Genomic DNA, 72,089 nt, shown 5'->3' on the forward strand with positions numbered 1-72,089 from the left:
CAACCTCTCAACAGTCTTTCCACTCCATATTACTTAAATCTGATTGCTAAACCTCTTGCCTATCTTGCCTCACGAAATATTATGTGTCTTTGATTTAATTTCCCAGCTCATGTGGTCCTTTGGTCCTGTACGGCCCAGAAATTTCAGTCATTCAATCAATTACCTCTTTTTCATATCTATTTACTAGCCTAAAATCAGTATTCATTTTGAGTCATCTCAGACCCTATCTTTATTTTTACTGAGGATGACCCAGAGAGAGCCCTCTCCTGTTCTGGTAGGGCTAGCTACCAGACTGAGCGTGGTTTGTGGTTATCCTAAATTTTGCCTTCCTTCAGCCTAAGGCAGATTTAGGCTCTAACAGCATGTATACGTGACTTTGATAAGAGGAACCTGTGTATACCTTATTTTCTTCATTCTTTCTAGTCTGATCATCAATTCTTTGCTACTGACCTGTTGCACTATGATCTGTTATCTGTGTGATTTTCCATCAAGAACAACACTTGTCTCATAATGCCAACAATCTCCCCCTTTGGACTTGATGGAAAAGCTAACTTGTCATTACTTGAGAACTATCATCTGATTCCTTTGAGCTGTCCTACATCCCATGCATTCAGTCACATCTGATATCTCTTCTGTAGATTCATCTAGTTATAAATAAGTGAGATGTTCTTCTACGAGTGGGTTTCCATCTACTACAACACATGCATCATAATTCCAACAATATCCCCCTTTGGACTTGATGGCAACAACACCAAATCACTCTCCCCCTTTGACATCAAGGGCAAAGGGCGGACCAAGATATTATCTTTCCTTGATAAACATTCTACTATCTGTACTCCCCCTGAGTACCTGCTGAAATCTCTGAATGTGCTCCCCCTTTGTATATGCCAAGGTGTACCAATTTGTGCATGCTCCCTCTGAGTTCATGCTGAAAGCTCTGTTCTTGCTGAAGTGTGTTATTCATGCTCCCTGATTGTATGCAAGGTCTGCAAAAAGATGTTCTACAAGAAAGAACATGACTCTATACATCATAAGTGACCTTCCTAGCACCAAAGACTCATACATACATCCATCTCCCAACCAAGTGGGGATATACCAGAAATTTACATATGATAACCAAGTTCATTACATCATTCATCCCAAACATAGTGGGGAAACCAAAATAGGCCGTTACACATGACCTTGATAAAAAAAAGGATATACATGACATAGAGACGAAATATCTAGAGCAAGACTATGAAAGTCACCAATAACTAATATCAACAACATCTGTCAAACACTATTCAGATCAACAACCATGTTCTCCTTCTGTTCTCCTTTTGCAACTAATCCACCTGAACCCAAAAACATCTTGTGTACTCGAACCAAGAGCTTCTAATGTAATTCCAACAAAGCATTATTAGAAGTTTATCTGCTCCCCCTGAACATGTGCCAGATGGTCTCTCGTCAGACCCATATCAGACTCTCTTCAACCAGAGTCTGTCCCCACTGATTTCCTTCAAACCACCATATACGCGACTGTATCTGCATAAATCAGCGTATGTACGCGGATCCTCCTCATGCAACTCGCGTACAACCACATTTCTCTGAAACAGACAGGTTTCAACAACAAGATGATGCATCAACTACCCCCAGCTTCTGTCTAAGGTATTCAAATGTTTCCCTGGGCAGTGGTTTGGTGAGAATATCAACAACTTGTTCCTTAGAGGGAACATACTCCAACTTGACCTTTTTTTCAAGCACTTGTTCCCAAAGAAAATGGTATTTGATAGGTATGTGCTTGGTCTTTGAATGCATGACAAGATTCCTTGAAATGCTGATTGTAATTGTATTATCACAAAAAATGGAAATAGGTGGAGTACAAGTGATTTGAAGATCTTGCAATGTTTGCATCATCCAAAGGAGTTGTGTGTAGCAAGATGCAACAGCTACATACTCTGCTTCAACTGTAGATAATGAAATGGAACTTTGTTTCTTGTTGAACCATGCTACTAATCTAGGACCCATGAAGAATGCACCACCACTAGTGCTTTTCTTGTCATCCATGCTACCTGCCCAATCTGCATATTTATACGCATGAAGTGTGATATCTGTATCTCTAGGATACCATAAACCATAGTTTTGAGTCCCTTAAAGGTATTTGAAAATTCTCTTAACTGCCTGAAGATGAGTTTCCTTTGGATTTGCCTGAAACCTTCCAACTATCCATACTGCATGCATAATGTCTGGTCGGGTACCTATTAGATAGAGTAGACTACCAACCATGGATCTATAGGTAGGTTGATGTACAACTGCTGATTCATCATTTGTGCTGAGATTTCATCATGTAACAATAGGAGTGCATACTGGTTTCGAATCCTCCATCCCATATTTCTTCAAGATATGCTTGAGATACTTGGTTTGTGATAGAAAAATGTCGTCTTTGTTTTGTTGGACTTGTAAACCAAGAAAATATGTGAGCTCACCAAGCATAGACATTTCAAACTCCTTTTGCATTACCAAAGCAAAATTTTGACTCATGTCTTCTTCGTTGCTGCCAAAGATGATATCATCAACATACACAACAAGTATTAGAAACTTTTCATTGTCAACCTTTATATATAGATTGATGTCTGTTGATCCTTTTGCAAAACCTTGTTGATGAAGGTACTCATCCAACCGAAAATACCAAGCCCTTGGAGCTTGTTTAAGACCATAGAGAGCCTTTTTGAGTCTGCATACAAGATTTGGATCATTTCCAAGGATGAACCCATCTGGTTGTTCAATATACACTTCTTCATTCAAGTCTCCATTCAGAAAGTCAGATTTTACATCCATCTGAAATACTTTGAACTTTTGAAAGCTAGAGAGAGCAAGGAACATTCTTATAGCCTCAAGTCTAGCCACTGGTGCAAAGGTTTCTTCAAAGTCTATGCCTTCTTGTTGCACATATCCTTTACAAACAAGTCTTGCCTTGTTTCTAACCACATCTCCATTTTCATTCAGCTTATTTTTGAAAATCCACTTTGTCCCTATGACATTCTTATCATTTGGTCTAGGAACCAACTCCAAAGTGTTATTCCTTTCAATCTGCTCAAGTTCTTCATTCATTGCCTTGAACCAGCATTAATCTTTGCATGCTTCTCTTACATTTTGTGGTTTGGTGGAGGAGAGCAATTCTAGATAGCTTGAAGCTTCTAAAATGGTTCTCCTTGTTTGTACACCTGCCTCTTTCTGCCCCAAAATTTGAGATTCTGGATGATTCTTCTGAACGTATCTGGATGGAGTCTTTTCTTCTATTCTTATTTGTTCTTCTGGTGCCTCATGGGTTTCTTCATCATGAATCTGATTTGACGTTGAGGGATAGTCCTCATCATCTTTGAAAACTTCAGATCTTTCCTGCCTAGAGGTATTTCCTTCTTCATCAATCACTACATCAATACTTTAAATAATTTTTCCAAGTCTTTTACTGTAACACTTATATGCTTTGCTATGGGGAGAGTAACCAAGGAGAATGCCTTCATCTGCTCTAGGTTCAAACTTTCCAAGATTTTCATCAGTCCTTTTAATGTAGCATTTGCTTCCAAAAATTTTGAAGTATTTCACTGTGGGAGTCTTACCATACCAAAGTTCATGAGGAGTTTGAGTGCCATTTACCCGGACATTTGTCTTGTTAAGAATAGTTACTACAGCAAATGCGCCTTCACCCTAGAAGGTTGCAGGAGTTCCAGATTCATCGAGCATCGCACGAGCCATTTGTTGAACCGTTCTGTTCATCCTTTCCACTACTCCATTTTGTTGGGGTGTCCTTGCAGTAGAAAATTCCCTTCTTATGCCATGTTCTTCAAAAAAATCAAAAAATTCATCTGAGGTAAATTCTCCTCCTCGATCAAATCTAAGACATTTGATTCGTCGATCTAATTCGTTTTCAACCAAGGCTTTGAATGATTTGAACTTTTCAAAAGCTTCATCTTTATACTTCATGAGTCCTAACCAACACATCCTTGAAAGTCGTCAATAAACAATATGAAGTACTCTTCACCTCGAGGTGACTTCTTCCTAGTTGGACCACATATATCAGTATGGACAAGTTCAAGTGGCCTGCTAGCTGATCCTTCCTTCTCAGGGAAATTAGTTCTGGTTTGCTTACCAAACTGACATGATTTGCATATTGTATTTTCTGGAATTCTGATTTCAGGAAGGTCACGAACCGCCTGATATTTGCATGCTTTCCTTATCTGAGAGAAGCTAAGATGCCCCAACCTTCTGTGCCATAGCCAGTGTTCATCATTCTTGCTTAGATAGCATTGATGTTGTCCTTCTTTGAATATGTATAAATTATTTGGAGTTCTTATGCCTTTGATCACTGTTTTTCCTGTATCAAGATCACAAACACTACATCCATTTGATCGAAATATTACACCAGTTCCTTGATCGCACATCTGACTGACACTCAATAGATTATGCTTTAAGCCATCAACATACATAACATTTCTAGCTTTGACCTTTTCTTTCAACTGAACAGAACCTTTACCTTTTATGAACGCAGGGGTGTCATTTCCAAATGAGACCTTCTTTGCCTTTTCTAAGGCACTATATGATTGAAGTTTTTCTTTATCACTTGTCATATGTTTCGAACATCCACTGTTGATATACCATTGATTTTCCTATCCTTCTGCATATAAGGCTATCCCACATCTTTCCGGTTGCAGTTCTTTCATTCTCCATGTTTTGGTACTTGAGACTTGGTCCTTCTGAGTTGTCTGCCGAAACCTACTCCTGCATTCAGAATCTTCATGACCGAAGTTGTTACAAATAGAACATTCCATTTCATTTTCAAGAGCAGAAAAGTTATTGTAGGTCATTTTCATGATCGCAGTCATACTTCTTTGTTTTTGAGCTTCTCTAGTCATGATTGTCTTATAGGCAACACATTGAGCTGCTTTGTGACCAAAGTTATGACAAGAGAAACACTGGCCATTGAAGAAACTCCTGCAATTACCAACCAAATGATTGTAGTTTCTATTGACATCCATTCTTGAGGAAAATTGAGAATGTTTTACCTGTGGCTGGTTGTAGCTTCTGTTCATCCTTAAATTAGATTGCCCTCGATTTACCTGGTAGTCTCTATTCATTCTTGAGGTAAATTGTCCCTGATTTACCTGGTGATCTCCATTGTGCCTTTGCTGTCGATTGTCAATTTTTTCACTCCTCCTTGCTGCATCAAGATAACTTTTGGAGGTGGATTGCTCCTATGCTTAAGACGCTTCTTCATTATATCCCAGACCTGTCTTGATTAGAAGAGAACGCTGCACTTTGATAATCTCATCTAAAGTTTCGGATCCTTTAGCAAATCTGAGATTAAGGGATTTTGTTTTCTCAATTTCTTTTCTAAGTCCCACAATTTCACATTCTAACTTTTCATTGTATTGATCTTTTTCGGCAAGTTGGAATGTTAGAGTATCTATAATCATATTCTTTTCCTCTAAAAAAACTTTAAGTCTAGAAATTTCTTCATAAATACCTTCTTCATCTATAGCATCCAAGAAATCATCATCTTCAAAAGCCATTAAAAGTCTATCATCATTACCTCGTTCATCTTCATCACTATTTGACAATCCATCACTCTCTTCATGCATGTAATAGCTCTTCTTATTTTGCTTTCTGTTCCATCTGACAGGTTCCTTACCTTTGTCTAGTTTATCTTTATGAGGACATTTTGCAGCATAATGACCGACTCTTCCACAAGCAAAGCATTTGAAAGGCAACTTACCTCTGAATCTTCCAGTTCCCCGTTGGAGGTTCTTGACAAAATTTGATTCTTCCACTTCTTCTGACACATGTCCTGACTCATACTAGTCTCCTTTTCCTGAAGCCTTGAATGCAGCTTCTCTCCTGTCTGATGGTCCTCCTTTTCTCATTTTGTAGGCAGTTAGAATTCCGTGCAGCTGTGACATGGTAAGGCTCTGTAGATTCTGCTTTTCTTCTATGGCATAAAATTTTCATTCAAACTTAGAAGACAAAGATCTTAGAACCTTTTCAACCAAAACAACCTCTTTTATTTCTTCACCCAAGTTTTTCATACAATTAACAATCTCATCTATATGAAGGAAATAGTTAGCCACACTTTCATCATTGTGCATTATGAGATTTTCATACTAAATTCTGAGGGTTTGCAGTTTTGCTCGTTTTACCTGTTCATCTCCTTCATAGCTCAGAACTATCTTCTCCCACATTTCTTTTGCGGTTTTGAGCTGCATAACCTTGACGAATTGTTTTTGAGATAGACTCCCTAATAGAGTATTGACGGCCTTTGCATTTGTTTCATACTTCTTCTTCCCAACCGGATCTTTAGGAGTTGCTGATGGAAATGTGTACCCTGTATCGATGATATCCCAGACTTCTGTACCAAGAGATTGAAGATAGGCTGTAATTCTTACCTTCCAATAGACGAAGTTGGTCCCATCAAAAATTGGTGGCCTGATCGAGGCTTCTTTCTCGTAGTTTCTCATGATGATAGATCTTCCTTCAAGCGATCAAGCTTCTTTTGAAGGACTTGCTCTGATACCAATTGTTGGAAATAATACTGAGAGGGGGGGTGAATCAATATTATTAAGTCAAATATTTTTTTATTTCACACCTAGATCATATACGCTACTTCAGTTAGAGAAAACCACGTATATATGCAACTTCAGATAAGAAAACCAACGTATACCATGCAGAATTATAATTTAATGTATTCTACAGATGTTGATCATTAATCTGTGCATCATAGTCATATAAACAGTAACCAGGAACAGTAAAAATAGAGCAGAAGACAATCACACACAAGAACACAAGATATAAAGTGGAAACCCAATGTGGGTGAAAACCACCTGCTGCAATTCATCTCTATCTTCTTTTAATTAGAAACTTCTTTTTACAATGATTCTGTATTGGTGCAGACTTATACCAGTATGCAGGCTGCAACCTGCAAAGAGCTACAACCCTCTCTCGTTCTCCAGCTTCTCCTGGAAGGGAGCTACAACCCCCGTAGCTCTTGTACTAGCTGAGATACTGGTACGTAGGTGTTGACCTACAGAAGGCTACAACTTTCTCTTTTCTTCCAGGGACCACATTTCATCAATTTTCAAACTGGATCCATGAATATCAAACAAACATCAAGTATATGTGCATCAACCAATCTCCTTTCCACAAACAACTACTGAATCGACCAATAAATTTTCAGAATGTTGTAACCAGAAAACAATACTAGTAACCAGACACCAATGCTGAACCCAGAACACTGCAGTAATCCACAGAAGCATCTAAAACATATTTCAAGAGACGTACGTTACTTCACTATGTATAAATCTGCATACGTACATAGCTGAATCAAGGTCAACCAACGTATACGCTTTCTTCTCTTGCTCAACCTGTGTGTATACGCGCCTTTGCAGAGCCGAACCTGCGTATAGATCTATAAAGGAAAATTCACCCTTTACACTTAAACAGACTTTAGTTATACTCAGATTATCAAATTTATAGATCTAATTATGCGTCGATTATAACATATCAAATCGCAAAAAGATATTACTATTCAAGCCTTGAGATCTTGACCTATCAATAGAACTTATCTATCTTGTAATGCTCAGGTTCCTCCTTGATTCAGATCCAGCCACACAAACCAATCACTTGCACGTCTTCAGATATTCAATACATCAGATGACCCTTGCCTAATGATATCCTTCCTCTTTTATAGTCTTAGGCCTTTCACAATACCACGGTCCAAAACCATAACAAACCAATACCATGGACCCAATACTTGGGATCAACACATCTGACGAGATACCATGGCCCAAAACCATAGGTCAACATACCAAGGACTTAATACCATGGAACAAAACCTAATGTACGCGCCTTCCCTTGCATGAAACTGCGTGTATATGCATACGGGCCTTTTGATCGATTATCCCGCGTGTATACGCGACTTTGATAAGAGGAACCTGCGTATACCTTATTTTCTTCATTCTTTGTAGTATGATCATCAATTCTTTGCTACTGACATGTTGCACTATGATCTGTTATCTGTGTGATTTTCCATCAAGGACAACACTTGTCTCATAATGCCAACACACAATGGATGTGGGCAATCCAAAGTGGACCCATAGAAATTTCAAGAATAGATGAACAACCTTCTCTACAATGATCTTATTTTTACAAGGAATTCAGACACATTTTGCTAAATCGATCCACAACGACATACAAATAGTCATGACCTCTCATAGACAAAAAAACCACCAACAAAATCCATTGACACACTTTCCCATCGATGACTCGGAATAGGTGGTGGTGTGTAGAGCCCTAATTTTGTATTAGTGGGCTTGCAAACTGAATACAACACACATCCCTTTACATATCGAGTCACATTTTTTTTTCATGTGAGGTAAAAAGAAAAGCCTCTCCAAATGACACAATTTTTTCCCTACACCAAAATGACCATATAGAAGAGAGTATGGGCTTCTCTGATTACACATATTCTTTCATTGGTGGGTATACAAATTTTTCCAAGATGGTACAACAATTTAATCTACAAATGGTAATTATCTACCTACGATCCATGAGTCAGTTTTGCATAAATCTCCTTAAAATATTCATCATCAACATATTGTTCAACATAACTTTCTAAAGAAGAAAATTGAAAAACTATAGATGTAGAAATAGGAGGGAGATAAAGCATTTATGCTACTTTGTTGTTGGTGCCCTTCTTGTATTTTATTACCAAGTGAAATTTCTGGAGGAATCCCATCCATATGAAATGACGTGCTTGTTGAAGCTTGGTTTGTGACAAGAGATACTGCAAGGGATGGTGATCTATGTGAATGATGGTCTCCTTGCCAATAAAATAGTGATTCACAAAATCTTAGGAGAATGTCTCTGAATGGTAACATACAAGTTTCCTTTGTTTCATCAACACTGATCCCATGACGTACCCACTGGCATTTGTCTCAATCTCGAAAGGCTGTTGGAGGTCAAGTAAGGCCAAAATTGGTGCCGTACTAGTCTTCTCTTTCAGTGTATCAAAGGCTCTTTGTTTCTTTCGTCCCCACTCAAAGGTTTTCTTCACATTTTTCAATGCATGCAAGGGGGATGCAATGATGAAGAAGTTGGTAATGAACCTTCTCCAGTATTGTATTTCACCTAAAAAGCTATGAACATATGTAACATTGGTGGGATTATGCCACTCCACAATCACATCAACTTTAGAAGGATCTATTTTTAACTTTCTACCTCCAACAATGTGACCTAAGTAAACCAAAGAGGTCTTACCAAATCAACATTTTTCTTTTTCTTGACTCAATTTTTCTAGACAAAGAATTAACCTTCTAACTCTGGCTCACTTTACTTATAATATTAGACTCGAATTTCTTTCCTTAACTTAACTCTACTATTCATGCATTTGGGAGGAACGATTGTTTGTAAAACTCCCCCTTAATTATGACCATATGACTTAACATTTACTTAATAATGACTCAACTATGCATGCTATGATTGCAATAAAAAATTGGCTCAAAAAGCCTTTTACAATGAAGTTTTTCTTTTTCATTTCTTTCATATTCTATACCCTTGAAACTGCTTCATTTTCAGTTGCTCTTTCTTGATGTAAGCTCCATATTTCTTCACTTGTTGCTACTACACTTTTTCTTTGACTTCTTTTATATTTGTTCTAAAAAGCAATATAGGCTTTCAGAGACTATCTTCTATAGCTTCCTCTTGAAAGATTCATCCACTCATGGACTACTACAAAACACTTCATCTTCAAACTATGAACTTTTCCATTTTTCTTCGGCTTCATAATCCTGTTTTTCTTTCTGCCATATTTCTTGATAGTATAATTTTATCTCTTCTTGACTCCATTGTTGAATGTTTGTTTCAGTGCTTTCTTCTTCATCTTCAAAAACTTACATGCCCTTTTCTACATCTTTTTCTTCATCTTCTCTTTAACCTACAATTGTAAGTGGATTTTTGTCCAGTCTACTTGCACACTCAAAATAAATGCAAAAAACATCTTCATTATTCTCTATAGTGAGAGCTTTCTCTACTTCTTCTTTCTTCTCTGCCTCTTCAACTGCATTGAGGCTATCTTCCACCGTTACGCTATTAGTGGACATTCTCATGAAAAAATAATGAATCAATTATCCTCTTCTTAATCATCAATTGTTTCTAGATAGTGCATTGATTCATGAGAAATTCTAACTATCACTTCATAACTTGATGCTACAGTGGTAGCTTCAAACTTCAATTATTCATCAAACATGGTACTTTCCATATTTCCACAATCAGTCCTTGTTTCAAAAAAGAGACCACAAATTCCATCAACATAATTTTCATCCACTCTATGGTGAAGTATTTGAGCATGCATGTGCTCATTAACAATTTCAACTTCACCAAATTCATCATTTGTTGATGGATTCATGAGAGATTCATTTTCATCTCTTAAAACCATTACTTCATATGAATATTTTTTTATGTTAATCTCAAACATAATGCCTCAAAATCTTATGCAAACAGGTCATCATCAACTACATTCATACCAACTAGATCACACATGTTATTCACTTATTTATTAGAAGATTCACCATCATCAACAATGTCTATTGTTGGATTCACCAATTCACAACTCACTTTGTGGTCACCATCCACATGTGTCTCGTCGTAGTGGGATTCACCATCATCTTCACCATCCATGTTACAGTGGGGTTCTCGAGCATATATATGCTCTTGCTCTACTTCACACGTAGATTCTTTCACTTCTCACTCTGTAATATTTTTTGTGTCTTCTTCATCCATATGTATTTATCCATGATGAGGTTTCACTTTTATAGTCTTTATGACCATCATCCACATTTGAGTGGGATTCTCCCAGCTCTTTTTTCCTCCTAGAGTCTTTCTTATTTACTCTCAGGCCTACAGTTGAATTTCTATTGAATCTTAAACAGAATGTAACATAATTTGTTGCTTTATGTCACTTTCCTTTATACCAAATTCTACTTGCAGGGTCTTTCATGCTTCCTAGGAAAATATAAGTTTTGTTACCTTGCACAAGGACTTCTCATCCAATGCATGTTTTATAAGATCTAATACTAAGGCATCACACACTTCATCAAATGGGTTATTATACCAACACTCAATCAACTCTTGACATTGAAGAAAATTTTTCATTTTGACAGTTGATAAAATTAAATTTTTTATCAGTAAATTTTGGGAGTGTTACCGGATTTATCCTGATTCATTCATCCTCTAATTTTTCTACTTCATCTCCTTGTCTTTTAGATGCCCTAATTGTGCCGATAATATCTATGATCTCTTCAAAATACTTTGGTTCTTCCTTTCGATTTCTTTTCTCGGTTTGATTTGGTCTTGATTTGTGAGCCATGAATGTCATCTTTCTTTTATCTTGTGTCTTATTTCCTTATTGTGTCAACCTTCTAGAAATGAATGTCACATACACTTGATTATCTTTAAAACTAAACATTTTAACCTTCACTTTAACGGTGACTCCCAACAACTACTAGAACCTTTTCTAAGCTCTTCTACACAGATTCTTCTGGAGGCTCATGCCTACAACTTACGATGGAGACTCCTTCTTTAGTCAGTGGTGGCGGCTCTTTCCTCTTGATACAGTGGTGGCTTTGTAGTCTACCCACCCTAATCTTTTAGTAGTTGGGTTTACATACTCTCAACGAGCTCTAGTTTCTACTTATGGACCAATGGATGCAAAATTTGATTTGGAGGCTACTCACAATAGCAAAGGCTCTTAATGGGAGTAGCTCATGACCTTCTTAACTCCTTTGGCTATTTTAAACCTTGCTAAACCTTGCTAAACCTTGCTAAACCTTGCTAAACCTTGCTCTAATACCACATGTTATTTAGAGGCAAAGATAAACATGCAAACACAAGACAAATAAGAACACAAGATTTTGCTTGAATAAAGTAGTTCTATTCATTAATTATTCTGTCATATATATCCTTTGAGTTACTATTCTCTCTTCTTACTTCACATTACAATGATCCAACCATGAGTATATAAGCGCTAAAATTTCTTAATATGGAAGCATGCATACTCTAACTTTCTTTTCCTCATGCAAACTATGACTTGATGCTTTAACTAAATATTTCTAACATCACTTTAACATAAATCAACATTTTTCTTTTCCTTAACTTAGCTTTTCTTGACAAGGAATTAGTTTTTTAAATTTGACTCACTTGACTTCTAATATTATACTTAACTTGCTTTCCTTCACCTAACTTAAATCTGCATGCATATGAGAGTACTTGTTATTTCTATCAAGTGAAACGATTTTGATCTATGACAAAGTTGTGATTGATGCTAGTGAATCAAATTTGCTTAAACCTCCTTTGCAAAGGAGCCTCTGAGGAAAAGATGAAATTTCATCTTAATATCCTGAGAATAGAGACAACATCTACCATGCCCATGAAATGGTCTCTTATACAGCCTATCCCTCATAAGCATTTTATTGTGTAGGAGAAGACACATGAAGAATTTTGATTTTGTTGGGCATTTTACCTTCCATAGTCATTTTCCCTACTAAGGAGCAAATTTTGGTCTATTTTCCTAAGCAATGGATGTGCATCTAATTACTAGAACATATCCTCCTATGGAGTTGGGGGATGAGAGAAATTTCTCATTTTATTTCAAAAGAGATTCAAAGAGCTACGAAGCACTCTAGTATAATTTTCCCACATGAGGGTAAGCTCCTTCTTAGGTCAACCATTGTTAGGCCATTTACATAGTATAATCTCATCATGTTATTTAGATAGAAGAAACCCTTCTTCTTAAGCCTTCTTGCTAGGGGTAAAGGAAACAAGAAATTATTTAAACATGTTATCCAAGATTTCTTTTCTAAGTGGACTTGATTCTCATTTTCACCATGTCAAACCAACCATTGTTTTGATGAGGAAAATAGCTTTTATGATGGATTTGAAAAAGATGGAGTAAATACTTTCTCTTTACATCTCATTATGAGGTATAACTTGTAGTTCATTCAATGTTTAAAATGAATTTAGAAATAACTATTTATAACAAAAAAAAAAAAAAAAAAAAATTCAATGTTTGCCATAAATAAAAATATTCCATGTCATCTCTCTCTTTCTCTAGAGAGTTCATATGGCTAAATCATACATATATAATTCTTTTCATCTCCAACATTTTGTTAACCAATTTAAATCCATGTAGACTCTATATTCAACATGTGTCTAAAGAAATCATATGGCCCAAAGCTCTAGACCTTTTCTCAAATTTTATTTATATTGATTTTTTCTTCACCTCTAAGAATTTGATACCTATCCATACTTAATTATGATGATGTTAGGGATTATTTAACATTTTATTTCTATTCTCCAAAAGTATAAAAAAAACGTTTCAACATCAGTTTGTTTTGATTACTTAAATGGTCAACAAAGTTGGTCGCGTGACAAATATTTAAATGGTCAAGAAAGTTGGTAGTGAGGGAGATAAAATTCATATGGCTAAATCATAGATATATAATTCTTTTCATCTCCAACATTCTGTTAACCAATTTAAATCCATCTAGACTCTAGATTTAACATGTGTCTAAAGAAATCAAATGGCTCAAAGCTCAACACCTTTTCTCAATTTTTATTTTTATTAATTTTTTCTTCACCTCTAAGAAATTGATACATATCAATACTTAATTATGATGATGTTAGGAATTACTTAACATTTTATTTCTATTCTCCAAAGATATAAAAAAAGCATGGTCAAGAAAGTTGGTAGTGTGACAAATATTTAAATGGTCAAGAAAGTTGGTATTGTGACGAAGATTTGAATAAACTGAATGTGAATGTAAATTAAACAACTTAAAAAAAAAAAAAAATCATCAACTTTCTTAATTAGATGAAAATAATAACATATTCTTTCATCCCACAATATTTTAAAAATTAACAAATATCCCCTATTCACTGCAAGACTTATAAAAATTATTTTTATTTTAATAATATATTTTTTTCCAAAACTAACGGAAAAAATATACTATAAAATATATTTTATAAAACTAACCATTTTATTTCTATCCAACAATTTTTAACAATATACTTCTTGCAAACAAAGGCAATGGTAGTGTTAGTGGACATGTTTTTTCAAGTTAGATATCATCATTTTTCCTTAATTCTTTCGCCATTCAGATAGAGGTAATTTGCCACATACCAATCAGAAGTAGCAGAATTGCTTTTCGATATTATTTTTAAATCTTTACCGAGAAAACGAAGATATTTTTCTGCTTTTGTCATTTCTTCGTAAAATCAAGCGGCCCACTTCCCTCCCAGTCTCCCGGGTAGGCTTTTCCAACTTACATGTTTAGCGTCGCCTTTCTTGACTTTTTAACTGGGATGTGAAAAAAAAATCGTTGTTTTCTTGGTTACGAAGTTTTGCTTTTTCTTTTTTTTAATATTTTTAATAATATCTATCTAATTTCTTGGTTACCAAGTTTTTTCTTTAAAGCGGCTACAAACCAACCGTATAGGAGTCTAACTCAGATGACAAAGCATGAGGCATACAATTCCAGATGACCAGAAGGATTTCAAAGTTGTGCACACGCCTTCACGAAGTCAAAATAGGAACCCATCTTTTTCTTAGTCTCGTGTGCTTATGTGTTACTATCGATTAACTACACCATCACGGATCCGGGCAATTAAAAACAATATAACCCTTATTTATTGCTAAAGATGTATTGGTTTCAAATGCCATTCGAGTCATTGGTTATTGGCTGGACTGATGGCACATCTTGCACATTTTCCATTTCTGGTGGCCATGATGATTGCAGTAGGTCTGGCAGCCGACGATCCCCAGTCTGCACTACTGGGCGAAGGTTGCAGCAACCCAGACACATATACCTATGTTAACGTCACAGCGTTTCAGCAAAATCAGAAGGCTGTTTTTGCATCCCTCAACTCAAATCTCTCATCAGATGGCTTCGCTACTTCAAGTAAATCTGGCAAAACGGATGCTGTGTATGGTCTTGCGGTGTGTCGGAAGTACTTAACCGCCAACGAGTGCTTGGAATGCGTAATGGAAGCGGAAACTCAAGTAAAGGCATATTGCCCCAAATCTAATGGTGGTCGGGTTCATCTGGACGGTTGTTTTCTCCGCTATGAGAATACTAGTTTTTACGGTCAGGATGTCGACGCTGGGGCTTCCTCTTACTGTAGCTCCACAAATGACACCGATCCGCAGACGTTCTCTCAGAGGGCCACTGCCTTATCCGTGAACCTCATACAAAACGCTTCTGCAAATAACGGTTATGCGACTGGCTCCATTGATGGCTCCCTATATGGTGTCGCTCAGTGTTGGCCCACCCTTACCACCAGTATTTGCCGTGGATGCCTGACAGAAGCTCAGAATCAATTACTAACCTGTCTTCCCAAACGTGAAGCTCGGGGTCTCGAGGCGGGCTGTTTTATGCGCTACTCAACTTACTCCTTTTTCACGGATAACCTGACTTCCCGTATGAGTTTTCTAGATCTGCTGCAACTATTTGCTGTTTGATTCTGTTATAACATCTATGTTGATTGCTTTGTTTTAATTTAAACGCAGCATCGGCTAATCTGACACCGCCGCCGGGGAAATCGTCATCGAAACTAGTGCCTATACTGTTGGGATGCATTGGCGGAGCAGCTTTGGTTGTGGTGATGTGCTTCATACTTTTCTATCGACGTATTAGACATCGCAAGAACAATGATAAAACAGGTGATTATACAGCTATTTCCCAAATTCTTCTGACTTCTTTAACTTGGTCGTAATCGAAGATTATGATAAAATTATTTTTATGATGCTCTGAGCAGATGATAACTTTGCTGCGAGGGAAAATTTCGAGCAATTTGTGTTTGATTACGAGGTTCTCAGACAAGCGACTCATGACTTTGATGAAAACAATATGCTCGGCAAAGGAGGATTCGGTGAAGTTTATAAAGTATAATATTAAAAACGGTTTTGACAATTTTGTCTAAATATAAGCGGTATTGTCAGACTAAGTCTAATGAATTAAGCGATGAGCAGGGGATACTTCCTGATGGGACTGATGTGGCGGTTAAGAAACTGAATGGAAGGGAGACTACTCAAGCTGCGGAGGATTTTTTGACAGAAGTGAAGCTCCTTACCAGCGTCCGCCACCGTAATCTTGTTCGTTTACTCGGATGTTGCACGCGAGGGCATGACCGGTTGTTGGTATACGAGTTCATGTCAAATAACAGTCTTAACAAGCATTTGTTTGGTAGGTTTCTGTCGTTTAATTTTTCCACAATTCGAGTTGTTTTCTAAAACTATGTGTACTATTTCACTTATTGATGCTGAACCGAGGCTTTCAAACACTTTCATTGGAGATCCGCAGGAGAGATACGAAATGTTTTGAGTTGGGAAAATCGTTTAAACATTATAGTGGGCACAGCTAGAGGCCTTGCATATCTCCACGAGGATTCCAATGTTCGCATTATACACAGAGATATCAAATGTGCAAATATACTTCTGGATGACAGACTCCATCCTAAAATAGCTGATTTTGGAATGGCTAGATTCTTTCCAGAAGGCGACACCCATGTTTCTACCAGAGTCGGTGGAACAGTGTAAGATATACAACTCATTTAAGTACTCATTAATGTGTCAAGTTGTACAACTCAGTTATTGCTTTATTTTCAATGGCTACACCCAACCATGAATTTATTGTTTCCAATATTTTACGAGGCAGAGGGTACACTGCGCCTGAGTATGCCACCTATGGGCAATTAACGGAAAAAGCTGACGTCTATAGTTATGGGGTCGTCGTACTTGAGATCCTGAGCGGGAGAAAGTGCGTGGATGCAAGATCGGATGCCTCTATGCAGTTAATATTGGAATGGGTGCGTGTCTAGCTTATTAGATAGTTTTAGTTCCCATGATTATGATAAATAAGCTTATCTAAAACCATGTATTGAGAATTTTGCGGAATTGTGCAGGCTTGGAATCAATACCAGAATGGAATAGTCTACGGAGGCAGTAGAATGGACCCTTTTCCGGCACCGGCCGGAAAATCGTCCGGCTCCGGCTGCCGGAAATCTCTCCCTCTTCCGCCACCATCGCTCCTCCCGTTCTCCGCCAACCTCCCGGTCCGCCCTGACATTCCCTGACCGATCGCCCTGACAGATCGCCGATCGCCTGACATCCTTCCTGCACAAGGGAATGCGCTGGCTCGGGGAGTAATTCCTTCATGCGCGATCTTTCCATAGACTACTCCTTTCCCTCCATTCGAATTCAACACCCGCGCGTTGTGCTCCCCTACCCTGAGCCATTCTACTGCGAATTCTATTGCCGCCATTGTGGTTTCGATCCTCTGCGAACTCCTTCGGCCACGTACTCCTCGCAGGTAATCCCTTTAAGACTATTTTCTGTGGTTCGAATTTTCTCCCGCAGAATTTCTTTCCAAAATCCGCAGGTTTTCGAATCCTCGTTAAAAAATGAAATTAAAACCATTACAATCCCTCTGTTATTCTTACTTTTGTGAAGCCCATACCCCTGTTGTGATTTGAACTTCGGCTTTTGTGGTTATAAAATCAGAGTATTAGTCATTTTAATGCTTTTAAGTGAGCATCTCCACCAATTTCTGCGACATGTTAATTCAGTCAAACTTGCGTTAATGATCGTTGTCTGGGTTGATCCATGCCCATGTTTTTGTGTGGGCATGTTTGTTAGCCAAACTGGATATACATTTCATGCTCTTTTTTTGATTTGGGGTTTAGATCTCCTCCCGAGTGAGCGGTTCAAGAGTCTCAATTCATAACCTGTTTTGGTATTCAGAGCCTCCCAGCAGAGCACAATCTGAGAGAAGGTTTTAGAAATACGAAGGAGAATCTGTTGGCATTGAATTTCTGAAGTTTCTCTTTGTATTTAGGTCTTCGAATTTTCATCCAGAAAGCAGTCAACTTGTCATCTTTGTATAGCAGGATATATGCTCGTGTATTTGTGGGAGTCATGTAAGTTAGCGAAATTGGATATATTTCATGGTCTTTTTTCTTTTTATATAGGAAGCCATCTAATTAAGCCAAACTCGCTATATTTCATGGTCTTTTTTGATTTTGGGGTTTAGATCTCCTCTGTAGAGAGAGGTTTGCTGAAATGCACTTTATTGCCAGTAGCCCTTTGTATTTTGTCTTTTGAAAGAGTCTTCAAATATCTTGCCAACACCCAGTACACATGCAGGTATGTATAATTGCATACCCCATGTGCCAAGGCATGGCCTGGTACCTTTGCCTAGAAATCCAGGAACGTACCATAAAAGTGGGTGTGCATGCCACCAATTCCCAAAATGATCTATTTTATAAATAAAAAAAGCACAGACATAAAAAGGAAGGCGGAGCCCATCTGTGAACCTTAAACATTGCTTACTAGGTCCTTTTATGAACAGAAAATCCCTAACTAATCTCTCCTATTTACATTTCCATTCTCAATCTGAAGACAGATAAGAAATTTTAGTAATGTCCACAAATGACCAAGAATCTGTTCATGGGACCAGAGTGTACAATCAGTGGCCACTCAACTATGGGAGTGTCTAGAAAACTCAAAGATACTAATATATTATGAAAATAACAGAGACACAAATGACAATACCAGAAGGAGAAGAAAGTTAGGAGTCAAAAACAGACGTGGAAACAGTGAGAGGCACAAGGCTGTAGATCAACATCATCATCATAAGTGAAAATACAAGAAGAATAGACCAGCAATCCAACAGAGAAGAACAACAAGATTAGGTTTTTCTTTGCTGTGATTCTTGCAACGAATTCATTGATAAGAGACTAAAGTGTTAAACTCCATCTAGTATGCATAGTTTCACTTGCAAGAATATTTTCTCAGCATTTTCACTTTCTTCGGTCTTAAAATTACACTTTCAAATTCTTATTCTTCTTCTTCACTCAAATTTCTCCATCATCACAACAAATCCTCTCTATCCGTTGTGGACAAAAGTTTAGAGGGCAAAGGAACCTAAGGGTGCACGGGAGGCATCAGAAATCAAGTACAGGCTTTGTCGTGCACACTGGAAAGAACATAGACAGCAATGTTGTCATTTCTATTCCATTTTTTGAAATGCCTCAAGTACTCAACTATGCTGTTTTTTCTGTTTCATTTCTAAAACTGCCATTGGGCAATATTTGAATGTACTTGGTGTAAGACTTGAGAGCTATCAATGAGAATGATAAAGCTTTCTGGTCAATTTTCAACAGATTGTCAATTGATGAATATTTCAATGATTTGTACAAGTTGAATATGAAAATGAATCTCAATCATTACTAATTTACATAAATTTCAGTGACTTTTTGCTTTTTTAATTTTTCATATATAGGAAATAGTGTCTAACCCTGACATACCCCCATCCCCTGTTCCAAAAAGTGTTTAACCCATACCCATACCTATTACCCACACACACTGGCAACTTAGATATAAAATATATAACCGAGATTGAATAACTTATAATGGCTTCTTATACCACTGTAATAATCTCCCAAATAAAATATGTCCCAAAGTCTCTCTCCACAACCCGAATTTCAATATCCTGCCAAACAATCATGCGAGTACTATCTACAACCATCTAATATCTACACAGTTATATTAACTTTAATGTGTACATATCCCTTGTCCCTGATTTTACTAAATTGGGATCATGCCTGTAGCCTTGGTCATCCAAGCCAGCCTGACATGAATAGACAAAAGTATAGAATTCTTCAAAGAGAATACAACACTATTTCATTAAAGTAATTAATCCATTTGTATGATGGAACCCAAACACAGCAATTAAAAGACTAAGAAGAAACCTTTCTCTGAAATAGACAGGATAGCGATACACACACTTCATTTATCCCAATCTAATTAAAGAAATTGTTCATCAAATAGCAACTCAGCAAAGGCAAAACCAAATGGTCCTTCACAATTTAACATAAAGGGCTACAAATTAAAGCTACACAAACAAGTTCATTAAGCCATCATTTATGACCAATTAACATAAAGACATATCAAACAGTCTTTTTAAACCAAGGCAGTAATGCAAACTAAAGAATGTTTTCAACAACAGGAGCAAACAAGATAGCACCAGATGAGAAGCAGACGTGGACTGACCTCAGCCTAATTAGGACAAGATGCTAAAAACTCAAATCTCACACTAACTAGGACTATGGATGGAACTTAGAGAAAAAGTTGTGGTACGGTATTCCATTTGCAAAACGTTCACATGTCATGAAACTCCAGGATTCTGGAATATTTTGTCCTTACACTATAAAATAAAGTTTAAGCCAAATCTAGCATGGACAACTACCAGTCTCTGAAAGTACATCATACAACTGAGTGATAACATTTTACAAAAAACTTCAAAATCAACGTTTTCACTTATTCTGATGAAATAACCACTGTCTTCATAACTAGCTGAAAGGCATTGTATGCCTCTAAGAATCTTCCACAAACTTAGAAGTATCCCCACTTATAGGAAACTGTCTCTCATGTTATTGAGCTTTTATTACAAAAGTTTCCATCTCACGACCTATGGAGCTAAAGAGGACAGACAAGATGGATATAGGCACATCAAGAAAAACACCTCAATTTGAAGGCCTATAAAATAATCAAAAGTATATAAAATGACAACATCCATCTCCCAACACATGGAGTTAAAGAGGACAGATGAGATGGATATAGGCACATCAAGGAAACCAACTCGCTTTGAGGGCCCATAAATTAATCAAAAGCATACAAAATGACAGCATCCATCTCTCAACACACACAGTTAAAGAGGGCAGACGAGGTGGATATAGGCACGTCCAGGAAAACACCTCAATTTGAGGGCCCATAAAATAATCAAAATTATATAAGATGACGGCATCCTTAAGCGAATACAACTGAAAGATATCATCCTCAGTTTAAGAATATGTTAATATGCTTTGACTATTCCAAAGCTCCACAATTCCTCTTCCATACATACTAAACCAATGCAAGTTTGCAAAATATCAGATACTGAAACTAGCTGTACAGAGGCCATTCAATCAATGATAGATACAGTGTCTTTACCTCCGGATAATACAAAACATCTGAAAAATTAATGCCCACTTCCCCTTCTTGCACACTTGGTAAATTAAAACTTGCCTCATCAGAGCCACAATAGCATTGCTGCGTTATCATTTAGAAGAGAAGGAAAAACATCAGTGAGGAAACAATTTGTCATACAGAAGCCTCAAGTGTGCGGTATCATTGACCCTCTGGACCTGCCATCCCATTTTGGAAGAATGACACAGAACTGTCACAGACGAGTGATCTATGCACAGTTTTTCGGTCATAAGTGGGCTTGACCCAAGCAGACCTGTGAGAAGACACTTTATAGCCATCCCATGAGTAAAAATACCCACTAAGTCAGACTGCCTTCTGTCTTGTTCCTCTTGCTGCCTATGTCTATCTCTAGGAGACAGTTCATCCTCTGTCTCGTTATCTCCCATTGTTACAAACTGCAACCTGCTTTTACCAGACTTTCTTCTAGTTGGGTATTTCTGTCTATTGAGCAATTCCCATTGTGAAACAGTTGATCCATCCCGATCTTCAATTGGATGAACTTGCATTGCTGCATTGTGACTGCTATAGTCCTTGATTTCATTATGATACTGTGCAAAATCCCTTTGCTTTGACCTCTCACACTGCTTTAGCACCTTGTTGTTCAAAAATTCTTTAGACCCTCCTCTTTGGTGACAGCTCCATTTTGTTGGAAGATTTGCTACCCTGTCAAAATTGTAGGCACTGACCTAGACTATCATCAGTTGTATCAATGGGTGACTGTAAAACTCCATCCGCTGCCTCAGGAAACTCATCACTTCCTCTGCCCAACAACACCATTGACATTGTTGACATCAACAGTGCCACCAGCTGCATATGTATCATTGTTTTCTGCATCCTCTGTCTTGCTCTTTTACACATCTTCCATTGATTTAACCTTTAGTTTTGGCTGCATTATTTCTTTGGAATGCCTCACTCCCGGCTGTTGTATTTCATGGCCTAAGTCTATCCTAAGCGCAACACCACATTTTCCTTTATCATGGTCATAATTGTCACTTGCCAGATTATGGTTTCAACTTTGTCATCGTCATCTTGCCAATGGTTAAAAACCATGTCTTTAGTGGATGGTGCATTTAAGAAGTGATCAATACTATTTTTCTCAAACTCTGAGTACAAAATCTTTTCCATTCGCATTTCCTCAATGAGATCAGGGGTATCCTCACAATTGCCATCCGGGCTGTTGTCCAAAGGTACAATGGTCCACCTTTATCAATCTTCAAGTACAATGGCTACAAATAGGATCCATTCCTGATGCCAATCCAAACAGAATTTATTGAAAAGAAGATTGTAGTGACTATAAATTGGGCTCAATCTCAAAATTTCAACTAGTTTTCCGCTAGAAAATGAGCTCAAATCACGGAAGTTATTCCAAGATTTTTAAAATTTAATTCATGGAATATTTTCAGAGTCCTCTGCAAAAGGATATAAGGTCAAGAAACACGAATTTGTGGACAATTGGCCAAGAATATCGAAAACTGAATATTATAAAACAAAAATAATCGTGCAACCGACGGCTCACTGACAGCCATGTAAGGATTTTTGTGGCAGAAGAAGAGCACAGCCTTCAAATAGAGAAACATACATTCTGTTGTTCAAACAATTTCGCGTGAATATTGCGGTGGGAAGCTTCAATTTCATTGCAGACCACGCTTCTCCTCTGTCTCTATGTTATAGTATGTCCTGTTGTTTCACATTTGCTTAATATTTGAAAATTGGTAGATGGGAGTTGCTGTTTCACATTTGCTTAATATTTATGTTATGTTTTTTTGCTTCAGAGTTAGGTAAGCAGAAAACACGGTTTTGTAACTAAATCTTTGCATCTGTTCATGTTGTCAAAGGAATCTTTCCTTTAAGGAATGCCTTGTTGAAAATGAATGAGGCAAAAAGCAACATCTTAAAGGAAATGCTTGCATCCCAATTTTTTTGCATCCTTTTGTGCTATTTGTTTTTGTCATCATTGAGTGATTGATATTTTAGACCTCAAAAAAAGCATAAAAGAGGTTTTATATTTATATATATGTTGAATAACTTGCTAAGATCGAAATTTTGGTTTTGATGTCCTTGCATATTCTTTGACTAGATTAGTTCAAAATGGGCAAGCGAAAGAAATGGCAATATATCATGGATCTTGAGGTGCAAGACCTCAAAGGAAAAATGACTTTCTCTAATAAAGACTTGGTTTGGACAGAAATAAATACAAAAAACAATGGTATTGATCGTGTTGCTGTAATCCCGTTACGACGGGTTGCTGACTTTATAAAAGGAGAGGAAGAAAATCCTATTGCTCCATGTAATTTCGTACGAAAAATAAAGGGTAAACCAAAAGAAAGATCTACTGCTGCATTGCAATATGATATGTGAGTATTTAAAATATATATTGTTTAGATCTTTTGAAACCACGGTTATCTTTCTTTGTATGTACTAACAATTTAAATTTTTGGTTTAGCTATTATTGTTCATTTGGCCCAGAGGACAAAAGAGGAAATCTTTCAGCTAAACGAAGGACTTCATTTGTGCAGAAGAGGGGTTGCCAATGCCACTTTATTGTGAAAGTTATGCATGAAATTCCTGATAGAGCAATATTAACTTTCAATATGTATGAACATGTAGATGGGGAAGGTTGGGCTTGTCATGGTCAATGTGACACTTCAGGTGAGACCAGGGCCTTGCTTAGGCCAAGGCTTTCGAGGGACATTGTTGCATATGTAGAGAGTTGTTTCTTTTTGAGAGTGCCTATTGATGTAGTGTATAGAACCCACGTTAAGAGACATGTTGACATCGATGTGGCAACTCGAGATAGAGATTTCTTCTTATGCAGGAAAGATATTGTAAACATTTATAATAGGTTGGCGAAGGGAAATTATCAACTTCACAAAAAGGATGAAATGAGTGTAAACCTTTGGTATCAAAAGCATCGGGAAGATTTTTTCTTTTACCAAAAGCCCAATGGTGTGGAGGTCCCTTTTATAATAGGGATTCAAACAAAGTGGATGTTGGAGACAATGGTCAAGCTATCGCACAATAGCTTAATAGCCATGGATTCAACATTTAACACAAACAAATATGGGGTAAGTCAGATGCCAATGATTTATTGAATATATTTATTTAAGTTGTATCCATTCAAAATGATTAATAACTTGTATTTGAATTTATGTAATGTTGAAAATGATAGTATCAATTGTATACACTCGTGGCATTTGATGAACAACAAAGCGGGGTGCCTATTGCATGGGTCGTGGCATCACGAAACACATCAGATGATATTGCAATATGGCTGGAGCAGCTCATGCGCAAGTGTTTCCAAACCCGTCCTGATTGGAAAGTCAATGCTTTCATGGTTGATGATGCATTGGCTGAAATCAGTGCCTTGAGGTAACTTTAACATTGTCATGATATAACCAAACATGCATTTTTTCTAAAAATATCACACTAAAATGCATTGAATATGGCAGGAGGATCACAGGTTGCGATGTGATCTTATGCGTTTGGCATGTACAGAGGGCTTGGTTGAAAAATGTCAATCGATTGGCCACTAGTTCCATAAAAGCCAAAGAGATGTTCAGTGAGTTAGGTTTCATCATGAAACACACTCTCAATTATGAAGTGGAAGATGCAATCAATCAATTTTTTATCAAGTTTGCAGATGAAGAGAAGTTCTTAGACTATTTCAACAAGAATTGGGTCACTGGAGATAAGATTCGTAAGTAAACATTTTTTTCATATTATATGTATTTTTTTCTTTTATAAAGGTGATAGAGTGAGACTGACATCGTTCTATTTGCAATTAGGTATGTGGGTGAAAGGTTGTCGGGAGTTTCCTCATGCAAATCAGGAGACCAATAATGCTGTTGAGTCATACCATTGTTACCTAAAAACAACATTTCTATCTGATAGAAGGAAAAAATGTGCCCGGAGGATGGATTGGTTATTGCATATGCTACTAACAACAGTTGAACCTTGTTATCGGTTCAAGGAAATCTTAAAAGAAGAAGGATTCCTAAACAACTACAAGAGAGAAAAGCAGCTAGAATCATCAGTGGAACGAGCAAGAAAAATTATGGATACTGATTGTTGTCCTCATGAGAACATAACACATGCTTATTGGGTGAGAAGTCAGACAGATCGAGATAAAAAATACCTTGTCACCTGGTATCGTAAGGATTTTATAACGTGTGAATGTCCATGGTCTATCCGTGGAAACATTTGCAAGCATGCCATAAAGGTTAATTGGTTGTATTTCCAATCGGATAATTCAAATCCATTGCTTCATCAGCATGCAGAGGATAACATATGCAATGACCCACCTGAGATCAATATAGAGCCTCAAAACCATGATGAAGATGTCGATGCTACTCTTATGGCCACAAATGAAGTTGACGCAGATGTCGAGGCACTTCATTTGGCAAGGGAGAAGTTGTTTAGCTATACCCATCTCATTTTAGATAACCCTCCTACTACTTTGGCAAAGACAATCCAATTGACTGATATGCTTGAAAAAATGTTGGATGAAGCCAATAATTTGCACGTTACTGATTTTGACTTCACACCTGGATTGGAATCTCTTGATCCATCTTTGAAGAGGAAGAAGAGTTTCCTTAGCCCCACAAAGAAAAGAAGAAGCAGCAGAAAAAACAATGGTTTGGAAATTGATTTAAATGTTGATCCATCAGAATATGAACCATTTGAGTTTCGATACCTCAATAAGCGAGGACGTCATCGATCAAATAATGCCGTCTCTATGGTTCCAGGTTAGTTTCATGTGTTGAATAGAGTCATGATTTTAGATTTAAGTATTTAATCATCACTATTCTTTAACATGTGGTATGTTTATTTTTACAGCAATGCAACAATCCCCAACCATGGTGATAACCCAAGACCAAAGGGAGATGCAAGACCATCCAACCTTACTTTCCATGCCAGGTACATTTGATACTCTTTCATTGTGTGTGCACATATACCTTGATGCTCTAGAAAATTTCTTTGCGATAACGTTTGACATTTTTCTAGGTAACTATAGAATAAGTGGAGAAGCATCATCTTCAACCATGACTGATCATCTACAGAAGGACTTCAACTCTAGTGGGAATCAATGAGGTATGCACAAATAATAGATAAGCTAGGTTATTATGGCGTCGTCAGGTGGCCCTTTATCATATGATAAGTATATTTATGTTTTTCCGTTGTTATGTTGTTATAAAAATACCTTTTTCATAATTTGTTCTCTGAAAGTTCATGAAACTTTGTGTTTTGACATGGAATGTTGTGTTGTTTCAGAAGGCTCTAGGTACATTGAGAACATGGGTGCCTGCAAAATTTGAGGAAAGTTTGAGCCTTCATCAGTGCAATTTTAAAAATATGGGTGCCTGATGAGCACCGAGGAATGTTTGAGCTCTCATCAATGCAAAAGTAAAAGTTCAATTATATGCCACTACTCTCCTGAAGTTTCATGAAATTTTGAACTTTGACATGGAATGTCAAGTTAATTCACATGGCTCTGTAATTGTTCAACAAATTCAATTGTCGGTTCTTTTTATTGCAATGTTTCTGTATTTTCTCACGTAATTGGTCTAATACTGCAGACTAAGCTGTAACAATGATGTATACACACCACAATTTGGGAATGAATTATTGTTTTTGACATCAATCTAAATTGTTCTTCAAATATATTCTCAAATGTTAGATCTGTTATATGATCAAAACAAATCTTATTTTATTTATGGTGTTCATATTTAAGAAAGAAGCATATACTGTAAAGAAAATTGAGATAAAATAGATAACAGTGAGGATGACAATTATGTCTTATTCTGAGCACTAGGCAATTATGTCTTATACAAGTTGGCATACTTGCTTAAGGGTGATGTACCCTAAATGAAGTAAGAAAATTCTATCTGACTGTAAAATTTGTGTGAATTCTGCAAGTGATTGGCAAGGTGGTTGGAAATGACTGAGAAGCAGTGCCCAGGATTTACCATGCCAAGTTGTTTCTTTTCCTATTAACCTTGTAACCCAAACTGCTCATGAGTTTATCCAAACACTTGATTTTTAGCATGCATATTGTATTGAAGAACATGTTATATATGATGGTCACTTCATACTAGTTCTGTCTCAGCCATTGCACTTTGATTACATTACCAGTAGAGGATGGAACTGTATTACAGATTAACAAAGCTATGTATGCAGTAACTCATAAGCATGCAGAAACTCATTTAAATCATGGATTCCATTTTGAATTTCATTCATAAGCATAAATTAACTTAATTTGCAAGTTATAAATAGAGAATGAACACTTAACTTTTCACTGAGATGGTATAAGAAACTGGCTGTGTATGAGCACTTTTCACTCAAACATATGTTCCACTGCAAATGCCACCCCCATTCTGAGCTAAGAGGCCACTTCAGTGAAGGAAACTCCTGCAGATTCAGAAGTCACTCCCCCATCTCAATTGCTCTTAGGATCAATGAAACTACTTACAACTAAAAACTCCGAGTAATCATTGAGCTATGAAACAATCATGGCATTCTTATCCACTTCCCACGCAGCACAAGGAAGGCATCTCCCTTTTCTACTCAACAGTCCCTTGGGAATATTCTCCCACAGTGCAAGGAGAAGGAAGACATCTCCCTTCTCTACTAAACAGCTCCTTGAGAGTATTCTCCATTCTAGTACTCTCGGTGTTGGCAGTAATAGCCCATCATGCTGTCTACCTTCTGGCAGCATTACACCTTGCCTCTATGGCACCCACAGAGCAGCAATTTACAAGGAAAATTGGTGTTTCATTAGCTATCCAGCCTTTATGCTCCTCTAAAACCATCCATCTCTTTTCACAGGTCCACAAAGCGCTCTCTGTTGCTGGATTTTGTCACTTACAGATTTGTATATCGATCTAAAGCATGGGAATGCAGTTAGCTGATAGAATTGTATTAGTGTCTATAACCAATTTCTTTCAGGTAATACTAATTATTAAGGCTTCATTGGCCAGTGCTGCTAGATCTCCTGCATCAGAACGTATGGTTCTAGATCCAAATTCATCGGGACAGGACAACTCTTTTTCCAAGTAGAACCCTTGGCTACATAAAAGAATAGGAAATTCCTTTTGTATTTGTGGGATAACAAGTATTTGAATACTGATCAATCTATCTAATTAATTTGGAGCTATTAGAGCTGGCTCTACTTTTTGGTGGATGTGAGTCAGAGCAATAACAAGAATATTTCTAATAGAATCTTTCTCACCATCCCTTGAGAGATGGTTCACTAATAAACCAAGAAAAGAGTCAGTTAAGCCTAAACCAATTGTTTGGAATCTAGCTGCTCTGATTCTTCCCATCGTAAACAAAAATTGACAGTATTCTTTGTCCGATAATGCATGTGACTATTTCCCATTCTCTTTCAGAGCAGCAGGATCTGAACCCACAACCTCCATCACCCCAAGATGGCACGCAGCCAAGCTGTGCCAACCATCAACCAACATGAAATTGATTCAAATGTTAATGCCCAAACTTTATGTTTTATTTGAACTTTTATTATAATATCACTCCCTCTGCTAGACATGTTCCATAAGCATGGGAATGCATTTTTCAGAACTTCAATCATGCTGGAACATGAGAAGAATGAATCAATGAGTCCATCTGAATTAGAATGAAAGATTGTGCATGGAAATGGAGAAGGTTCAAATTTTCATGACAATAGGGTTTCTTGTACTTCTCCTTAATGGTTGTACCCAGCCCCATGCTTTCAAAACTATGTGAGGTAGACTTCCTCACCAACCACTCCATGCAGTCAATGATTGGATTCTAAGTCAAAGATGGTGAGTGAAGTTTATATAACAAATCAAGAAAGGTAGGAGCTTGGAAAGATGGAATGGGTCCCCTGTTTTCCTTCCCAATAGTGGACTCGTAGCCCCTCTGGTGCTCTCTGCAGCCATCTTGGACCTTCATATTAATTTTTGAAACACTATTTACATATCTTGAGCATAACAAAAAAAGATCTGCCACATGGTACATAAAATCATAATTACTACAGTTACATGCCTAGCCATTCACTAGTCAGGCTATGGCCTTGATATCCGCACTAAGAATCCATACAACATATTTACATCGTTTACACACATGGTCATTTTATTTAAGCCCGTGTGCCTTGTCTCCCATCATTATAAACACTTTTACAATTTGAACATAATTCCATCTAATACATCCAAGGGTAAAGATTGGGATATTACAGAAATTTAAATTCCACTAGCTGACACGTCAAACCTATGTGTAAGAGCATCAAAGCAGTCAAAATTCCTGTGGTGGAATAAATCTGTGCCAGTCAATAACATAACAAAGATGCTTATCAGAAGGACAAATAGAAAGCACATTTAAAACCATGGTCTTGCCAGGAGTAGTGGTCATATTCTAGTATATCAAAGGTACAGACTCTTGGTGCTATGTTCCAAGGTCTCAAATGGGCAATTGTTCACTCTTCCTACCCTGTAAAGGCGCCATCCATCAGTTCCTGTACTCAGAGTGACATATTGACTAGTAAGTTTAGGGTTTTCTCGTACACAACAGAAGGAGCTCCTTACCATGAACCATTTAGACATTGCTGGTAAGAGTACCTATAACTGAACCTTGATCATTTGAGTTTAGAAATATTCTACTATGAGATGTTTAACATGGAAATTTTAACAAGACATTCTTATACCTTAAACTCCAGGCATGTTCCATCAAGGGTGACTTGGATAGACTACCAACTGTCACCTCGGTAGCCTACATGTTTTATATCTGCCATAATGGTTTCCTTTCTTATGGTGTGTTTCCTCCGAGTAATAAGGATCAATCCATTAACACACTCTTCCTATGAAATTCTCTTATCATATTCTTATTTTTTCTTATATATTCAATGGATCTTCATATTGTCGAAGATAATTGCAGATCAAATTTCTGAAGACTGTGTTAAAAATTTAAATACAGTGTGTTTCTAGACTTAAATTGCATATAAACACATCATAATTCTTGAAATTAAGCATTGTATGTTCTGATGAGATGAATAGTCAGTGAAAAATAATCGGGTTGGAAGACTTTGGAAAGTAAAGACTCTGCTGACAGTTGGATATGCAACCAATCCAAGCCGCTCAATCTACTCTACTGCTGAAAGTGATAGTTAGAAACAAACTGAATGTGTGTATAACCCTGTTCAGGTAAAACTTTAGCTAGCGCAGTCAACAAAAACAAGCTTGTAATCAGATAAAATCTCAATCATGGTCTGGTTATAAATTGTTCAAGAGAGAAGCCTCCTCTCCAGATTGTTGTGACTTTCAGTTGAGAGGATCTAGGTTTAATTGCACACCCTACACTCTTCTTAATTGGTCCATGTTCTAGGATGGCTTGGGGAAATTATGCAGATGTTATTGACTATAAAATCACTACCATGAACAAGTGGGAAAACGACTTTCATGACAATTGAATAGAAGGAGTATCTCCCAGACAGATGCCAAAAGAGGAAAACATCCAACCTGCAGTGTGTGCATATCTCACGCTAGGCAGTGTCTCCACCAAGGTTAAGACTATAATAGGCTGGTCCATGTCTAGGTTCATTTTTTTTTTGTGAGGAGGGAGGGGTGGTTAGCTGGTAAGATAGGATTTCCTTCTCCAAATTGTTGAATGTGAATTTCAGCTGAGAGGACCTGGATTAAAATGCACACCTTACACTCTTCTTCACTGGTCCATGTTCTAGCATGGCTTGGGGATTCTCTGCAATCTGCAGATATGATTGAATATAAAATCACTACGATGAACAAGTGGCATAATGGACATTCCTTTTATCATGTCGAAATGGCAAGCACTTTTCACAATTGAAAGGCAAGAGATCTCCCAAACAGCTCCACAGGAGGAAATCATCCAATTTACTGTCTATACATATCCTACGGTAGGCACCATCTCCACCAAGGTAAAGACTGCCGATTGTTGGGATTTGCTACCGATCCAAGCTGGGCAATCTATTCTACTACCATATGTTATAGTTGGATACAAACTGAACAAGTGTATAGCCCTGTTCAGGTAAAATTTTGGCTAGCATAGTCAACAAAAACAAGTTTGTGATCAAATCAAATCTCAAGATAGGAGCCCCTTCTCCAAATTGTTGAATGTGATTTTCAGTTGAGAGGGCGTAGGTTAAAATGCACACCCTGCACTCTTCTTGACTGGTCCAAGTTCTAGCATGGCTTGGGGATTAAAATCACTACCATGAACAAGTGGGAAAATGGACATTCCTTTTATCATATCGATATGGCAAGCATTTTTCACAATTGAAAGGCAAGAGATCTCCCAAACAGCTCCACAGGAGGAAATCATCAAATCTGCTGTGTATGCATAGCCGACGGTAGGCACCATCTCCACCAAGGTAAAGACAACTATCTATTATCTAATGGATGAGGAGGACACATACGTAAAGAAACCTTTCATCACTGATCAACAACCAACTAACAAATCACATAGCATATCAATATCTCTCCAACAACATAATTTATTGATGATAATCAGAAAATCATGAACCAGTTACTTCTGTCAAAATACATTTGTCCATGTACATGGAATATATTACATTTGTCCATTAATTTGTCTCCCATACAAAAAACTGTAATGATTGCATGTTGGGGAATAATAGGTTCTTCTTTAGTGAAAGAACCATGCTATGATAGACCCCAGAAAAATGATAACAACAACCCATTCACACAATGGGGATTTATATTGATGGTGATCAATGATTTCTGTTGCAGTGGATGGTGATCCTATGTCATATTTGGCATCTACATATGTTCTTAAAAATGCCCTGGACATTATATCAGTGGACATCTTTTCAATATCTGCAGAGTGATTGATGGTAAAATGTTGAAATTGAAAACTCCAATTTAGTGCTTCCTTATGAAGAGGTTTTAAATTGTCCTTTCGAACCCGATAGATGCCTTTCATCTGATTACATATCAACTCCGAGTTGGTGAAGACTTCAATATCATTGACATCATGTTGTTTTGCCTCTTTTAACCCTTCAACAAGGGCAATGTAATATGCCTCATTGTTTGTCGTCATTCCAGGCACTTCTCTCTTTCCATAAAATAAATGATTTGTTGCCATATTGTAAAGGATGAATTTAATAACTGCTCGACCTGGATTTGGAAAGCAAGACACTTCAATGCATAAATGCCACTTTTGCACCATTTTTTACACTTCAAAAACCTGAAAAACAAATAACAATAAATTCATGTTAAACAAGTAGACATGAATTATAAGTTTCAGTGGTGTTCTTAAACATATGTAGCATAAACAACATATGTAGCATAAAATTACTTCATTGTCATAAACATATAAACACTTTTCACTATACAATAGCTTAACATATAAATAGGGATACTCTGTAAAGAAAAATGTCACTGAAGATAGGATGCAGAGGAATATCAATACAAATGGATTAATTACTTTAATGAAATAGTGTTGTATTCTCTTTGAAGAATTCTATACTTTTGTCTATTCATGTCAGGCTGGCTTGGATGACCAAGGCTACAGGCATGATCCCAATTTAGTAAAATCAGGGACAAGGGATATGTACACATTAAAGTTAATATAACTGTGTAGATATTAGATGGTTGTAGATAGTACTCGCATGATTGTTTGGCAGGATATTGAAATTCGGGTTGTGGAGAGAGACTTTGGGACATATTTTATTTGGGAGATTATTACAGTGGTATAAGAAGCCATTATAAGTTATTCAATCTCGGTTATATATTTTATATCTAAGTTGCCAGTGTGTGTGGGTAATAGGTATGGGTATGGGTTAAACACTTTTTGGAACAGGGGATGGGGGTATATCAGGGTTAGACACTATTTCCTATATATGAAAAATTAAAAAAGCAAAAAGTCACTGAAATTTATGTAAATTAGTAATGATTGAGATTCATTTTCATATTCAACTTGTACAAATCATTGAAATATTCATCAATTGACAATCTGTTGAAAATTGATCAGAAAGCTTTATCATTCTCATTGATAGCTCTCAAGTCTTACACCAAGTACATTCAAATATTGCCCAATGGCAGTTTTAGAAATGAAACAGAAAAAACAGCATAGTTGAGTACTTGAGGCATTTCAAAAAATGGAATAGAAATGACAACATTGTTGTCTATGTTCTTTCCAGTGTGCACGACAAAGCCTGTACTTGATTTCTGATGCCTCCCGTGCACCCTTAGGTTCCTTTGCCCTCTAAACTTTTGTCCACAACGGATAGAGAGGATTTGTTGTGATGATGGAGAAATTTGAGTGAAGAAGAAGAATAAGAATTTGAAAGTGTAATTTTAAGACCGAAGAAAGTGAAAATGCTGAGAAAATATTCTTGCAAGTGAAACTATGCATACTAGATGGAGTTTAACACTTTAGTCTCTTATCAATGAATTCGTTGCAAGAATCACAGCAAAGAAAAACCTAATCTTGTTGTTCTTCTCTGTTGGATTGCTGGTCTATTCTTCTTGTATTTTCACTTATGATGATGATGTTGATCTACAGCCTTGTGCCTCTCACTGTTTCCACGTCTGTTTTTGACTCCTAACTTTCTTCTCCTTCTGGTATTGTCATTTGTGTCTCTGTTATTTTCATAATATATTAGTATCTTTGAGTTTTCTAGACACTCCCATAGTTGAGTGGCCACTGATTGTACACTCTGGTCCCATGAACAGATTCTTGGTCATTTGTGGACATTACTAAAATTTCTTATCTGTCTTCAGATTGAGAATGGAAATGTAAATAGGAGAGATTAGTTAGGGATTTTCTGTTCATAAAAGGACCTAGTAAGCAATGTTTAAGGTTCACAGATGGGCTCCGCCTTCCTTTTTATGTCTGTGCTTTTTTTATTTATAAAATAGATCATTTTGGGAATTGGTGGCATGCACACCCACTTTTATGGTACGTTCCTGGATTTCTAGGCAAAGGTACCAGGCCATGCCTTGGCACATGGGGTATGCAATTATACATACCTGCATGTGTACTGGGTGTTGGCAAGATATTTGAAGACCTTTTCAAAAGACAAAATACAAAGGGCTACTGGCAATAAAGTGCATTTCAGCAAACCTCTCTCTACAGAGGAGATCTAAACCCCAAAATAAAAAAAGACCATGAAATATAGCGAGTTTGGCTTAATTAGATGGCTTCCTATATAAAAAGAAAAAAGACCATGAAATATATCCAATTTCGCTAACTTACATGACTCCCACAAATACACGAGCATATATCCTGCTATACAAAGATGACAAGTTGACTGCTTTCTGGATGAAAATTCGAAGACCTAAATACAAAGAGAAACTTCAGAAATTCAATGCCAACAGATTCTCCTTCGTATTTCTAAAACCTTCTCTCAGATTGTGCTCTGCTGGGAGGCTCTGAATACCAAAACAGGTTATGAATTGAGACTCTTGAACCGCTCACTCGGGAGGAGATCTAAACCCCAAATCAAAAAAAGAGCATGAAATGTATATCCAGTTTGGCTAACAAACATGCCCACACAAAAACATGGGCATGGATCAACCCAGACAACGATCATTAACGCAAGTTTGACTGAATTAACATGTCGCAGAAATTGGTGGAGATGCTCACTTAAAAGCATTAAAATGACTAATACTCTGATTTTATAACCACAAAAGCCGAAGTTCAAATCACAACAGGGGTATGGGCTTCACAAAAGTAAGAATAACAGAGGGATTGTAATGGTTTTAATTTCATTTTTTAACGAGGATTCGAAAACCTGCGGATTTTGGAAAGAAATTATGCGGGAGAAAATTCGAACCACAGAAAATAGTCTTAAAGGGATTACCTGCGAGGAGTACGTGGCCGAAGGAGTTCGCAGAGGATCGAAACCACAATGGCGGCAATAGAATTCGCAGTAGAATGGCTCAGGGTAGGGGAGCACAGCGCGCGGGTGTTGAATTCGAATGGAGGGAAAGGAGTAGTCTATGGAAAGATCGCGCATGAAGGAATTACTCCCCGAGCCAGCGCATTCCCTTGTGCAGGAAGGATGTCAGGCGATCGGCGATCTGTTAGGGCGATCGGTCAGGGAATGTCAGGGCGGACCGGGAGGTTGGCGGAGAACGGGAGGAGCGATGGTGGCGGAAGAGGGGGAGATTTCCGGCAGCCGGAGCCGGACGATTTTCCGGCCGGTGCCGGAAAAGGGTCCATTCTACTGCCTCCGTAGACTATTCCATACCAGAATGATCAAGTTTTGGACATTGTTGACTCGTCATTAGAGGAGAACTACACGAAAGATCAGGCGCTAAGAGTGATCAAAATTGCGCTTCTGTGCACTCAAGGCCAATGGGCACTGCGGCCGGCAATGTCAGAGGTTTTGTTGATGTTAACCAACCATTCAGAAGTTACCGCTGAGCCAACAGAACCAGCTTTCATAAATGACGGTGCAGAGAGAACCACGCGCTTCGCTTCCACAGTAAACTCAGATTCTGCATCTCACGGATCTATTACAGTGTCCTTGTTTCCTCGTTAATTCAGAGGTTACGCTGAGCCAACACGACCAGCTTTCATAAATCACGGTGCAGAGAGAACTACCCATTTCACTCCCACAGTAAACTCACGTTCCGCATCTCACGGATCTATGACGGTGTTTTTGTTTCCTCCTTAGTCTAACTAACAAGCTTAGTAGACGCAAGTCGCATGCCTATATATTTTACTAGTGGCATGCCTGAGCATGATATTCATGGCATGCTTTTCTGTGAATCGGAGCTGAGAATGTTTGGTTTGAAGAAGTTGCGTATTATCTTCCTGTCTTATAGGTGGATGGTGAATAGTGGGATCAAGATAGGTACAAATTATTTCAAGTATTTAGTTGCATGTCAGATCAAAGCACGTGATTACAAATCAGATAGTTCAATGTCAGAGCACATCTCTGTCAAATATTTTATTGAATGTTTATTGTTATGTTACAATACGTAAATTTCGAGTTGAGGGAGTGGAGGACCGGGCAGCTGGAGCCCTAGCCGCTTCGGCCCTCTGGTTCGTCCGCGTTGCCAGGGCTTTCTTCCTGCGGGTGCTACTGATGATGCCTTGTTCTCGCTGCGGTGTGGTCGTGCGCTTTGGCGGTCTTCTTTGCATGATTGGGTTCTGGTCTTCTGCTGCTGCCCGCGGTCTTTAGTGGTACCGCCGTCGTCCTGTTCCTCCTGCCGTCTCCATCTGTTTTCGGTGTCGTTTTCTGCTGCGGCTAGTATTGTTGTGGCCACGGTTTCTCGACGGGCTTTGCTGCCCGGATTGATGTTGTTTGGGCTTTCAGGGCGGCCTGTGCCCTGTTTTTCCGTTTTGAATTTGGGGTTTCTGGCTCGTATATTTGTTTGACACTACAGAGCTGTTGGATTGATGTTGTTTGGGCTTTCAGCCCGGCCTGTGCCTTGTTTTTCCATTTTGATTTTGGGGTTTCTGGCTTGATATTTGTATTACATTACATAGCTGGTTTATGTTTTTGGTTTCTCTTTGCACTCTTTTTATTTATTTTTTCAGAGAGAAAGAACATCATAGTTTATATTAAGAGAATATAAAGTTCAGTATACATACAAAAACCTGAAACCAAATGGATCGAATCTGATACATGTCCAGAAAAACAAAAACTGTAGAGCTGTTCAGTCCATTTTACCCAATGGCCAGATACTGGAAAAGAGATCCAGTCGGAACATAGTGCTTACAATAACAGATTTTAAAAATTGAAGTCGCTGTAACTTAAAAGAAGATGCACAGAGATAGGGGATCCCTAGATTCTTGAAAGATTCGGGCGTTCCTCCATTTCCATAAGAACCAAACGACCATGACAAACAAGGTACACCAGGATGAACATTGATCGCTCCACCATTTGAACGCTTCCTATACAGTAGAAAAAACCTGGTAAGGAAAACCAAAGGACAAGGACAATGCATACTAGATGTGAAGAGTTGTGGCACATCGGAAAAACATGTGAGCATTTGTCTCGGATTCGGAGTGACACATAGAACATCTGCCCGGGCCAAACCAACCTTTTCTTTGAAGGACCTCCCAAGTGAGGTTCCTGTTTGAGAAGACCAGCCAAGAAAATAATGTCATTTTTAGTGGACATGCCACCTTCCATAGTCTAAGAGGGAAGATCGGATCGGCGCTTGATGGATGGAAGACAGTCATTGCAGCATATATATCCTTGACCCGAATAGGCGAAGATGAATCCGGAAGGGACCATGTCAGATCATCCTTATTACCAGAGCGAAGAACCCCTTTGCTGGAAAGGTTCTGAATCACTGAAGTCCAAACAGGTCTCATGGAGATAGGCAATGATAAATCCTCCCCTTCCATCCATTCAGGAGATGAAGATGACCATGATTTGATCAACTTATCCCATGTGAATATACCTTTTGAATGGAAATGGGAAATCAGACCGCGGGGGAGTAGAGACTCGAGACCATTAACAATAGGATCAATACCAATGATGATACTTGAGCCTAAAAAAAATTTCCATTGTAAATTTTCCATGAAGAAAGGCTGAAGTTTCCGGAAGCTGAGCCATATAGCTGATCCTCTTTTGATACCTAATGAATTCCTTCTATACCAATAAACCATGCTTCGTCCCTTTAAATATTTTTTATGAATGACATTACTCCATGGACCAGTCCCATAAATGCCCCGATAAAGAGCTTTGCAAAGAAGGGCTTTTCCAAAGATTCTCATGTTAATAAGACCCCATCCTCCTGCCTTCTTCATCTTTGAGATAGTCGCCATCTTAACTAGATGTATTTTGGACTGGTAAGATCTTCCTCCCCATAAAAAATTTGCCGCCAGAGAACATATTTTATTTATAACAGCTGCTGGGAGGAGATAAAGGTGAGCCCAATAAACCGCTAATTGAGATAATACAGCCTGCACCAAGATAAGTCTGCCCGCCAATGATAAAAATCTCGACTCCCATCCTGATATTTTATTGTAGAAGTGGTCAATTAACCATTGCCAGTCCTGCTTGGGGTTCCCCTTTGCTTTCAAGGAGAAGCCGAGATATTTGAATCCCTCCTTAATCGAAGACTGGTTGATGCCAAAAAGAGCAGATATCCAATACACAGTTTCCATATTTTAATCGTTGTGATACAGCATAGATTTTTCCTTGTTGATGACCAAACCAGCATCAGCCTGAAATTTTCCAAGGATTTCGAAAAACCAGCTCCATGACGCTCTACAGAGCATAGCGAAGATGAGAATATCATCGACAAAAAGGTTGTGGGATAGGAAAATATCCTTGCAGATCTTAATCGGCCTAACACTTCGATCAGACACAGCTTTGTTGATCTGATTGCTGAGGGAATTCATCACAAGGATAAATAGCAGTGGGGAAAGAGGGCATCCCTGGCGGAGTCCTCTCTCTACTTGAAAAAAGGACGATGGAATTCCATTAATTATAACTGCATATTTGACATTTTCGACACACGCCATTATCCAGTTAATGCTTTGAGGTCTCAGCCCAATATTTTCCAGCAGGATTCGAAGAAAACCCCAATCAACACAATCGTAAGCTTTTTTCAGATCAATCTTTAAAATAGTAGCATCTATATTGTTTGATAAAATAGAAAATAAGCATTCCTGGGTCATGGCTACTGCATCCAGAATGTTCCTGTCTTTTAAGAATGCAAGCTGGTTACTGGAAATGAAAGAGTTTAAAACAGGCTTCATCCTCTCTGCTATGATTTTAGAAATTATTTTAAACAGGATATTGCATAACGCAATCGGCCTGAAACCATGAAGTGATTCTGTACGATACTTTTTCGGAATGAGAGCTATAAAAGTAGAAGTTAGGGCGCTGTTTATATTTCCTGATATACGGGAGGCATCAACCATCCCTAGCAATTCATCCTTGAAGATATCATAGAAGTGTGAAAAGAATTCAATTGTCAACCCATCTGGCCTAGGGCTTTTGTCCTTTTTTAAGGCTTTTATTGCACCTTGTAGCTCCTCTTCCTTTATGGGCATAAAAAAAGTATCATTTGCAGTTTCATCATACATCTCTGGCATTAGATCCACAGCCCATAAAATGTCACTTATGTTACTCTATTTTCGCCTGTATTGGTCCTGAAAAAATCTTGTAGCTTCAACAGAGATGTCATGCTGAGAGTATAAAAATCCTCCCTTACCATCCTCAATTTTCCATATAGAGTTTTTACTTCGTCTGGCGCTAGCAAAATTGTGAAAATACTTTGTATTTCGATCTCCTTCTCTGAGCTAGATCGCTCTGCTTTTGAGCCTCCAAGAGGCTTCTTCCTTTTGCAGCAACTTTGTTTCACTTTTCCCAGCTTCCTGATATGATTCTTTTGGTCAAAAGACATGCATTCTGGGTTTATTGAGTTGAGAAAAATTCGCAGCTCCTTTTGAATATCAAACAACGCCTGTTTATCCTTCCTTTTCTTTTGGATTTGCCAATCCTTTGCAACATCCCTTAATCATTGTATCTTTTCTCTAAACGTGGAGAATGGAGCCATGTCGGATTCTTGCAGCTCCTTCCATTTTTTCCGAATGGCTTCATTAAAGGACTGATCTTCTAAAAATACTCTGTTGAATTTAAAGGAATATCCCAGCCTATGATCCTGTTCCTTCCATTCAAGGAAAATGGGTCTATGGTCCGAAGTGGAGTCAATACCGGTATGAGAAAGCGGCATACCCCATTTAGCTATGATGCTAGCATTAACAATGAAGCGATCGATTCTTTTTGCGATGTAGGCTTGTCCCGTCCTGTTGTTGTCCCATGAAGGCGACATTTTTTTTGGCCTGATATCTACTAAATTCCTGCTTAGGAATTCCTGACACAGTCTCTCACCCAGCGGATCATTTCTCCTGCAATTTCCCCAACATTCATCAGATTTTAATGTCACATTTAGGTCTCCCGCTATCAGTAAAGATTCAATGTCCAAAATTTCTGAGTCCATTAACCTTTCCCAGAAAGGAAGCCGATTCCTGTAAGGAGCATAAACATTTAATATGTTGATGACAAGAGCTTGTCCCCTGATGGAAGCCGAGATAAGGAAGCCAGCACAACATCTAAAAGCTTTCGCTTTTATCCATGTTGGATCCCATGGAACTGCCAAGCCACCTGATTTCCCATTTGCTTCTGTGGCAACCATATGCCATGACGGAAACATATTCCTAAAGAAAGCCAGAGTTACTGTGCTTGAATGCATAGTTTCCTGAATAAATATGATTTTAGGGCGAGCCGGAAGGAAGATATCTTTAAGCACTAAAAATTTAGGGGAAGCACCCAGGCCCCTAATGTTCATGGAGATTAAGAATGTCATTTAGAAGACTGACCAGCCACACATGCTCTAAGAGGCCGAGATTCAGGGGATTCCAGGATTGGAACTTCTACGAGGGATAGATTAGTAACACCAAAATGAGAAGCAATGGTTCTACCTCTAAAATGTCGACTGCCACCCCTTTGCTTTTTCCTGACCGTGATGTTCTTTGCAGAGTTTGGACTGATGGATGGGAGGGAAGGAAAAGAAGGTTTATGAATGGTTAAAGGTTCGAGAACTGAGGGGTTCCTTTGAAGAAAAAGATCAAGATCACTGTCAGATTTATTGACAGGCGAATGAACAGGGGAGTTGAAAGGGGTAGGCGAAGGAAGAGGTTCTTTTCCTTTCGGCATGCCGATAGATGGAGTGACAGGAGAGGGAGACAAAGAAGAGATCAAGATAGGATGTGATCCTACCACAAAATCCCCTTTTTTCATGGAGGGAGGGGAAGGCACAGACTTATCCTCTAGAGGCTCAGGAATAGGGGTGCATTCGAATTCCGTCATAATTGGAGCCACCGACTGTTCTTTAGAGGACGGCGAAGAGAGTGGGGCTGTGTCCTGGGAGTTTATTTGATTCTCATGATTGCTTACTCCATCAGAAAGAAGATCTGTTCCGGAGCTTCTACCCTGATAAAAAGTTTGTTTCTTAGATCTGCCTTTAAAGCGAAAACTACAATTTTTTATGAGGTGACCAGTACGATGACACAATGAGCATCGAAAAGGAATAACCCAAAAATCAAGCCTTTGACTGATTTGAGCCCCTTCCCATGATATCACTAGATGGTCAGGATATACACCTTTGTATGGTTTTTCAATCAAGATCCACGCAATCCTCTTGTCTTTCTCGCCCCTACACCAAGGATCCACATAAATGAACTTGCCTATGGAATTACCAATCTCTGTAAGGGTTTCTATTGACCACAATTCCAGAGGCAAGTTAGGAAGTTTCACCCAGATCATACAGTTAGATGGTGTGTTTTTAAGAGGATCAAAACCCAAGTACCATCGGGATAATGCCAGAAAGCTTCTGCCACATACCCACGGCCTGTTGATGATGATTTCCAGATCAGGTGCCTTTAGAAAATGGAAGGAGAACTAGTCTTTCATTAGATGGGAAATAACAGGGACATAGCCAATCACAGGGATCCATTTATCCGCCAACCATTTCCTCATATCCTCCTCAGGCATTTCCGGGAAATGCCACTTCCCGACGAGAGCCAGCTTTTATAAAATGTCAATACGTTCTTTTAGAGTTGCGCTATCCACGGTTATAACCTTTGGAGGGGGCGTTGTTTTAACTGGATTTTTGGACTTATTATACAGCTGGTCATGCCCAAGGGATCGACCCTTTCCAGAGTGGTCCCCCCCTTTTATCAATTGACTCTGAACATGGACTTCAGGGATGTGGATCATATCTTCCACCGTGGCATGCCAGTTGTTAGCATGGGCTGCTTTTTCTCTTGCAGATTCAGCCTCTATAGTAGCCTGAATGAGAGCTAAGGTGGCAGGAGAGTCACATCCATCTGTCATGTGACTGTTGGGAAGCTCGGAAGGAACTGGACGTAGATAGGTACAGCACGGAACTGGATCAAATCCAACCAATTGATCCTTTTGTAACAAAAGCATGGATAGAATAACTACTGAAACAGGCGGAAAGAGGAAAATGTAATCCGACCGTAGATCCTGTCAGAGCCTAGGGATAAGGCTAGATATGGAATTAAGAAGCTACAGAGAGAAGGACCCTAGGGATCCGAAAAAAGGAGCTGACAAGGACAATGGAAATTAAATTCCAGACCCAATTTAGCAGTTCACATAATGTGAATAGTCTTGAGAGGATAAATTCAAACCGTCAGTTGATTATTCAAGCAAAGGTGGCAGAGATAATAGAGAAGGATACCTCATGGATAGTCAGAATACATTAAAAACAATCTTAATGAGCGCCGAAAAAGAGGATTTCAAAATTCCACCGGAAAAAGAGAACGCCGGAAGATCAGACTTCCGAGACAATTCAGTGGGAAAAACCAGAGAACTGTATACCCAAATTATTCGGCTGACTGGTTATGACAATCAACACAACAGCAGTATATTTGAAAGATACATCACCAGCTACCTATTTTGACACGGATGTTTGAACAGGGGCTATAGATGAAAATGGATGCTTTAATCTTGTTAAAAATAGCTTTCAGCATTATGACCCGGAGGGCAATTAAAGGAAACACCAAAGCTATGAATAACACAAACTTTGACAATCCCTATAATATTCCATGTAACAAGCAAGATATAAACTTCTGTAACTGATAATCTAAGTCACAGGGTTCAGCGAACCTGAAGCTTCAGGTTCGAAATTCGCCGAACCTGTAAAAAAAATTGAGGTTCGTTCAGGTTCGCTGAACCTGAAGCCGAACTCGAACCTGAACGAACCTGTCAAACTTGATCGAACCGTATCGAACCTGAACGAACCGAATCGAACCTGAACGAATCAATGGTTTTCTGGACGATTTTCCTGGACGGTTTTCCTTGACGGTTTTCAAAGAAAACAGTGGGTCGCATACCGCTTTGTAGCAGTTCTTCCAAGTTCCCGCAAAATAATTCTTTATAAACAGTCGTGCGCTATGGTTTTGGCACACACTGTCGGGTTGAAACTTGATTGCTGAAGCCTGAGCATTTGTTTGTAGTGAGTCTGAGTTGTTAGTCGTGAGTTTGCAGACGACGGACGTTTGAAGTTGCGGGCCGCAGCTTTGAGTCTTGAGCAGTGGCACCGGGCACGATGCTGCAGTGCTGCACACAGAGTCTAGACTCCAGACCATCGACGCTGCACGCGTGACGCACCACGGCACCAGTTTGCAGTTGCACGCAGCACCTGAGGGCCGAGCCGCCGAAGTATCACTGTATCATCAGATTTATCATTTGGTATGCTCCTGACTCTCAACAGTTGTGCTTCTGATCATTCGAATTTCGAGCAGTTACTTCCTCTGTTATTCTATCCATAGCTAGAACTTCTGCCTCTATATTTTTTTGAGCTATGTCAAAATTCTCTGTTGGAGGCTGGAGCCCTCGTGTCTTCTATCTGTGCATTGTTCCTTGTGCGGCGTGCCAATGGTCTCATCAATTTCCATTGTTGCAAATTTGCAATGGTAGGTTTACCGTTTAGCTGTGTTTGGCTGTCCAGAAATATTTTCCAGAGCTTGGGATGGGAGTCTTTGTAGTTCATCAGCGATTTCATTTTCTGGTTCAGGGTCAAGACGACATACAAAATAATGTGTGCATTTTTTTATAAGCGACGCTTACGTAGGAATCTAGGATAGCAATACTAAATAGATGTCAGCTAAATGATAAATCTGTGTATGCTTTACACTGTACAGCATTAAGCCGCTTACCTTGGACAAAAAATTCCTAAAACTGTCATGTGACATGTCCATGGTTGGCTTGGTTTAGCCTTTTAGGATCAAATACTTTCAAGTTTCATTCTGTGTCCTGACCAGACTCCAGAGTATGAAGCTTAATCTGACTCAAGTCAATCAATCTGTCTGGACAATATGCGAATTACTTGATATTCAATCAAACTTTATGAAATCCAACTGCCCAGTGCCAGGTTCTAACTGGTTTCAGAATTTCCAATTATCTATGGCCTTAAATGGTTTTCGTTGCCCTCCATTTTGTTTAATGAACTTCAGACAATCAACTTGTACAACTGCTATACCATTTAGTAACATCTTTGAGAATAAATTACACAAATGATATTATGTTTAAAACAGCAGGACTACTGGATAGTGGATTATAAGTTATAACTTGCTTGGTGAATATGATCCTCATCCAATATGCCATCGCCCTCCATTTTGTTAAATAAACTTCAGAGAATCAACCTCTATAACTATTTATGCCCATAATGCCTAAAATTTGAGAATAATTTACTCATATGATGTTATGCTCTGCCTCTAAGTAGCAGGTCTGTCGGATCATGATTCATACCTTAAGGCTTACACCAAATGAGTAGAATAAGTAACTCTACAATGTACATGAGTTGAATCAGAATGTAGGCTGGTAGCTTATCAAAACCTTCGAAGATTTTGACAAAACTGAAGAGGTTGATGTTGTGAAAAGCAATCTCAGAAATTCTGAGTCAGAATCAAGCCATTTTCTCTGATAACAAAGTGGGTCAAATGAAGAAAAATCATAAACAAATGTTACATAATATTTGTTGTGTCAAACAATTTGAAGACATACAGTTAAGCTGCACATAGTTTGGTTACAACTTACACCTGGTAGTTACAAACTTACAGCTTGATAGTGGAGATTGAGGGACACATATTATGTAGGGAGGGTTCACCATCAGGGCTACTTTGTCCTTCTCCTCTTTGATAATGAGTGGCCTGTGGTAGAGTTCTCCAAGGACCATGTACTTGTAACCTGCACTCCAATCATTCCAGTCTCTTTAACCAGTTTTTGATGGTTTGTTAGTTCTCTTCTTTTTCTTTGTTGGCACATTCCAGCTTTTCCAATTTTCTTCACAATTATTCAACTTTGTCCGGAATCTCCAGTGAATCCACATTCCTATTCTAGCAAAACATGGCAGTTTTGGTTTGACCTAAGTTTTTTATTTTCCTGTCATGGTAATAGAATGTTTTTTAAAGAAATGTGGTTGGACTCAAAATTCCATGATTGCACCATAGAGCCAATTATCAATTATCTGTTGATGGTCTGCCAGAGTTGTCAAAAAAATTAAAAAAAATTACACCTCAATAAATTTAATCTTTCAGATTTTCAATATATCTAAGTTTAAGATGAATCTTGATTAACTTTGTTTTCTATATTTTATCTCTCACACCTATGTAAATAGTTATTTACTTTTTATTCAATTTAACTTTATATTATTTTAGATGGAGCCAACTTGTACTTTCTTTTAAATTTTGCAATAATAGAGAAAGTCTGCCCTTTATGAGCACATTAAAACTAGAGGAGGCTTAAGGTTTACAGGTTGTATTTTGTGTTTCATCTGAGTTATAGAAGCTTATGATGTTCATGGTGGATGCTTATTTTTTTAATCCACTTGCTGCATTTGTATCTCTTTCAAGTTTTAATGATAGGTTCATTATTGTTTATTTCGTTTATTCATTACTTCATGGCCATTTTTCATGTACTAAGTGTAAAGCACCTCACCAATCTCCATAGATAATCAACCTCTATAACCATTCAATCTTTGAAATTAATTAGTGTGCTTGAAGTTATGGTTTCCGTAGCAAGATTATGAGATCATAATTTAATGAATTAATATGATGTAATATGCCGTTGCCCTCCATTTTGTTTAATGAACTTCAGACAATCAACTTGTACAGCTGCTATACCATTTGGCATTTAGTAACATCTTTGAGAATAAATTACACAAATGATATTATGTTTAAAACAACAGGACTACTGGATTATAACTTGCTTGGTGAATATGATCCAATATGCCATCGCCCTCCATTTTGTTAAATAAACTTCAGAGAATCAACCTCTATAACTATTTATGCCAACAATTCAGCCTTACATGCCACTTTATTTCATTTTGCAGTCGTTTGGGCTGCTTTGACTTTCTAATGGAAATTCAATAAAGCTTGCTACCAATTTATTTCTCCTCAAATTCATTAAATACACATGTTATAAACTTATAACTTATAGCCTATAATTACTGTTAAGTGATAATTACAATAGGAAGTGATAATTATTGTTATTTAAATTTGAAATAATTGAAGAAATTGGAAAACTGAAATTTGTACAAGTTATGCATGATTTGAATGCTCATCAAAATATCAAGTTTTATTTGTATTTGAAAATTGAATTTCACTATTTTATCATTTATTAAAATTCGAATTTTAATATGCCATTGCCAACAAAAATGCAGACATATTTGTCATGGCACCTCCAAAGTCAACGGCAGAAGGATGGAAATATGTGGAGAAATTGGACGGGCCTCATGGGAGGCATTTGAAATGCAAGTTATGTAATAATGAATTTTTTGGATCTTTAACTAGAGTCATGGACCACTTACTGTCTGTCACTAATGGCAAAGGAGGTGGCATTGAAGGTTGCAAGAATGTGTCTGCAGAGCTCAAGGAGACACTTCAAAAAGATTATGACAATATACAAAAGGCTAAGAAAGTGAATGAAAACAAAAGACAACGTGTTCAAACAGAAATTGCAATGAATTACAATTCATCATCTGCACTTTCTTCAAGCACAGTTGGTGTTGGGAGTTTATCTCAGTCAAAGATCAGTAAATCAAGTGGGACAGCCACATTAAATACTCTTTGGAAGCCCATGCAGAAACAAGAAGTTTATGATGCTGTAGGTGATATGTTTTTTGAATGTGCAATTCCATTTAATGTGGCAAGAAGCCCTTACTTCATCAACACATGTAAGATGATGGCAGGTTTTGGTAAAGGATATCTCCCTCCTAGTTCTCAGACCATAAGGACCACTATTTTGAAGAGGTCAAAAGAAAGAGTTACAAACAATTTGCAGAAGATTAAAGACTCTTGGAAGGAAACAGGGTGCACAATTTTATCAGATGGCTGGTCAGATATGAATCATAGACCTCTTATTAATGTGTTGGTTTCTTGCGCTAAAGGGGTACTTTTTTTGAAAGTAGTTGATGCATCAGGGAATAAGAAGACCTCTGAATTTATTTTCAAGATTTTAGAGGAAGCTATTCTTGAGGTTGGAGAAGAAAATGTGGTCCAGGTTATAACAGATAGTGCTTCAAATTGTGTTGGAGCAGGAAAATGGGTCATGGATAAATACAGAAAAATATATTGGACACCTTGTGCTGCCCATTGTCTTGACTTATTGTTACATGACTTAGCAAAGTTTCCATGGATTAACGAGACAGTTCGGAGGGGGAAACAAATTTCTCACTTCATATTTAACCATCAACTCACATTGAGCTTGTACAGGAATAATGCATCTAGAGAGTTGCTCAGGCCTTGTGACACCAGGTTTGCCACATATTATATTACTATCAAAAGGTTAGTTGAAGAGAAAGGGAGTATAAGAGGTGTTTTTTGCAACAATGAGTGCGAAAAGTCTCATCTTTCAAAGGAAGCTAAAGGAAAGGAGTTGGAACAGGTGATTTTAGGGAATGCTTTTCGGGACAATGCTCAGAAGGTCTTAAAAGTATGTGAACCAATTGTTGATATGCTTCGCATGGTTGATAGTGATACCCCTTCCATGGGTTTTGTTTATGAGGGCATGGATCGTGCTAAAGAAGCCATTGCAAAATCTTTTAATAATGAGGAAAATGAGTACATTGCAATATGGGAGATGATTGATGAAAGATGGAAGATGTTGCATAGTCCTTTACATGCAGTAGCTTGTTATTTGGATCCTAGACTCTTTGGGATAGAAAGAACCAATGATGCAGAAGTCATGAATGGCCTTTATGATGCAGTTGAACGGTTGGTCCCTGATCAAGAAGAATGCAGGAGAATTAGAGAGCAGCTCTGAGCATATAGGTTGGAAGAGGGAATATTTGCAAGGTCTAGTGCAGTACAAGATAGGCCCAATATTCCTCCAGGGAGATGGTGGCAGTTTTATGGATCAGAGACTCCTGAATTGCAACGTTTTGCAGTTCGTATTTTGAGCCAGGGATCAAGTGCCTCTACTTGTGAAAGGAACTGGAGTAGCTTTAACCATATCCAATCCAAGAAAAGAAACAAATTATTGTCTACAAGGTTGGAAGACCTTGTTTATGTTCGGAGTAATTTGAAGTTGGCCTTGAGTAGTGTGTCCAAAGATGCATCTAGTTCCTACGAGCCATGGTTTGATGCTGATTTAGAGCCAAAAGAAGATGATATTAGCACTGATGGTGATTCACTAGATGATCCAAATGTTGGAATTCCATCTATTGATGACTTTGATGATCACCATTCTAGTGCCTTTACTATGCCATATGCACATGATGATTGAGAGCTTTTTGATCATACTAGAGTCTAGTAGGCCATAAGTATAGACTATCTATGTTTTTTGAATTTCCTAGAACAATTTTATGGATTATAACTATTTGGCAATGGTCTTTATGACTTCCTTATTATATTAGCATTGATGATGATGAGCCAAATGATGGAATTCCATGTGTTGATGACTTTGATGATGTTTAAAATTTTGAAATTTGAAGATGTCCTACAATGATGTGTATGTTTAAATTTTGATCATGTTTTGATTATGTGACTTTTTAAAAGATTACTAGTATTTGACATTCATTTAAATTTTGAAGACGGAAAATTATGTCATTTCTTTTTGCAAACTACTATTGTGTACGTTTACATTTAACTAGATGTTAGAATGATTACATTATTGATGTATGTTTACTAATAAGAATTTATGTTCATGTGTTTATGGATTGATTTTGAATTTTCTACTATTTTGTCATATATATATATATATATTGAAAAATATGTATAGTCGAACCTAATGCTGAACCTCATTCAAACCTGATCTGAAAATTCGAACTCGAATCAAACTTAATCGTTGTCGAACTCGAACTCGGACTCGAACCGTGTGACATAGCTGATAATAACACAGAAACGTAACCTGCATTCAACTATGAATGTTAAATCATCCAAACGAAGAAAAGGAAATGTTACTGACCAGCAATGAACGCAGCAGCCGGGTCAGGAGCCGAGACAGCCGAAGTCAAAGAGCGCAGAGATGGGGGCCAAGCATATGAGTGCCACACGATAAAATGCAGAAGGATATACAAAAAAGGACTTGAGACAACAAAATAAGGTTCCGGATATCATGCGTCTCAGAATCACCCGCAGCAAACATCAAACCTCCAAATCAACTTTCCCAGAAGTTTCCGTGAGGCATCAGCCAGAGAGGCCCGGGAGGAAACCGTAAAAAGCACACCAGGGAAATTACTTAAAGGTGTACGTAGCAAAGAGTTCATAAGTAGATGCCATACCAGGTGTCAACCAGCATACGTCATACCCGAGAACGTGTTCTGGAAGAAGGTGGCCATGCGGAATGATAAGGAAAAAAAAACGCCTGTGGATGAAGACGTAGGCCGCTGGTTGGTAAGATTTAGTCGCATGCTGGATGGCCGAGCAGGCGGACGCTCGAAGAAGCTGGCTCTCCCGACGCGCGTCCATCGCTCCCTCCTCGCTCTCGCTCCAGTCGAGTGCCGTTTGTCCCTCTTTGCACTCTAGTTGTTTTTTTCCCATATGTTTTTTTTTTACTTGTTTTTTTCCTATATCTTTTTTTTGGGCTTTCTTTATATTGATAACATATACCATCTTTATATCAATTGCTGATTGGTTTAATATTTGGCAATCAGATGGCGCGGTAAGTTGTTTGACCGCGTTTGTGTTTATTTGATTGAGCTGTTAATTATTTGACCGTGTTTATGTTGGGTTTTTATGTTTGTATGATTGCGTTATTTGATTGTGTGGCTATGTCTATTCGATTGGAACTTTAATGGTCAAATATTAGGAGAATCAACCATAGAGATAAATATTCGGAGAATGAACGATCAGTTAAATTGGGAGTGCTTTTTTATATGTGGAAAAGCTTATTATAATTTAATTGTAAAATCAACAGTGAGAATATTTTCCCCATACCTTTATAAAAACTTTTTCAAAAGCTTTTTCAACTGTAATTTTATCCTTTTAAATAAATAAACTAAAATAAATTTCTTTCTTTCCCGCTGTCTATTTGGAAGGTAGTTTTTTAATGAAATTACTTGTCAAGTTCATGAGGTTTGTCAAAGTATTTCGTGTAATGACTTTGGATCAACCGAAAATGTTCTCAACTCACCAACTTAAACTTCATGAATTAGACTCTATAATGGTTATTTTTATTTTATTTTTATTTTTTTAAAGAATTTTTAATGCATGTGGAATTAAAGTTTCCTATGCTCTCATAAAATAAGTATATGTATATATATAATAGTGTTCCTGTTGCAAAATAGCTCCAAATTAATTCTCATAAGATCACTGTGATCTGCGACCAGCGATGCATGAATGTGGAAGAACACCCATCTTTATTGAGAATAGAAACAAGTTTTCATTTAATTTACGTTCACAGTATTGACGTTTATAAGCTCACAGTATTGACGTTTATAAGCTGTTAAGGGGATCACAAGGTATATGGATCCATTGCGAAGCTTTAAAAAAAAATCATAGGGTTCATAATAGTGTATTGTACATGTTTTTTTAGCGGAAGTATTAAAAAATGATAAGTGAAGGAGAAAATTAAAGATAAAAATTGTTAAGAGTTCAAAACTTGTTGAAATTTGAAAAGTAATTGTTACATCTGAAGAAAGGTTATGTTAGAGATATTTTTATTTGGTTTAATATATTGATAAAAATGAATTATTCATTGGGATGATTGAGAGATGTAATTATAATAATGGTAAATGTAAGTTTGAGTTTTAAATTTTATGTGTATGAAGTGTTCAGTTTGATTAAATTAATTTTTTGGTAATTATAATTTTTAAATGAATTTAATTGTATTAATTTTTAGTTAATCATTTTTTTTTAGCATTGGGATACTTATATTAAAGTAGTAAAAACAACTGTTTTATACCAAAGAAAAAGTCCGTCCAGATATATGTAATTCTTCCTCCTATTTACACCAAACTTTAAAATGATCTTTTGCTTATTATACTAGAAAAATCATGAAAACATATTACCAACTTCTTCTTCAAATTTAGAACAATATTTACAAATGATAATAATAATTATTATTATTTATACAATTTATTATAAAACTATAATTCCTCGCTTAGGCTTTCATCCATTAATGTAATCGAATTATTTAACCCAAAATACTTGGACAAATGTAGAGTAAAATGCTTCAAGCGTGGCCTCCATGGTTTTCAGGTCTGTGGAATGGGTGATACCACCATTAAATGCCTCTCTATTACTATGAATTATTGCAACTAATCTTTTTTAAGCAATAATCCATTTATATGTAATAATAATGATATTTTAATATTTTTTAAAAAATCATTAATATCATAATTAATTAAATATTAAAAAATATAAGAATATTTTATATATATTATTATTATGAAATTATAAATTATAATTCTTCGGTTAACTAATCATGCATTAATTGAATAGAATCGGTTGAGTAACAGGCCTCAAGTTGACTCCATGGTTTTCATGTCCATGCAATTGGTGATAGCACCAATGAATGCCTTTCCACTTCTTTGAACTAGTGCAACCAAATCTTTTTGATTATTAATCAATTTAATTAGTTTTTTTATACACGAGAGACTCGTTAGAAATCATCTGCATAATCATCAATATTGAATTCTTCAACATTAATTTGATTGGAATTTGGTGGTTGGTTTCTACTAAAATGTATCCACATTCTTTTTACACCAAGTATTTTAGAGACAACATTCTTGACATCAACGATTTTATTAAACATTTATTTGTTACATTTTGTATAGAGTCTAAGTCAACAATTTCCCTTTTTTGTAATCACTAGTTACTATTTGAAGATTTTTTATTTTTTATTTTTGTTGTTTTATCTGCCCCAATAACGGCAAAAGCCATATTTAGGGAAAGGCAATAGTATAAAATTTAGTTAAAACATTATTTCCTAGTCTTCAATTTGTGGGTATGAAATTAAGAATAAAAAGGATTTTTCGTTGAAATCTTCAATTGATTCATCATAATTCATTCTAATATTTGAGATTTTCAAATTAGCAATGGAACCATCATAACGTTTGATCAACCTCCCGAAATTAGCAATGGATTGCTAATTTCAAAAGTCAAGAGAAATCTAGTCTACACAACATTAAATTAAATTCTTCTCATTACCTTAGGGAAATCCATCTTCTTTAGGGACAAAGAGAAGGTTTGAAAACAAGTCAAAGGGTTTATTGGGTGCATTCTTTGTTACTTTTAGGAAACTTACAATAATTTTTCATAACCTTTGAACTAAATCACCCATAGGTTCATTTACATTCCTATATGTTCTACCAAATTCACTATAAAGTTCTTCATAATCATACTTTACTTGACAAATGATAAATAGTTCCATGAATTATTTCCAATTATGAGCTTATTTGGCTAGTAATGTCCTATACTTCCAGTGTGTGGCTAATCAATTGCCATATTTCATTTTGCTAAGAAATAAATAAATTCTAATGCATAACATTATAATTGATTAATATGCCTAAATGTAAAGACTTCCCTTCACGATCAAATCTCAAGTTTGACAAGAGATTAAGTTAACTTATTACAATGACACCTAAGGGTCTTAGAAAAACTCAAAGGGTGATCTCATATAGATTTATGAAGAGGAGCTATTGGTTTATTAGAGTAGTGTCTTCAAATGGCTCCAGATCAATTGGCTTCCTTTTGTTTATTGGTCAAAATGACCTTGGTCAATAGCATGCATGACACGTAGTGAAAACTTACAATTAGATATCATGCCATTTAGAATAGGGAACTCCTAATGTATCTTTGTGGCCATTACTGGCTGTGGGTTTTACCAAGTATGGTTGGGATCAAGCATTGATGGTTTTCTAAACTAAATCATTAAATGTATCTAATCTAAGATGTAAATGCATTTGTCCAGACCTGAATAAAGAAAAAGGGAAACAAAGAACCATACATGCTCTTATCAATGACCCATTGATTTAGATTCCTAAGAGTAAATACAAGAATATGAGTAACTAACAACAAACCTAGAATAACCTAGCATTAAAACAACCATCCATAGACCTATGCTCATGGATTTTGGCAAACATTTTTAGAGGATAGAAATAAGAATGCAACAATTATACACATAAGAGAAGTTTATAGTGTGATATATATTATCACAAATCAAGCATCGAGTAAAAGAAATAGAAAAACTTTCAACATATACAACAAAGAATTGATCTTCATGGTAAACTGCTCCTCGTTTCAGTGATAACATAAATTTTTTAATGTGCTCCTCAACAGTGATGAGTCCATGTGGATTAAAATTAGGAAGCCATTCCTCAAAATCTTATATTTAAATGGATATATACTCTACAAAATCAATGTCTAGTTAGCTATTCTAACTTAAACAATAACTAAACTGAAAAATCCAAAAGATAAAATTAAATTGAAAAATAGGGAAAGTATATGACATATGTTTGTACTTACAATTATCTATAAAATATATACAAATTGTTGTTTTAGTGTAGTAATTTTGATTTTATGGGACAAAGAACAGTGAAGGTGGTAGGACGAGTGATTCATTCAAACTATATATTCAAGAGAAAATATTTTAATATGGTTGGAATCTGGCTCAAGCTACCCACACAAGATGTTTTTGAACTACAATTTATTGTATTTTAAAAAAAAAAATCTAAGATTTCACCATCAAATAAGAACATAAACAACAAACAATTCATAAGATTCGTATGTGTAGAAAATGGAAAAAAAATTGCTACTGCTAATGAATTGAAATTGAAATCAAGAGACACAAATTTCTTCTACTATTATGTGGAAGGGAAAACACACGATAGAGACACATGCAATAACAAGCAACAATCAAAACACAAAGAACATAATTATTTTATAGGGGAACTTAACTGCGAAAAACCCCTCTGCTGCTTTGCATTAATTCAGATAAGAATATGGATCAATTATAATCACTGCTTCACACATGAAGCACACCCTACACTGCAACTTTGATCTCCTACAAATTAACCTGCTTTGACAACACTTAGCCAAAATATCCCTCAACCTTCCATTGATTTCCTTGCGCAATCCTTGAGGAAAGTAGCCCCTAAAAATTAAGAGAGTTCCCTATTTCCTTGCGCAAATCTTGAAGGAACTGACCACCTACGGCAATGAAAAACCTATACACTCAACTAATATACAATTGGTAATTATAATGTTCCTCTTCCTCCACTCCAACTAGGCAATTCAAATTACACTCATGACTAGGACTATTTTTAATAAATTGATTAGTTCACTGAGAGATCAATGATTTAACAATTATTATAACTAATCAATTGAACTCCTACTAACTCTATTCATGACCAGAGCTCAGATAATTGAGTTTAACTAACTATAACTCCACTATATTGATATATATCTTATCAATCAACCCATGCATAACTCTACTTCTAGCATACAAACTCAAATTTACTCATTTAACTAGGAGACAAATCCACGTCACTCCAACTAACTTCAATCCAAGTCATCCTGTTGATGTGGAAAAATGAATTTCTCCATTTGACTAAGGCATAAGTCAAATGAATCCTTTCATTGCTACAATTTAAAACTCCCTCTTAGCAAGAAAAGGATTTTGCACAACCCCAATCTTGCTCCAGTGTAGGAATGTATTATAACACAATTAATGTTCCGTCTCACTATTGTTGTTCTTACTACAATAACGATAACTGAGAATCATCCAAAGTATTGAATCAATTGTGTTTATGATATGCATGTATCTCCTAATTCTTTGAATGTTACTATCCTACAATTATCACTCAATATTTGACTGCATCAACTAACACTAATACTTCTGCTACTGAATACTGTGGAACCTTATAGCAAGGGTACTGATCCATGAGAAAAATATACTGCAACTTCTAATTCTATCCTATGGACCCTACCCAAATCTTTTTGACTAATGATCTACATCGTCGAACCTCACTTTTGGAGGTATAGCTACATGCATGGTGAAATTGAGCTCTAGCTTGTAAAGTTTTCTTACTCAAACACCAATTTGTTTTACTTGTCCAGTAGTAACATGCTTCAAAAAAGCCTTCCCTTTACTGAACAACACATCATATCCATAGAATTCAAGTACAACTACAAAATGTAGATTATCGTTTAGGCCACACACATACATTACATCATGTTGGTGAATATGGGAGCCTGACTCCGTCTTAAAATTGATAGTGCCAATCGTTTTGGTATTATACCTTCCATCATCTCCAAGATTTATGTGTAATTTTAGGTTCTTCTCCTCTAGGTTGTTGAAGAACTCCTTATTTCTTGTCATATGATATGAAGCACTAGAGTCTAGGTACCACTCACACCCTCTTACTATTCTTTCTATGCAAGAAATGAGGGTGAAATCCAACTCGAATTATGATGCAAGAGAATATTCTTCTCCTTCTGATGTAGGCCCTTTACTAGATTTCTTATGTGGACACTTGGTTGCATAATGTCCATAATCATGGAAGTGAAATCATTTAATTTTACTGCGGTCTTTCTTCTTGCCATGGATCTAGATGGATTCTACCTCACCTTGGGCCTTATTTCCTTTGGAATTATCTCCTTTACCAACTTGAGCATATTTTTCTTCCTTATCAGATTTGGATGTGACACCATCTTCAGTCTTTCTTCTAGTCTCCTGCTGCACAAAATCAAACCAAAGTCTCTACCAATTTGGAAGCTTATCTCTTCCATTAACTGAATCCTGATAGTTGCGCCAGGACTTTGAAAGACGAAGGAGTGCTAAGCTCACAAGATACGATGGTGGCACAGTCTCTCCTACGCCTCCATGTTCATCTATGACCTGAGTGAATATGGATAGCTACTCAATAATGGTTTCATTTTTATGCATTCGAATGACTCTGAGTTTATCTTTCAATGCCAGTTTCTTGACATCACTGTTACTTTCGAATAACTTTGTGAGGGATTTCCACAATGCATAAGAAGTATGCTTACCATGCAAACTCGAAACCACATGATATCTAACACCCTCCAAGATAATCCTCATGCCTATTCTTGTGTCTTTCTTCCACTAAGCAAGTGCTTGTTCATTTGATGCTGCTAGTTTTGGAATATCAATTTGTGTGTATTTGCATACTCCGTTGTCATCCAACATAACTTCCATATTGTCTTTCTAAGCTATGAAATTTGAAGTGCCCTCTAATTATTACTCAAGCCTTAATCCATCGAAGGTCATTGTTCTTGCACTGAAGAAAATTACTATACCACAAATATGTTATTCAAAATTTCTCTGAGAGAAGATCAGGAATTTGGTTTTTATGTGGTTTTCGATAGATTTGATACCATGTAGAAAATGGAAAGAAATTTTATACTACTAATGAATTTGAATTGAAGTCAAGGGACACAAATTTCTTCTACTATTATGCGGAAAGGAAAACGCATGATAAAAATACATGAAATAACATGAAATCATTAAACATAAGGAACACAGTGATTTTACAAGAGAACCCAACTGGGAAAAACCCCTCCACTACTTTGCATTAATTCAAATGAGAATATGGATCAATTACAATGACTGTTTCACACATGAATCACACCCTACATTGCAATTCTGATCTCTTGCTAACTGACCTGCTTTGACCAAAACTTAACCAAAATAGGCCTCAATATTCCTCCTATTTCCCTGCATAATCCTTGAGGAAATTATCCCCTAAAAAATAGGAGAAATCCCTATTTCCTTGTGCAAATCCTGAAGGAATTAACTACCTGCTCTATTGCAAAACCTGTACACTCAACTAGTATACAATTGATAATTACAATGTGCCTTTCCCTCCACACCAACTAGGAAATTTGAATTCCATTCATAACTGAGACTATTTCTAGTTAATTGTTCAGTTAATTGACAATTCAGTGAGTTAAAAGCTATTATAACTACTCAACTGAACTCTTACCAACTCTACCCATGACTATAGCTCAGATAATTGAGTTTAACTAACAATAATTGCACTAGATTGCTATATATTAGCACTCAACCCATGCACAACTCTACTTCTAGCCTAAAAACTCAAATTTATTGATTTAACTAGGAGACAAAGCCATGTCACTCTAGCTAACTACAATCTAAGTCATCCTGCTAATTTCAAAAATCAAATTTCTCCATTTGACTAAGTCACAAGTCAAATGAAGCCTTTTCTTGCAGCAATTTAACAGCATGATAGTAAAAATACACAGCAACATATCTTAAGAAATGTTAACAGAACATCTGAAGATTGAATCAGAGTTGAATATGAATAAAGTTAGAAAATGAGCATGACATGCATCCATTAACTAATCAAAATGGTGATAGGACATCAGAAGCATAATTCACAAACAAATTCGATTCTAAATTTGGTATTCAAAATATCTTAGCCTCAAAATTTGATTATAGCATGCAAGTCTTCAATTCCACAATTCGTGGACCGTTACACTAATGTAAGAGGCCATATAAGTACTAAAATAATTAGAAAATATTCAAGATTTCCTTTAATTATAGATGATGCTAAAAATAAAATACTATCCTTATCTAAGGATAATTTCTCAAGAAAAGTGGCAAGCTCTTTCAAACTTTTTCGTCATCTTGAGAGTCCTTATAATCAATGTTGAGTAGAGACAGAGCATTTGTTTGGATAAAGTTTACCTAATCTCTATGCACCTGAGAAATTGATGAAAAGTGAATCAAATGGAAATGAAAATGTTGACTTGGCATATTGACACCAAATTTTTTATACACCTTTTCTTTTTACTATAAAATTATTTTGATCTATTCAAAAGGAAATTGCAGAAACTTTTGGAAAGTTTGTTGCATCCAATTTTCGGTTTTAGTTATCACTTTCAGATCTTCTATTATGCTATATTTTTTCTGCTATTGATTGAGTGATCTAGGTGGATGTTCGTGTCCACCCACCTATTCCACTAGGACCCCCACCACTATCTCTTTCAGCTTTTTAGTTTCCTTAATTGTAGCCCAATTTATTATTTTTGGCAGTTTTTCAGGTCATGAACTTCTAGGGATGTTTTGAGGCTCTAAACAATGTTTTTTGGGAACACCAGGGCTAATAAAGAATTGGGACTATTGTTGGATGATCAAAATTTGTAGTCCTTGGATATATATTTCTAACGAGGTATTTTTTGCATCAAACGGAGATTGTATGCCAAAGTTACGACCCTAGGAAGTTGATGTACCAATTTACCCAAACGAGGCCCATGGTTTTGGTTCTTCATATCCTAGCGTTAGATTTTTGGATGTTTAGGGTTTTCCATTATTTCTCAATAATAAATAGGCCTCTCAGCGTCATTGTCACATAGTTCAGAGGCATGTAGATGCCACATCTCTTCTCAGAGATAAGCTACCATTGCCCGAGCTAGTCTTATTTCCATTATGTTTGTAAGCATATTTTAGTATTTGATATTAATGAAATGAAGTGTTATTTCTATTACACCTCTGTATTTACGGTTATATCTATAATTTGTTGTGTTCCTCTTTAAATCCAGATCATTAAGAGATCCAGGAAATGCCTCCTTTATTTGTTTGGATCTAGGAAGATCAAATTGTTCAATGAAGTTTGTCCCAATCTCCCATACCTTGATGCAATGTTTAATGGATTTCTTGGTCCACACTTGAATTTCATTTTCTCTTGATTATCTGTGATTTAATGAAGTATACATGAGTGTCTTGTACTTCTTAGTGGTTTCAGGAGTGTCCTCAACTTGTAATTGTTTTTCCCATTCGAGAATTAATGAACATCTTTCTTTAACACTTCTATCTTCTTCAACCAAAGATTCAATAATTTCATTGAGATTCACAGTCTCCTGATAATGTTTACAAATTGTATCCATTCTTCTATAGAATTTAGCTTTACCTTTTTCAGTATCTGGTTAATGTGCATTACCTATTCTTTGAATACATTCAGACTCTATTTAGCATTATGACCTTGTTTCAGTTAAGACTTCAGAGTTTCAATTTATTATTTTATTCCTGCAGTCATACCTTCAATGTTGCTTTCATATTCTTCTTTCAATATATGGTTTTTTTTCTTCATAGTCCTTTCTAATTTGCTCAATCTACTAGGAATGCTTGATTTCTATTTCCTTATATTGATTTTCAAACTGACTTTATAAGTTTTCTCTTTCAATAGTAAATTCTCCAACCAGGATCGCATAATGCGCTTGCCAAATCTCTTCACTAAATGCTTTTCTCTTTTTTATTTGAAATTATAACTCTTTAATTATTTGCAGCTTACTTTGACAAGCTTCTCCAAGTTCATTGACATGATATTATTGATTGTTAACAAATGATCCAAGTTCCTATGAAGATTCATTAACTTTCTCTGTCACATCTCGAGTAGTCTACCAGCTATGTTCAGACAATGTTTCAACAGTGTCAAGCTTCCTCTTCTTAGTCCTTATTATAACGGATTTTGTCTATGTATTAAACTAATATTCAATTAAAGATGGAACAATTTTAGATATTGGCTCCATTTTAATAAGAATATTAATAAGAAACAAATTTAGAGGACTTTTTATGGAGATGGAAGTGATGGAATTTATTGGGGATGTTTATGGTATTGAAAGGTTTGTGTTTTTAGTGTGTTATTCAATTTAATCTCCCATTTTATTAAGACTCTCTTTAATTGTCAAATGAATAATCACTTGTTCATCCTTTTTATCCGTCTCCATCTCTTCAGTTTTTTGAGCATATTTTTTAGCTTGTAAGTCTTCTTGGGTGGTTTCCTTAGGAGAATTAAGGAAAATAATGTCTTTGGGGAAGAGATTTTGCTTGGTTACTTGATCATCTGCTTCTTATTTCTAGTCATTAACCTCTATTATTATCTTTCTTTATTCAATCATATGGCCTTGTTGTTGATGTTATTTAACATTAATATTTTTTCTATCCTCTAGAGTCCTTGATCATTGGAGTGTAATAGAAACATCAGACATATTTTCAATTTGAATTTCTTGAAACTGCTCATAAGACGACACTGGTTATAAAAGAAGCTAAATAAAATTAACTTTTAGACATTCAAAGGATTTCACATCTTCAATTGGAATAAAACACAATAAAAAATTTTGTTTAATAAAATCTTCATAAGTGTTTTCTCTAAATTGCTGAAGTTTTTCCTTGTCCTCAACACTCATTAGTTTTCCCCTTTCAATTACCTGATCAAAACTATCAATTTTTATGAAAACATCATCGAAAGGAGGCTTTTGATGTGTAAAAGTTTTAATATAGCTTACAACCCTATAATGATCATTTATTATTCCACTAGGGTCATAATCAAAATGGGGTAATGAGTGAAACCAGACACTATTAAGTTCTTCAGCTTCCTTGAATGCATGACCTTTGTCCTTCAATTTTATTCTTCCAAACATAATTGGAAAATTTGGCCAAATCTTCTTCTAAAGTTTACTCATCTTTCATGCTTGACCATTTAATGTTGTTTTATTTGCTACTTCTCTAAGAGAAATTATTTCAGGAATGTACCTTGGCAATACATGTGGACCAACCTCACTCCCATATATTCTGATATAGGAAAACAACTCTTTAATGAACTAGTGTCCTATTTAATCAAGTGCCTCTTTCAGACCTTTGCTAATCCTTGGAGGAGTAACCCCGAAGATGAACTCATGTAGGGGGATCATTACATAATTGAAAATTTCATAAAAATGAAAGCTATAATTACTTTCCCATAACACTAAAGCATAATTTTGAATGGGTAGCTGATGGCTAGTGGGATAATTACACTTGAGAGGGAAAAGGATGAAGGAAATCACAATGTGCAAAAGATAAGTCGACACACAAAAGATGTGTTGAATGGGTGGCTGATGGTTGTGGGATAATTACACTTGAGAGGGTAGAGGATGAAGGAAATCACAATGTGCAAAAGGTAAGTCGACATACAAAAAATGTGTTCATAGCCCAGAGGACATGAAACTGCCAACTTCAAAGTATTTGTCAAGTTTTCAGAGAGAATTTCAACCCAATTAAAATTTTTGAGTTATGGTGGATATTGTGAATCAATAACATCTACTTAATTTTGCAATGCTAAGGGTCCTTTTCACCACGTAACCTGGATAAAAATTTTACGATGAACCTAAAAGTCCTTTTGAAGATAAAAATAGGTTAATCCTTAGATAATTTGAGTTTGAAGCCCTCTTTCTCTTCCCACAATCAGTCTTTGATAAGTTTATGATAATTTTTTCCATTTTTTGTGAAACTGTATTATTGAAATTATCAAGAAAATGAGAGATAATGGAGAGTTCATGAGAGTTGAGCTTATAAATTATTGAAAGGGTGTCTAACTTCCACGATGTTATGACATTTCTATTAGAATCTATAATTGTGCATCTATGAATGTCAATATGACCCAAAATCCATTGTTTCATGTCATAATAAGGAAATATTTTAGCCATAGAAACAACCTTGTGTAATTTGTCCTTTTAATGTTACATTACTGTGAATTTTTCTCCATACTCTAACATTTTGACGTTAACCTCTCCCTATTCTCAAAGTAATTAAAAATTTCCTCCTATTTCATGATACCTATTTCCTGTGTTTTGAAAGTGGCATCGAAAATCAAGTCTGAGTTCAAATCATAATTTATTGGTTATGGATCTTCCATCTCTTTTAGTGTTTTTCTAATCTGTTGGATTCCTTGCCCTGGGGTGTGGGGGGATTTGCTCTTTTTCCCATTTTGTGCCGCGTGTGTTCAATAAAACAAATAATTAAGATTTTTTTTATTAGGACCAATCTAATTCAATAAAAAGAAACCTTTTGAAATATCACCACTTACCAGAAAATGCAGGTTATAGAGAAAACTGTTGCAACTTAGGTTTAAGTCCAGGTTTTCAGGTTGTGGTTTTAGAAAATAGTTCACACAGGAGGTTTAACTTAAAAAATGTTTTGAAAGCGTCTAAGAAAACATTCTTTCAGGATTTTGATTAAATCTTAGACTTTGAGTTGTTTAATTCACATAACACAAAATGAATTTCAAATAATGTGAAAATACCTCTCAACCATTTTTTGAAAAATGAGGTGAGATCGGTGTTGGAGTCAGGAAAATATCTATTTAAAACCTACAACCAAACATTATAAAAAAATTCTTTTATTACTTAAATACAACAAGAATTTAAAAATAATGAAAGGAGCTCAAGTTGAGAAAAACTATTATTTTATTCACATATAAAGGACCCACAAATCTGGTAGACGAAAAGTTAGAGATACTTCAAAAAACCTAAATAGATTTACTGGTTTTGACACTAGCTCAAAATTGTGTCGGGGGAAGGTCCAGGTCAAGTAGGGGCAGAGGGTCACAACAATTGCTAGGTGGGGAGGTCAGAGGTTGGGAGATGAAAACTTAAAAAAAAAATTGTTTTAGGTTTGACCTTTGATTTCAAGTTCGAAAATCAGAGGTTGGGTTTTCTATTATTGCTTTGAATTTTTTACTAGGCTTGACTTCTCAAATTCAACAGTTTATTATCTTTTATTGATTTTTATCATCTTTTGTGTTTATTTTTCAATTTCTTGAAAAAGGCTTATGCAAAAAAAAAATGAAAAAGTTTGGCAGCCCTGTTATTTGAGGTTCTATCCAGGCTGATTATAGTCGGGCTCGATGACGATTTAGGTGTGTTAAGGGAAAACAAACCCCAATAAACCTTGATTCCTGACTCGTTTCCCTTGGGAACCACAAGTACTGTCCACATCAAATAACCTTACCTATGAAGGGTCTACACTTGTGATATGTGGTTGTCATTTTTAATTTATTTTTCCAAATCACTCATATCTTTAGATAAGTTTTAAGAATGAATATAATACCAAGTATTTGAGTGAAATTAATCAAGTGAAATATTGGAAATAATGCTTTAATACTTTAAAAATAAGTATTAATAAATTACTAATATCATAACCAATTAAATATTAAAAATATTTTATATTTATTATTATGAAACTATAAATTAATACCAGTCATTTACAAAAAGAAATCCATCAGATAGGAGGGAAATGGCACCAACCTGGTCTCCATGTATGTTGTGTCCATGCAATGGATTATACCACCAATGGATTCCTCTCCACTGCTATGAACTAATGCAACCAATCCTTTTTAATTAATAATCAATTTAATTATTGCTAGTATATAGGAAAGATTGGCAACTCGAACATCATCAACATCTTTGTCATAAGTTCGAACATGACTCTCCAATTAAGTGAGTGGACAGACCTTGCACAACAAATGGATTGTTGAATGAACCTCATATTCAGGCTTGAAGCAAAGTCAAGTCGCAAGAAGAGCTACAAGGTGAACAAAGACCCAACCTCTCGACCTCACATTGTGGTCCTAGTCATTAGTCGAAATTTAGAGGTGCATGGACACAAATAAAAGGGGCAAGGAGACCCCATTCCTGACCTCAAGTCAAGCCTGACCTCCCGACCTGTTCGAGTGGCACCTGCAACATTTTTCCTTGGGACCAACAAGTACTTTCCACATGGAATAACCTAAGTTGTAAATTGCTTATGCTCATGATATGTTAACCTAAGTTGTAAAAGGCACACACTCATGATATGTAACCTGACTTCTCTTTCAATAAGTGTTATGAATGAATATACTATCGAGCATTTGAGTGACAATAATCATGTGAAATAATGGAAATAATCCCTCAATACTTTTAAAAAAGGTATTAATATCATAACCAATTAAATATTAAAAATAAATTTTAATTTCTTTTTCATTTATTATTATAAAATTATAGATTATAATTCCTCTCTTAACAATTCATCCATTAATTGAATCGAATTATTTGTCCTCTAAGACAGATAACGGTCTTCGATAGAGTAACAAGCTTCAATCCTGGGTTATATCACCAATGGATGCCTCTCCACTGCTATGAGATACTGCAATCAATCATTTTTAATTAATAATCAAAATTAATTATTCCTATTATACCGTAAATATTGGTGACTGAGGAAAAATCAACACCACTATCCCTAGGAAAAGTGGTGGAATAGCCCCATCCTTTCATAGTGAAGGGACCATTGGACGTACCTCATAGTCGAGCTTGAACTAAAGTCTAGTCACAAGAAAAACTACAAGGTGAAGAAAAACCCAACCTCTCGACCTCATGCTATGGTCCCAGTAGTTAATGGTTAGTCAAAGGTGTATGGACAAAAAAAATAGGGAGAGGGATGCTCGATTCCCACCCTTAAGTCAGGCCCAACCTCCAAACCTATTCCATTCGGACCTGCAACATTCGAACTTATGAAGAGTCTACGAGAACTTAATCTCCTTGGTTTATTTTTAATTTATTCATTGAAATAACAATGGGAGGAGCAGGACTGAAAAAGTTTAGGATTCATGCTTGTAATAAACTGAGGAAAAAAAATTCACCATTCAGAGAAGTGTGAAGGATGGTGAGTAAGCTCAATTGGGAATCACACCAATAGAATTAGAGTAGTTTGATGTCATTGATGATAATCCTTTAATATTTATGAATGTACAAAATGGTGACAATAAGAGCTCATTGACTTAATTAAAGACCACAACCTGCAAATGGTACAAGGCTGGAGTGAGTAGTATAACCTCACACCATTTGACGATACAAATAATCATTATTAAATAAGACTCAAGACTTGTACACAAATTAGAGAATCAATAAATATAATTAAAAATAAATAAAACTTATTTCCTTATGTACAATTTACATGTTATTTTATATTTTTTTAGTCAAGAGAGGATTAATATAAAGGTCAATGAATATCGAAGGCGTAAGTGAGCAGTCCCTTGCAAAGCGAGGGGACTGTTGAGAAAACCTCATAATCGGGCTTGAAGCAAAGTCAGGTCACAAAAAGAAAGAGAAAAAATAACCTAATCCTTGACCTCACGTTGTGGACCCAATAGTTAGTCAACAATCAGAGGTGCATGGAAACAAACAAGGAGAAGGAGGCTCTATTCCTGACCTTAAGTCAGGCCTGATCTCTCGACCTGTTCTAGTGGGACTCGTAGTGTTGGAACTTAATCTCAATTTCTTTTTAATTTATTCAATGAAATAATAAGTAGAGGAGGAGGACTGAAAAATTTTAAGGGTCACACCCGCATTAAACTAAGAAAAGAATTTCCATTTTTTAGAGACAAGTGAAGGAAAATGAGCAAGCTAAATTGGGAGCCGCACCAATATAATTAGAGTATTTTGATGTCATTGATGACAGTCCTTTAATGTTTAGGAATGTACATAAGGGTGACGATAAGAGCTCAATGACATAATTAAAGACTCCAACCTACAAATGGTACAATCATGGAGTCATCGGTATAACCTCACACCATTCGGTGGTGGAAATAATCATTATGAAATAAGACTCAAGCCCTTTGCACCAATCAAAGCATCAATAAATAGAATTAAAATATTTAAAAAAATAAATTGTTTTTCTTTCCTAATATAGTTTATTTTTTATTTTTTAATGAATACAAGATTAATACAATGGTCAACACATATCGAGTGTGTAACATCTTCCTAGTCACAGGTATAGTAAGAAAATTAAGAAATTTAAAAATTTTAGATATACAAATTATTTTGAAACATATATATATATTATTTTTCCATAATATTAAGTTTGAATATATTTTGAGATGTTTTTATGTATATTGATATACTGAAAATCTTAGATTTTCAATATGATTAGATGGAAAAAATAGTTAATATAATATTATTATTATTTAGATAAAAATAACCTAGTTGTTGAATAGAAGTGTGGGAAGAAAGTCATTTAATATTATAAAAAATGAGTTAAATTGTTCCTAATATATAAATGATATTTTAAAAATATAATATCTCAAATATGTTTAATAATATTATAATAATATGAGAAAGTGCTAAAAAAGAATATTGATATTTTAAAAGTTACAGTTCAAAATTTACAAAATAAGTTAATATGGATTTGGTTGATTTGTCATGTAATATGTTATTATTTTTGTATCAAGATTTTATTCTCTTGAAATTTGAAATTCATATTTGTTCTATATAAATTAACATAAAGAAACATAAATTTGAAATCATAAATAAGTATAAACAAATTATAATGATAATCAAATCTAGATGATTATGCATATCAGCTAAAATTCAAATTTAAAAATAACCTTTTAATAAAGTATATATATATATATATATGATTGTCTTTCCAATCATGGTTAGTAATTTATGATTTGTATTGATGACACAAATTTTAAAAGAAAGACTATTTATATTTCCAACCATGATTAATATTCCTTTTCTAAAGTAGTGTTATAAAAAAATCTAACCATTGATTATAAATTATTGGATTGTTGAAGGATATCCACAATTATAAGAAAATTGAACATGTTGAAGTAGTTAAATAACTCAACAAATTGGATTGTACATAGTACTAACAATCACTCCATAGTACTGAAGTAAGGGGAGCACATCAATTGAAGACGAAAAACCCTTTCTGTGTAGGTTAAATTAGTTTCCCCTTGAATTTGTTGTAACACGGATGTCTTATAATTCAAACTTTTAGGAGATTGCATGCACTCTAGAAATGTTCGTGCATTCCTATTTGAATTACATTGGTCCTTGCTAAAACTCTACACATTCCCCATGCATGTTTCTCCATATTTCTTTCCATGTATTTTGCAATAAAAGCATGTGTGATTTTTTAAAATAATGCATTCATTATGGAATGCACATGTTCTTAAAAAGACATGTGCATTCCTCTATGCAAAAAAAACATGTGTTTCAAAGAATAAAAAAAGTTAGGGATGTAAGAAAGGGGCTTAATCTCTAAATGAACCTTCTTAAAAACTCAATTTCGTAGGAAAACCCATGGGCCTTAAGCACTAAGCATAATTTCCTTGGTTTGTTTGATATGAAAAAACCTACAAATCACAACATGGGCCCTCTTTAAGGTGTCTTTGAAATAAAAGTCAGAAGTGGATGTTATGGTGAGGTTTTGCTCAATAAGGACAGGTCATGGGTCCCTAGCCATGTTCAAGGAAAATAATTGCCTCATGATATTGTTGAACCTTATAGGGCTCAAGAACCTTGAATGTGTGCTTGAATCAACATATGAGTCCTCTACAAGCCTTCAATTGGAATATAGGTGCCATATCTAGGTTCCATGCCTTGTAACTGTGTGTCAAGGCATAAACATAGTCGCAGTGGAAATAATGACCTTAAGCATTCAACGAACTTTATGATCTTAATTACCAAGAAAAACACGTAAAAATCCAAATACAAGCCCTCTCAAGATATTATTTAGCATCCAAGTTAAATATTAGTGTCACTGTAAGGTCTTGGGCATTATGAATGGGTCTTAAGTCCTTGACCATAGTGGATGGACATAAACAATAGCCTTCAATGCTAAGACTTTCTTCCTAGAATCGAGAACCATGGATGATTACTTGAACCAACATACTGAATTTTTTATTATATCATTCACATCAAAGAGAGAAATGGATCTTATGACTAGGTTAGTTATGAACCAAGACCAAGTCAAGTGAGCATAGTAACAAAATTGTGACCTAAACAAAGCTTCATAGGTTTAAGAAACATTAAGCACATATAGAACCATGAATCTTCTTGAGATATATGTATTCCATGAACAGATTCTTGAACCACCTCATGAGACCCATGTATGGTATATTTAACCTACTAATTAGATATGGGCATAATGATTAAACCACAACATAGGCCTTAAATAGTATCATAAAACCACACCAAGAATGTTTCTTTGGGTCATGGTTAATGTTCATTACCATCCAATTGGGACAAGGGAACCACAACTTTCATGTAGTGAAAAATTGCCTCGGGGATTAAACATGGTTAGTGCGAAACATAGAGCTTAAACCCTAGAAATGAATATCTTGAAATCGAGCACCATGGTTAGGGGAGGAAAGTACTTTGACTTTGCACTATAAGTGTATATTTTCTATCTTGATTTCTAAAGAAGACGCCCACAAACCATAACACATATACTCTCTAAGGGGCCTTCAACATTAGACTTGGATAAGGATGCAATTAAGAGGTTGTGTGTACTAAGGATGGGTTTTGGGTCCTTAATCATGGTCGAGGAAGGAAAAAAAATTCCTTATGATATTTCTCAATCTCTAAACCCTAAGATATTTGAATAAACACCGAACCCAACACATGAGTCCTATTTGGGGGTTCTTTACAAGTCTTATAGTGGGATACATGTGCTAGATTCAATTTTGCGGAATTCAATGCCTAAACATGGCAAGGGTGGAAACAAAGGCCTTTAGCACCAATTGAACCTTCCCAAACTCAATCCCCGTGAATAAGAACTATAAATCATGATGTGAGCCTTTCATAGGGAGCCTTTGTTATCCAGGTTGAGTATGGATGTCATTACATGGATTTATCCATCATGGATGGGTCTCAAGGCCTTAACCATAATTTAGGGAAGGAAATAAAAGGTTATAACCATAAAACCTACTTACATTTTTTCATCATTATTTGAGGACACATCTCTTGGAACGATCTTTTATACCATTTCGTACATTCATATTCTTAGAGACTCTAACACATTGTTTGATTCATTGGCTAAATATGCCCTAGATTGGAATTTGTCTCATTAATTTAGTATACCATGTATATAATACAATCATCAAAAAAATTAAATGGAACACTATAAGAATGACATATACAGTGAACACCATCGTAACCATCATATATATACCACAGATCGAAAAAGAGTTGTTTACATCATAAACATTTTGGACACATAAGTCAAACTAGGGCATATAAGGCTCAACCTTGTAAGCCATTATATATGCCAAAATATCATACTAGGAATAGTAACCTAAGAATTTAAACCTCCCTATGTCATCTATAGCATATCATGGAAAACACTATACATTTAAGGAGACCTCAACGACGAGCATAGAAAACCCCTACAATGTGCCTTTGTAGTTTTGGAGGTATCTCATTGATCGATAAATGTTGTATCCCTAATGTCAATCCCTCCACATTGCATGTGAACTCATGTAGCTCACCATGCTCCTCCCCATCATTCTCATTAAACACTTTGTACCCAACTTGTAGAGTAGATGTTTCTTGGTGGTGTAAGGGTGATTGACCCATGGGTCGGGTTGGTCCCACATCTGTGTTCCAAATCAATCAAGTATTAGCCACTATGTATCCATAAAAAGAAACACCCAAAAATTACATATTTAAAAAACCCAAAAACATTTAAATATCCCAAAAATCCAAAAAAGCATTCTCTTACCAAGTACACTATTGTGGATGTTGGGGGGAAGGACAAAATATATGTCCTTCATGAAGGTAGTTCCTCCAAATGCATAGCCATCAATTATTGTGGCATGATCATTATACCATTTGGATAACCTATGATAAAACCACAGTTGGGAATGTCCTCCCTCTAGTCTGCTCCAACTCGGTCCATCACACCATGCAAGTATCTAAAGTGATATCTTAAGGGTACAATACTCTTGTTCCCAACATTGAAACCCATTGCAAAAATAATTATACAGGAATGCTGCCATAGATGAGCTATTTTTTCTACCCCATCCAACAATGGCTGAGTTGGTCCTTCATTTTGGTCAACAAACCCTTGCACCAGTTGAAGATGGTTGGCCACACACACCATTTCACTATATCCATCTATGTCTTAGACGCTAAAGGGGGCCCCGTTGAGCCTAATACCCTGGTAATAGTAAATAGGATGGTGTGGAGTGTGAAGTCAACTACTTCTCTTATTGATATCATGTTGTTAACCTTACGTGTCCATGGTCCACAATATTTAGCCACACACTCATATAAAATATCCTCTTATATACCTTTCCCACTGGACAACATTGTTAAAGAATATTTCCTTGACAACTTGGTAAGGAAATAAATGTCCTCTGCCTCCAACTACACAATTTATCCTTTATTGCAATGTGTTGATCATTATGTGAATTTTGAGGTCTAAAATGGGCCTCCTAAGAAAAATGTACAACCAAAATAAACTTTATAAGAACTAATAGGATTCAAAATGATGATATCAACCATGGGAGATGATTCCTTATTTTTGGAGTAAAAAAGTAAGAATATTAAAAAAAATAAAATAATAAAACTATTTTTTAACTTATATTTTCAACTTATCTCCCCAAGGTTTTACTCAAATTTTGAGTGGGGGTACTCATTTATGCAAAATTTAATTCCTCATCGAGGGAGTACCCATGTTTCATAATTTTGATGGACCATGTTGCATGAAAAATGAGAAATTCATGAAAAAATGTGATTGCAATAACATTTTTCATGTATTTATCATTTTTCATGTAGAAAGGTCCATCGAAAGTATGCAACATGGGTACTCCTTGGATGGGGAATCAAATTCAGCATCCAAAGAGTGTTTCCACTAAAAATTTGAGTAAACCTATAGGGAGATAAGTTGAAAATACGAGTTGGAAAAATATATTTTTATTTTTTCCCTCTAAAATTTGATGATGTAATATAATATTATTTTATTATTTCCACTATTATTTTATAATTTGCTTTGGAGGCCCATTTTGGACCTCAAAACTCCCCTAATGCTTGTGGACTCCATATATCAACTAGTCACTGAAGGAGCTCTAGTTTTTCTTCCATACTTTGATTCTTGAAGAACTTCAACAAGCCACAATTCCTGAGAAAGTGTAAACTAGGGGGTGAGCTAATTATCTCATATCATATTTTTGGTTCTCTTTCTCCCTCTATACACTCATATTTCATTATCATCTACATAAATCAAGAGTTATAGATTAGATTCACCTTGAGGAGTAATACCCATTTGAGAATTTGTTTTCATCTTACATAGATCTAGAATTGAGTTAGGTAGTCACTCCTAAACTCTCTCCCATAAAGTAGCAATTGCTCCTAGGTTTTGTTCCTCAGGGCGATAACCTTCATTGTGTGCACCCCTAGTGACTTGGGAGAAGTGATGCACTAGCCCCATAAGAAGGGTCTCCTCAAGTAAAAGTTTGACCAAAGTGAAAAAGAAACCAATTGAAATGATGAGGAGCATTGGAGAATTACCTGGTGAAAGAAGATCAAGAAATGATGGCCTATAGACTTCGATATCACAATCATAATTTTTGGGGGAAAAGAGGGGTTTATCCACTAGATACAATCTCAACCACTAAATGAGAAAATGATCTCTATGTTGGCCTACCTTATTTATATCTATCACCTAGGAGTGTATATATACACATATAACTTCCTAATGCACAAAGTGTATCATTTACCATCATTTCCATGCACAATGCATCATTTTATCCACTATATATACTCTCAACCACTAAACTATATTTCTATGCATTGTGTATGGCAATGATGGTAAATTTATCTATATACACTATGCATGGAAATGATGGTCAATGATATTTTTAGGTATCATTTTATGTACTTAAGGCCTACGTTAGGGCACCTCCATTTCATGTGTCCCTAGTTCTATTGATGTATGCTATGACATAGATCCACATTGTATTTGTTGGTGGATATGGCCTTTTGATTTATGAAATGGATTCATTGTGTATGTATCATGGCCATGTACTATCATTTCTTGTCATGGATCTGTAGTGTATGGTTGGTAAACATGTTCAATTTCCCTTTATATATGGCATTAGTATAGACACATTGGGGATGAGAAGATTGTGATTAAGACTTGGTAAGTGTGAATTCGATCTAGTCCTTTGGTATCGACTCCTTCCTCACATTTTCATACATGTTTTTGTAATGGATTTCAACCATTAGTTTCTCTTCTTACCTCATGCATTAGTGGGTGGATATTATTACCCATTTTCCCCACTTTATATTAGATAGAGGAACCCTAGTTCAATCTCCTAAATTGTTGTCTTGAATGGATCCTTCTCTCTCCTTGATTTTGCACTTTTATCAACCCATTGATCCTATAGACCTACCATGCTGACACCCATTACTCTATTTCATTGGGAGAGGTTGACACCTAGGTACC

The 72,089-nt window shown here is 36.3% G+C and overlaps 4 protein-coding genes across 4 annotated transcripts; all 4 read left to right on the forward strand.

Moving 5' to 3' along the window:
- Nucleotides 1-14,710: 14,710 nt before the first annotated feature.
- LOC149183112 (cysteine-rich receptor-like protein kinase 2) lies at nt 14,711-17,157 on the forward strand. Its single transcript, XM_089414835.1, has 7 exons — nt 14,711-15,503; nt 15,593-15,745; nt 15,841-15,968; nt 16,055-16,268; nt 16,386-16,617; nt 16,740-16,890; nt 16,987-17,157. Exons 1-7 carry the CDS (start codon nt 14,774-14,776, stop codon nt 17,155-17,157), a joined length of 1,779 nt encoding a protein of 592 aa, XP_089270961.1. The 5' UTR covers nt 14,711-14,773.
- Nucleotides 17,158-23,190: 6,033 nt separating this feature from the next.
- Nucleotides 23,191-24,215, forward strand: LOC149183113 (uncharacterized). Its single transcript, XM_089418673.1, has 2 exons — nt 23,191-23,463; nt 23,553-24,215. Exons 1-2 carry the CDS (start codon nt 23,198-23,200, stop codon nt 24,199-24,201), a joined length of 915 nt encoding a protein of 304 aa, XP_089274799.1. The 5' UTR covers nt 23,191-23,197; the 3' UTR covers nt 24,202-24,215.
- A 161-nt stretch (nt 24,216-24,376) lies between these two features.
- LOC149183114 (uncharacterized) lies at nt 24,377-26,726 on the forward strand. The gene is made up of 6 exons (XM_089414836.1): nt 24,377-24,414; nt 24,559-24,806; nt 24,895-25,854; nt 25,946-26,026; nt 26,114-26,200; nt 26,381-26,726. The coding sequence occupies exons 1-5, from the start codon at nt 24,377-24,379 to the stop codon at nt 26,197-26,199; spliced, it is 1,413 nt and encodes a 470-aa protein (XP_089270962.1). The 3' UTR covers nt 26,200; nt 26,381-26,726.
- Nucleotides 26,727-46,310: 19,584 nt separating this feature from the next.
- LOC149183115 (uncharacterized) lies at nt 46,311-47,900 on the forward strand. Its single transcript, XM_089414837.1, has one exon. The coding sequence runs from the start codon at nt 46,311-46,313 to the stop codon at nt 47,898-47,900; it is 1,590 nt and encodes a 529-aa protein (XP_089270963.1).
- The last annotated feature ends 24,189 nt before the right edge of the window (nt 47,901-72,089 follow it).

Source organism: Pinus tabuliformis, chromosome 3_2 (genome assembly GCF_031772625.1).
Source record: "Pinus tabuliformis cultivar Carrire ecotype Pingquan chromosome 3_2, CPIR1, whole genome shotgun sequence".
In the NCBI taxonomy this organism is placed as follows: domain Eukaryota; kingdom Viridiplantae; phylum Streptophyta; class Pinopsida; order Pinales; family Pinaceae; genus Pinus; species Pinus tabuliformis.

What these genes read in the sequence shown, in the direction of transcription:
- LOC149183112 (XM_089414835.1), top strand. Translation starts at nt 14,774, where the DNA reads ATGGCACATCTTGCACATTTTCCATTTCTGGTGGCCATGATGATTGCA. An exon ending in TCTTAACAAGCATTTGTTTG is followed by an intron (nt 16,269 to 16,385) that starts GTAGGTTTCTGT and finishes GGAGATCCGCAG; the next exon opens with GAGAGATACGAAATGTTTTG. An exon ending in ACCAGAGTCGGTGGAACAGT is followed by an intron (nt 16,618 to 16,739) that starts GTAAGATATACA and finishes TTTACGAGGCAG; the next exon opens with AGGGTACACTGCGCCTGAGT.
- LOC149183113 (XM_089418673.1), top strand. Translation starts at nt 23,198, where the DNA reads ATGGGCAAGCGAAAGAAATGGCAATATATCATGGATCTTGAGGTGCAA. An exon ending in GCTGCATTGCAATATGATAT is followed by an intron (nt 23,464 to 23,552) that starts GTGAGTATTTAA and finishes TTTTTGGTTTAG; the next exon opens with CTATTATTGTTCATTTGGCC.
- LOC149183114 (XM_089414836.1), top strand. Translation starts at nt 24,377, where the DNA reads ATGGCTGGAGCAGCTCATGCGCAAGTGTTTCCAAACCC. An exon ending in GCGCAAGTGTTTCCAAACCC is followed by an intron (nt 24,415 to 24,558) that starts GTCCTGATTGGA and finishes TGAATATGGCAG; the next exon opens with GAGGATCACAGGTTGCGATG. An exon ending in AACCTTACTTTCCATGCCAG is followed by an intron (nt 26,027 to 26,113) that starts GTACATTTGATA and finishes ACATTTTTCTAG; the next exon opens with GTAACTATAGAATAAGTGGA.
- LOC149183115 (XM_089414837.1), top strand. Translation starts at nt 46,311, where the DNA reads ATGGCACCTCCAAAGTCAACGGCAGAAGGATGGAAATATGTGGAGAAA.